Below are 72,089 nucleotides of genomic sequence, written 5' to 3'. Positions count from 1 at the left end.
TTTCCTACGAAAGTACAATCAATTTGGCTTGTATTTAATATTTATTCAATTCGTGGATCAATTTTCAACATTATATTTTTAAATTCAGCCACTACATAGGTCATTGGTCGCTTCGCGTGGTAGTAGAAAAGAAGAAGTTTATGCTTAAAATTAATCTATAATAATTGAACAAAAAGTTATCCGATTAATAATTAACGACTATAACGCAATAATTATTATGAATTAAATATTATAAATAATAAGACGCAATCGTTAATCATTAATCAGATTACTATTTGCAGAAATGGAATTTCCGTTGATACAGAAATAAATTACTATTTTAAACGAAATATATATGTCAATCGAGAAAAATGGTAATTGCAAATATTTATTTTTTTCATAAAAGTTGAAATATTTTTGCACAGATCTGATTGCACATAGGACACCATAGTGGGCGAACGTCAGGGGACCTGGCCTCGCCCAAGCAAGGATCCTACTTACGCCAATGAATATCCCATGCGCGTCTGACGCATGCGTGAGACGTATGCGTTCGTCGCTTACAGCAAAGCAGCTGACGCAATCGTTGGCGTCCGTCTAGACTATTGCTGGGGCAGGCGATCGCAAAACGCGTGCGTCCGACGCGCACGAAATAGTTCAAAAAAATCACTTATAGGAAATTAGAACCATCATCGACTATTGCATGTTTGTCGAACAAACACTGTGCTACTTACTATACATTTTTTTCATAATTAAATAAATTGTTATGGCTTCAAAATTCCAGTTTACATATGCGGAGGAGGAAAATTTAGTAGATCAAGTTGGAAAATATCCTGTTCTGTATGATCGCTTTACTAGAGATTTTAACAATAAAATAGTGAAAGAAGATGTATGGATTGAGATATCGAACAGAGTGGGAAGATCACGTAAGTACTGCTCGATTTCGTTTATGTTAACATTGTATTGAAATTTGTAACAATAAGAAAATAAGTTTTGTTTTTTAACGTTTACATTGTTACATATTTTTTCATACAAACGGCAATTGTAATGTATATAAAAGAAATCGGGACTCACTGATTTTACTGAATTTTAAATGCGTTATCAGGGACATGTTCCTAAACAATTTTTTCCTTTTGATGCTATTGTCGATAGACCTTAGTTTACAAAATATGCTACTAATAAAACAAATCTTGCGAACATACATTAATGTACCTCCGCGTCTATGGCGACGACGAGTGTGCCAACGCTGTCAACATGGGACCACTGGTTATATCCCTCTCCGCGAGACTGCCGGGAAGCTGTTGATATAACGGGTGAACTCTTCAGGAACGTACTCCTCGTCCACGAAAAGATGGCTCAGATTTCGACTCACTTTTAAGCAGAGTTACTTAGAATTACAATTGAATTACTTAAGAAATTGTAATTGCAAAGTAATTAAATTACATTATGATTCGATTATATTGTAATTCCTAATTCTGATCCCTGTCCGATTCAAGTACAATATAATTTATAATTCAGATCTCCGCTTAATTAACCCTCAACACTCTAAGAATTTTACAGTACGCTGGAATGCTGTCTTAAACTTGGCAGCATTACTGTAAGTTGGAGTGATAAGGGTTAAATTACAATATAAATCGTAACTGCAATTCGGGCACAAATGCAAAGTAATAAGTGATTAAATTATATGAATTACGAATATAAAAAATTACTTAATTGAATTAGAATTACGAAGTAATTGAATGAAAATTGCGAACTAGGATGTGATGGAATAAATATTATAAATTACGACGTATTTGAATTGAAAATACGAATTAGGATGTAATTGAATGAAAATTACTAATAGCAAGGTAATTGAATAAAAATTACTAATGGCGATGTAATTGAATAAAAATTACTAATGGCGATGTAATTGAATGAAAATTACTAATAGCGATGTAATTGAATTGAAATTACGAATTCAGAAATAATAAATAGATAGATAATAATAGAGTGGGTGATATAAAAAAGGGATAAATAAGTGAAGGTAATCAACACGACAGTGTTGAATCTTAATTTTGCTGTTAAGCGGTGTTATTGAGATACTGTTCACAGTGTCCATATAGCAACCATGTCTGTTACGTTTCCGGCAACAGGGAACTCGAATAATGAAATGTTCTGTACACTCTACCCTACTGATGTAAAGTTCCGAATGCTGTTTCCGACAACGTTCCTATTATCTCTACATAATCGAAAATTGTAGATGTAATATCCTCTACCCCTTTATGTTTTGTATATGATTTTATAAGATGATGTTTATGCTTAAAAGCTTTCAACAGCAACAATTATGTGCGGTACAATCGTATTCGACCCAAGATGTGATTTTTCAAGAGAAAAGAGGGATTCGCCAAAACGTAAGATAGATGTCCTAGTTTCCGTATATGTTTTATGTAAAACTTATATTTTATATGAAATTATTAAGTTATATATTATTTATATAAAATTGGATGTTATTGGAAAACTTTTCTTTTTCTATGCGTTTTTAATCCGAGGACACGGAAATTGAGACATAGGCATGGAAACTGGGACATCTACCCTATATGATGTCGCGTACGTAATTCCTCAAAAATTCTGTAGGCTACTTCTCTACCATTGGATTCAAAATTAACAATAATTCAATAAAAAAAATAATTCTTATAATTAAAATACCGTGAAACCACTATTTTATGAACACGTCATACATATCCACTTTCCGTCCGGTCTTTCTATATTGGGAAAATTCCATTTTTTCATAAAATCGCTTGCAATGCTTTCCAAAATCTGGAATGTTAGCTTCAGTTGATAATATCGGGACTAATCTGTTGCGTGATACGTAAACTACGCATGAACACGATGTTCTAAAAGCAAACAATAAAGGTGTAAATGTTTCTTCAAGTGGCAGTAATTCTGTTAAAAATATGATATCTATTTCTTTTAGCTGCTGATTGTAAAAGAAGATGGAGGAATATTCGGGATACTTACTTGAAATTAAAGCGGGGCAGGAAATATGGGACAGGATCGGTGGTACAGCCGAGATCGAAATGGCCATTATTAAAGCATTTAAGTTTTTTAAATAATGTGTGGTTCAGGAGAAGGTGTGTATTCTTCATTAGGAACCATACGTAACAGTTATTTCAAAAATAGATGCATATATTATTCAAGTTGAAACAAAAAACTGTAGGATTAAAGGATCTGAATTTTTAGTTATAAATAACAATTAAAACTCACTAAAAATTTTGTTCGACGCCAGTAATCATTATTGATGGTATAAATACTATTCTATGCAGTTTATAATACGATACTAAATTGTCATACATTCGGCCAAAACTATACATTATTCACATCAAAACTGGGTTTCCATTGTTCTAGAAACCATAACAATATTCTGTTAACACATAATATATACACTGCGGCGTAATAATTTGGTTAGTATTATACAATTGAAACAATTTATAACGAATACATCCTTTTCTTCGTGATACTGGATTTTATTAATATAAAATAAACTTTCTTAAATTGGCAACGAGTTTGCAGGAATGCAAAATTAAGGTGCCTTGTACGTAATGCAATGTGCATATATTATGCTCATATGACATATGGGCATGTATATGACTGTACAATGAAACTGATCAAAATCCAAATTCTCTTTTGTATAACTGTGAACGAGTCCTTGAAACAAAATTATCTTCTTCAATAAACGTTACAAGAAAGCGAAATAAATTTTACTCGTCGCTAATTGTTATAAGCACTCGAAATATTTTTTCTTCGTCGATAATTGTTACAAGCAACTGAAATAGTGTTTCTCTTATCAATAATTGTTATAAGTAATACAAGCAAACTTCCCTTATTGATAATGATTATATGATATTAATGAATATAATGATTACAATGATTATTTAGCGAAGGCAAAATTTCATTTACGTATAACTAAAAACATTCGGATGAAAATCATAATTGTTATATAACGACTTCTTTCATATTGACTGTAATTGTTATGGCCCCTACTTTTTCATAAATGATACGAGTTTCGCAGTACAATGTGTTTCATCAATTTGTTTTGTAGCGCCTACAATAATAGGATGCCGCTTCCTGCAGAACTGAAAGAAATAGTTTGGCTTCCAGAAACAACCATAAGTACATCATCCACAGAAACATCTGCGGATACATTAACAGACATGACCATGGACACATCAGTCAATCAGACACCATCCATTCATATGTCGTACCTTCACTCATCGTCTGATCATAAAGGAAGTTTGGACGCTGCAAATAATCCAGCAACGGAACATACGCAGGATCACGACAAAATGTTGGAAATATTTCGAGGCAGGTCTGTCGACGGTGAGAGAAGCATCGAATCTTTAAAGAAGACAAACGAAGACAATGATCCGACCCTAACATTTTTTAAAAGTATGGCCATGGTGGTGAGAACATTTTCTCCCAATTTAATTGTAGAAGCTAAACGTGAGGTTTTTAACATCATCCACGAATTAGAATTAAGGTCTATTAGAGAAAATGCAAATTACCAATTCGATCCTATTAACACGTTAACAAAGTTGTAAATAATTATAAATCTTAAGAAATAAAAAATATTTTTTTAGACATTAATTTACCCTTATGTTCAAATTCATTTTTTCAGTGCTAAAATCGGATATTTTATTTTTCTGCTTTCTGTTTTTTTTTTTTAAATTATCACCAGCAAGATTTAAAACAAAATCTTGTTTTTTATTCCTGTAGCAACAAATACTTTTCAGGTACATAATTGGTATGCTGCAGTAACCTTCTATGATTTCATTTCCTCGTCTTAGGAGTGGAGAAAATTATTTTATACCTTTTATGTCCCGATTCTTGTAAATATTCTTTGGTTTCGTCTCCTCGTCTTAAGAATGGAAAAATTTTTATTTTTACGTACTTGAAGGAATTACATAGTTTTTAAACTAGACACACTTCTACGGCCTCTGTGCTGGATGGAATAATAGTGTTCAAGGGTATAAGGTCATGGTTGTCGTACTGTACAATCTACGACACTCTATTGATTACAGGTTTAACTAGTAAGAGCTATACGAAGCTATGAATTCCAAAATAGCACAAGTCCACGTTTTAACACTTAATCATAGATACAATCACTCATTGAGGACAACTTTTAAAATGTGATAACTTTTTAAAAATTGAGTTGATATTTCAAGATTTTAGGGGGTCTAGTTTATTAGGCAATGTCTAAACAAAGTTTTGTAAAAATTACATTTAGTTGAAATAACGAAAATACGATAAAAACTGTGATATTCACGATTTTTAATTATTTGTAGATCATAATAATGATAACTGATTACGTTGAAATTTTCAATCTGCATATAAGTTATAGAGATCTACAAAACGCATTGTTCAAACTTTCTTCCTAGGCTCTGGTAAAAGATTTAAAGATTTTTCTCATTTCAAACAATTATAATAAATTGTTGCGATTGTGAAGTTTAAAACTATTATGATAGTAATTATAATAATTTTTGCAAAAATTTTATTTTCATTTTATATATAATCATTTTATTTTTGCTAAAACAAAATCAAGTCATTTAGACCAATTTTTATAACGTTATTCCATTTAAAAATGTGTCTCAATATTTTGGTGAGTGATTATAACTGTGTTCTGTTTATTAAGATTTTACTACTAGAATTCGATACAATGTAAATATGTCATCCTTGACAAAATGTACTTTTCAACGACAATGGTATTGAAAATGTCACGCGTTCGTTACACGCACCCCCAGGCAAGGGACATCCTTATTTGCCTTTCGTTCGAGTCCTGTTTTGTTAACAGTCTGTGGTTCGCAACGTAACTTCAAAGTCACACATCAATTTATTATACCGTTTAACCTAATGTCATTTCTAATCGCGATGTCTAAAGAATATCCTGTTTCGTGGTTTCCCCTTCATAATCGAGGATAATATTATGCATCATGATTATTAACTTGAACTTCACAAATCAGAGAAAGCTCGATCTATTTAAATCTGTTAATTCGTTGCTAGTTTAGAATTAAAAATCGACATTTCAGAATTACATAAACCTTTTTATACTTTTAATCATTTGCACCACGATTTATTTCACAGCTACGGTGGTCAGCATTTGTTCGTTAGTAATAAATTTCTACGTCAGACAAAGAAATTATACTTATTATATGGCAACCTTTATATCAATGTTTGAATATTAATGACGGATGAATAGAATTTAATTTAGATTTAGAAGATGCGAATAACGTACATATTTAGTAGATAATATTCAGAATTATCGTAACGAATCTGATACGATATTATAGGGCAGAGGGTGAAAAGTACTATGGAAGGTTAAAGTTCATAAAATTGTTTTTCGGTGTCCTATTTGTTAGTTTGTTTGTTTCGCCATCCGAAATGTTCGCAGCGAGATAAAAGTGATATATCTCCTTAAAGTCAGCTTTATAGATTTTAGGACAGCTATGGCGTACGTGTATTCGTGGGGTAAACAAATTCGAATATTTGAGAAACTGGTATTCGCTTTAAAGCGCGATAGAATTACGCTACATAATCTATTATAGCTATATGTATATGTCCTGTATTAATCGAAAGCATGACGCTATCGAATTTGGTTTAGGTTGTCAAATTATGGAAAAACATCTTTCGAACTAAACGTTGTAAAACCATTGTTTTCGCTTGAAAACAACAAGCGCAGATTATTACTTGTATTTGTCTGAATAAGGATAAATAGTAACCTAATAATTTTAATATATTTGCTAATAGTAATAGGGTTGCTTTTACTATGAAAAACATTATTCCACGTTGCACAGATTTATGGTAGGATCAGAATTAATAAAAATCGAGTTACCACCGAGTCTCGTATAGGTTTTTAAATCGTCGGAATCGTTCGAAAAACGTTAGATTTTCATTAACCCCTTGCACTACGATTTCTTTTTCGCGCCTACATTGATTAGTACATACTTCTTTACTACAAATAAATTCGTTAAAGATGATTTATTTGTTGGTACGATAATTTTTACTTTGATATTTAATCATTCATAATAGAAATGTAGAATTTGATTTCTATTTTTAACCCTTTGCACTCGAAGCCATTTTTACTGTAATTCTAAAATAAATTCTCTGACATAGAGCATTTCCATTTTATATGACAAAATGTATTTTATATATATGAAATTGAATCTTGTAACTCATGCAACAACAGTTATACTTTCAATAATTTCTGAAATTTAATTTTTGGTAATATAAAAATTATTTTGGAGCGTACCGCAACAATTTTAGCGGTGCCTCAGAGTAACCATTCGAGTGCAAAGGGTTAAAACACTTAAACAGCACCTATGTTTATTGAACAAGGTTCTAAATCTTCGCAATGTATTTCACAGGATATTATAGGGCAAGGGGTTGAAATGTTGTAGAACGATTGTTTTCACGTGAAAATAACGACGGCTCCCGGTTCTTGCTCGTATTTGGCTGAACAAGAATGAATATTTAATTTAATAGTTGTACCAAATTTGCCGATAGGATCGTTTTTAAATCGTGGTACATGTTGTTCACGAATCGTCTTCACGAAGACGAATGTTGATACGTTATTTTATGTTTGACGTGTTTATGGCCGGGTCTGTGTGTCGAATGGATGTCTGAGATTGGAAATACTATATTTGTTCAACCGGCAGTACTTCTAGGCGGGAATTGGTTACTGGGTCACATGGATCATGATTACGACGCAGTTTCTTGAATTTGGTATGTTGTATCTCTGCACGCAAGCTACAGTTCTTCCTGCAAACATTTCGAATTATCAAAGTTTTATGGGTCCTAAACTGTGGAGAACGCGAATTAATCGGAAAAACTGCAGATACAAATATAAAATATAAAATACAAAACTCAGAAAACGTTCAAAGAATTTAAGGGTATTGTTACATCATTTTCAACTTGTTAGGATCATTAAACGATAAAATATATTTTCGTTTAATTTATATTTCTTGCGATTGACTCAAATTATTTTTGTTTCACATGAAGATCCACCAGTCTACTTATTAATAAAAGCTTCGCATATGTTATCGTAACCTTGTTGCAGATTTGACACAGTTTCGTAGAATTCGGGTACTTCGTATAATATCCTCTGGTACAGTTGTAATGTTTAAAATGTACACAACCCAAATGATAGGTGTATACAATGTGCATGTACAATGTACCAAATTATAAACATCAAAAAGTTACTTAGTCGAATGATACTGCTAGTCTTGTTGATCTTGTCAGTGTTAAAAGTTCGTGACACATTTGCACAATTAAATAATCTATTAGATGTTGTTTCGTGCTAACTTAATAAGTGGAAAATGTGCGATATTCAATTGTTGGTTTAACACCGTACTTTTGCATTTTGGCAGTTTCTATAATCTAAAGGAAAGTTCTGAAAATAAGTGAACGTAAGATCAATTCCTGTCATATTGTTCTCTACGAATTTCAAACAAGTATAACAGCGAGAAATGCTGTGAGAAGCATTAAGGATGTTTGTTAAATTTGCACAAACAACACTTTCCGTACAGTGACAAAATGGTTTGCCAAAAGATGATTTAAGCATATATGACCAGACTTGATTTTTATGAAAATTCTTGTTTTTATACTTTATTTTATAAAAGTTAAAGTTAAAATGAAATTTCTTCCGTTAACTAAAAGATTTTTTCTGATGATAACGGAATCAAAATAATTAATCAGCACACGTCATAAATGCATAAAGATTTGTCCGCACAAAAAATAAAAACAATATTTGTTCGACTGCGCATAAAGATAATTGATATTTATGATGAATATGACTACTTAAATTACAAAACTGTAACAACGTTACAAGAATTCGACGCTTTTTATTTCGATATTTGAGTTTATCAAATGTAAAGAAAAGGAAGAAGAGAAGAGAACAAATCAATGATATTGTGAAATTATTTTCAAACCTATCACAATTATTAAAAGAACGAAGATAGTATTATGCTTCTTACGATTAATCAGACAATTTTTATTTTGTATAGAGATCCGATGTTTAATGACATTGTACTTGATTTATTGTAGAACAATTTCATAATTTAATTTCAGGAAGTTGATGAGAAACCAATGTTAACGGACCAACCGTATCTCTGTGTTGTAAAAGGAATTAACTATTGAAATCAAGTACGAACGTTTTTACCGAGTCAATGTATTAAATACACGAATTTAATGTAGATTGATATCATTTAATATATTCGAAACAGTAATTAACATAATTTCGCGTGCATACAAACTCGATGTAAGCAGAAGTAACAACTATTCGAATTACGCGGGATTTTTGCGGCATTTGCGCCGACTTACACGCAAACGCAACAGATATTGATCAACGTTTGCGGACACACTGGGTCTATATTAAAGCTCTGTACAATGTCAACAAGATCTACTGCATTTAATTAATGGCAAAGTAGTGTTATTAACCTCTTTTTACAAAATAAAAGTGACATTAATCGCATTATGATATACACACACATAAAATATTGGATCCTCGAGTGTAACGAAGTTTCTCTAATACATTTTAATAAATTGTTTATTAAATGATCATGTAAATACAAAGGGTATTTCATCGTATTATTTTTGTATTTATCTTAGCCATTCTTGTAGTAATCAAAATTTCCAGCAATTTTGTCATTGGTTTCTCATCAACTTCCTGAAATTAAATTATGAAATTGTTCTACAATAAATCAAGTACAATGTCATTAAACATCGGATCTCTATACAATTTTAATTTTGTGCAGAGGTATAGTTACCTTTTATTGAGAATAAGTAAAGAGAAATGTAGTTTTTTGCTTTATCAATGACCTACGTTAATATTTGGAGGATATTACGAAATTTGAAATGTTTCATTTAATTGAATAAAGTCGGTCATTTCAATTTCCAGATATTACACAGCGGTAAACAAAATGAAACATTCCATGTAAAAATAACAAATTTGAAACGAAACAGTTTTACGATATGTTGCGTGCATGAAACATATATGAAAAAAAAATTGTCACACGCATCTCTTCTAACTATCGCTTGTAGAATTTTACGATAAATAAGTTACTGCTTTTGATACATTATTGATGCAAGTACATTTACGATATTCGTATTTTACTGGTAGGAATTTCAATGTGATTTATATGATTTAAAAAAATAAATAATATTTAGTTACGGAAAAGTAAAATCAACTTCAAAATGTAGAAATTTATAATGTATGATCAGAAAATAATTTGTACTAACTATTGTCCAACAACTTTTAAATATCAAAATCGCAGTTTATTTTGCTTCAATAGTATTTTAAAATAAAAATAAAGAAAACAATACCATTTTTACTGAATTACAAGTCGATCGATACGACTTCCACTCTTCTCCCCCTTGTTTATTACTATTGCTGTATATATATATATATATATATATATATATATTTTAACATTAAGGACATGCTGATATAAATATTTAATTCAATTTTCGTTAACTAGTTCTAAAATAATTTCTCGCAGCAAAACGATTGGTTGCCATCATTCCTAAGACTTATATAACTGAAAAATACAGTTATATAGTTATTTAAATTATTAATGTTATGATTGATAAATTTCATGTTATTATTTCTATTCAAGTAAATTGCTATACATAAGGGATTTCGTTGAAAATATCAACTACGAGTTAAACACATTTCATCACATTTTTCGATTTGAAACTTCAAGCAGTTATAAGTTTCGATATTAACGACAAGAATTGAATAAAGTTGCGGTACCCACGGGACCAATAAAATCGCAAGAAAGTATATAAAGTCTACAGTTTCGCGACTGCATGGAAGAGAATCGGAGGTAAGAAACTAGTTAAAACATTGAATAGAAGTTTTTTTTGTTGAAAGTCTGTATAAATGGTAACTGGATTGCAGATTCTAAATTAGATTCGATACGGAGCAACGAAACCATTTAAACACTTCTAAACGTTTGTTCCATTGTTTTCAACTTACTTAATTTAATTCCGGTCCTTTGCTGCTAATGTAAACAATTTTGATTTCGTATGAAACTCTGCAGTGTTGTGATAAGTAATGGAGAGATTGCGAATCTTTGTGGAAATTCTCATTTCCATAAGTAGTTTTATAAAAATTGGAACTAAAGATAAGATTCCTTTATTAACTAAAAAATTAATCGAAAATAAGATAAGGAAGCTTTGTTAATTTATACCCTATACGTTTCAAATTGTCAGGGAAAGATAAGGTAAGTAAGAAAGATTTTTTCGAAAGAGAAAAACCCTCCACTTTGTAATTTTCTTAATATTGTCGGAGACATATCGGCAGATCTATACAAATTTTTATAATAATCATATAAACAATAATAACACATAAACGAGATTCGATGTATTTATTCGAGTTCCTGATGTATTCAACTTTTGTTTTAAATCTCCACATTTTATGATATCCAGACTTTTTTTTATTAACAAAGTATTATTAACCCTTTGCACTATGATTTTCACGGTTACATTGATTAGCACTTTTTCGACCACAATAATTTTCCTAATGGAAGGCACAGTTCTTGGTTCCTGAATTTTTTAATTTACATTCATTCCAATATCAAAGATAAGATATCAAACGTTGAATAAGATATACCTTATTGAATTGATTTTTCTATTTTGCCGAAAAATAGTGAAAGGGTTCCTAATTTTAAGTAGAAAATAATTTTCATCCAAATGAATGATCCATTGCTTTATTTCAATTAAAATAGTGAAACCGTTTTATATTTCCTCATTCAATTTCATTTTGTTTGCTAGAAGTCCTCTACATTTAAACTTATGCGTCGTGTTGTACACTCCCTTCCAGAAGTATTAGGATATTCGCAACAAATTAAATAAATACGCGGAACCGATAGGAAATTGTTATAGTTCGAAATTAATTGTATGAAACTGTATATTACATTATCGCAACAAATGAAACCAACCCTATCATCGCTTTTTTAAATTACTTCTCGGAGTAACTTCGATATATGTTTAATTACGTACGTTTGCTACTATTATTTCTGATCCTATTTGGTCGCAAGCGTGTCGTAGTGTGTTCTCTATATTTCGAAAATTTATCATGCGAAATAAACTTAACATACGTTTTTACTGAATAAAATGAAATAAATAGCTAAACTAATTAAGTAAGTAATAAATAATTCTAACTTAATGTGTATTTCCGACAATATGATTTCATAAAACTTTATTCTGAACATAAAACGTTACTTCAACAGAGTGAAAAATTACAATTTGTACTAAATCAGCAGGTGTTCTAAAACTATTGGAGGAGGGTGAATATTCAAAATTATGATCTTCAGCTGATAGAAATGAAAATAAAAGTTTGTATATTTCTGTGATCGTCAAACAAATTTTTTGTTAGTCTATCTTGAACACATCAACACCTTAATATCTTCAAGGTGATTTTGAGGGGCTTCATTTCAAAATCAGCTTGATTTTCTTGACGAGTCAGAACAAACTGGAATTGAGCTACTTGATTCTGAAGTTGTCTCGAACCATGTACCGGCTCTGAGAAGGTGTAGATCGATGTTCAAACTGCGGTTCTGCAACAGTGACCGAAAAGTAAGAGCCAACCGATAAAGCTGAAGCGAGTTCGAACTCGAATCGGATCATTTCGGTTCAAATCGGCTGGAACATCAAACAGATCGGTATTTTCTGGATTAATATGGATTGAATTGACTGGAGCATCGGACCCACTCACTTTTTCCGCGCCGATACGAATCGAATCGCTCGGTCTTTACACTCGATTGGAACTGAAATATTGGGAGACCAATTACTGGCACGGTCTGCTAACGAGTTCATTAGTCAAGCTATCGGCACGGTTACCCTGTACATGAGATACTCGATAGACAGTAGAATTTCTACATAGGGAATGAGGAGCTGGCGTATATCACAGTGCCGATAGTAACACTGTGACATTGAAATACGATTAGGGTGATTTGTCCAATGAATAAACACCCTGCAATGAAATGAACATTATATCAACGGTTCGCTTACTCAGTGCAAGTCTATTGAGATAAATACGGGTTTTGCCAATTGGCTGTGAACAAAATAACAATGCGATTAATAATGTAAATCATAATTTTTCCTTAATGACTTAACCAGAAGAAAAACAAAAGAAACATAAGAACAATTTCGTTCAGTTATTATGTGATCAATATAAGCATTGCTGCTGTTTATACATCGATAAATGTATGTAATGTTATATTGCATATAAGTCTACAGTCCAGCTAATATCACGAAGGGTTAAGCATGGTGGAACGTTGTTCGTTAATAAACAAACATAGGAGGAGGGCTTCGATATAAAAATTCCTACAGAGTTTAAAAGAGACTCACTTTGACCATGTATAGTGTCTGTTTTTTATATATCAACGTGGTTAAGGAGAAATTATTTCGGTGATGTACTAATTACTTTGTTGTTATAGAAATAGTAATGACATTCAATAGTCTGTAAGTGACGTTTGGATGGATCGTTAATTGTTACGTGAAGCTTGGCATCTTCATGAAGTGTTAGCAATCAGTATTGGGTTCTTCTACGAATTGGCACAGGGTTAAACGAACCCAATTTCTTCCGCTTCCTATCACTCCTCATTGTTTTCTCTTCAGCTTCGTGTCGTCTTCTTCTCTTATCCATTCAAGCAAAATATATTTCAAACACAACAGACAAGATTAATTGGCTATTTAGAAAAATTTAACTGTTTTGGATAACGTGAAAAAATGTCAATGCGAAAATGACTGCGAATTTTATGCATTTGTGAGAAAAATAACAAATTGAAACACAAAATAGTGAAAACATCACATGAACATAGTAACGTCTCCACATTAATTAAATTATTAAGAGAAACAGTATATTGCTATACAACTGTTCTTTCATGTAATCAATAACACTTTATTTTGCATAAATCTTTATTTTGCATAAAAAGCAGCAGTTTAGTTATAACGAACAGAAAATTTGTGATAAGGCTATACTTTTCGTGATTTTATTTCTTTGATGTAGTATACATATACAGAGTATCCCAAAAGTGACACGCAAACAGAAAATGAGAGCCAAAATACAATTCATAGCTTTGTTTATGAGTTATTAATGAAAAACACTGACCAATGAGAGACAAAGTTGACTGACGCGAGGCGGCTACCCAGCGGAAGAAACGTAGTTCACTGGCTCGGCTGCCTTGCGCCAGATGATCCCGCCTCTCATTGGTTACTGTTTTTTTGTTAATAACTCATTAACGATGCCTCGGAGTAAATTTTTGTAAGTGGGGAAGTTGTTTCAAATGATCTCAGGAATCCCTGTACCATTGTGAAGTAATAGTTGAGATTAAGATCTATCCAATGATTTCTATATGTAAAATGATACCATTACCTTGATATAATCCTTCAATCTTATGAATTTCTTTCAATTTACAGAGAATACTCTCGAGCCATGTGTCTTTTAGAATATGTTACAGTGTTTTTCCTTAATACTCTGAGTGCTACGTCGTCGGTCAACCAGAAGTGACACAACTTTTTCTTAACACAGCAAGATTAATTTTTATTACAATCCATTGAATAAACTAAGGTTTGCCAGAATCTACGACTTTTATTATATTAATTTTTCTTTTATATCATGAAATAAATTGTTCTGTTTTTGTACAACTTGTATGAGATTTCATGTAACAAACAACGTAATAACCAGTTATTTGCCAGTAGTCAAGTACATGTGACGACCGCGACCATGTTACACAAAGGAAATAAATTTAATTGTGTCAGACATAATTGAACGTTACGGGACGCGGCAGAATATATGAAGAATTCATGACTTTCTCGTGGCAGTATTTGGTTATTAATTTTGTAAGAGGATAGGTTGTGTTTGACCAATATAATATGTGTATAGTTTAACAAATTAGATAAAGAATTTGAAATAGTATGGACCTACAGCATTTCTAAGAATGCTTTCTTTTTAGTTTATTCTAGTATCTTGTATCTTTTTAAAACGTAGTATTTTTTTTAAACTAGATTAATTAACTTTAATTTGTAGGGACCAGCTTATTGTTCAATGACTAGAACGCATTGTTTAAATTTTGTTGTTACTTAAAATACCAAAAAAGGAAGAATAAAAAACTCTGGTTTAAACATTTTTTTATCCAGTAATGAGATTAAGATTGAAGAAATGCGTTTTGTTAATTTCAGTTTATATACATATTGGTCATTTGATTGATTGTTTTCGAAACGATCACGGATTTAGATATCGGTAACAATGTAAAAATCACTTTGAGTATTTTCCTACTTTCACCCTTAATATTTCACTATTTCTTATCATTGTCTGAAGCTTTTGCAATAGTTGACTCTTGAGAATCGACTTATCAACTTCGGCTATGGTATATTCAAATGAGGAAACATACTGTACGTTACAAATTCTGACCGAGAATCGAAATAGATTTTTTTGTAGGCGAAACGATGTCATCACTTCAGAAGAGTTTTTTCACGTTTGGCTAAGCAAATTAAAAATTAAGGTACTATACAGCCTTGTCATAACAAAGGAAAAAATATTCGCCGCCCAGTTAAAGATACAAGAACAGTAGACATCCTTGCGTTTACAAACTTGAATCCTCATAATTCTGTAAAACGTATAGAAAGAGTATCTAGGATAAGTAAATCTACAATTTCGCATATTTCGAAAAAATAAACATGACAACCTTACAGAATGACATACTAATAAACATTAAAAGATTTGCATTTCTAACTATGGATAAAACAACAACAATGTGATTTTTAATGCATACTATTCACTGATGAATCATACAATTAGAAGTGAAGAAAATGATATTTTTTAGTACTCCTGTTACTGGTTAGATAATTATTTTCATTGGGTCAAAGCAACATGTTTGAAAGGTCGACGCTTGATGCGACATGATTGCAAATCTAATATCTCTTAGGCGCTCTTCTCGTTGGGAAAAATTTGAACGATGCTGAATACTGTGCCTTGTTACAAACAGAATAAAAATAATTTTCATTCATTTTAATAGGGGTGACGGTTGGTCTGGGACACCTTGTATGTATACATATATTAATCAAAATATATAGCACAATTTTGCATTACATATTTGGCATTATAATATATAATGTACAAAATATTTTTCTTCACGCTTTACTTTAAAATTATATCTATATTTACATTTTTCCCCATTTATAACGTTTTGCCAATGAACATAAATGATATTGTTTTAGTATTAACACATTACCTTCCAGTGATTACTTAATAATTAGAAAAGCTCACAAGTAAAAATCTAATAAATTTTTCGATAGCTATAGTAATTCTACCTTTGTATACAACACCTTGCAACTGTTATTCAACATTAAATCTACCGAACACTGAGAAAGTGACTAGCCTATGATGCTTCACAGAATGACAAAACTGCATTTATCTAGTCTTCTAGCTATTTTTATTAGGATGTGTGCTTGGATTATGGAAGAGTCTATATTTTAACGATCGTAAAATAAAAAGTACGAAACCGGTCCTTTTTTACCTGCTCCATAGGCTTAGCGTTAAAAGAGTTTAAACTACTTTTTGGTACAACACAACCATAAAAAATACTGGTAATAGTTTTAGGCAGGCGAAGCATTAATGTTTCGTCAGACTAGAGTTCGGCTGAATATAATAGACTGCACAGATTACGCCTTTCGCCAGTTTTCAAAAATACAAAATAACACTCGCGTGAACGATATAATAACGATTGTATGAAATAATTGGAAAATATATTATATCAAACCATTAATGACAGACGTATATCATTGTAGTATATAGAACGTATTCTGCGGAACAAGATACGACTAGTGGTCATTGTAATTAATGTTTTCGTGTTTCCTACTATCACTTTTTCCTCAATTAGTTTTGACAACAGATATTAATTTGCAGTCCGTCTGACTGGATCAATACTGTCTCATGAGGTACCCTCGTTCATTGGCTGTACGTCGGTTGTGGCATATGTTGCTAGTTGCAGACGTAATACGATCCTACAACTCAACGGATGTTGATCATGCGACTGTATCTATCGAAATACTATGAAAGTCGTTACTCTAATGTTCACGTGGCAGTAGCATCGAAGTTTGCGAAACGCCTGTACCAAGACTACCCCAACACCGAGAGGACTGAATATACCATGGAAGAAATTGCTATTAGCAACATCGTCATTCTGAAAACAAGAAATACCTGTGAACAATGTTTAACAACAATGATGTAACGATACACGGTGCGACAGAAGTTCGAAGTGTTAAAATCGAAACCAAAATCTTGTGCTCGATATATAATAACAAGTAACGCGACAATAAATGCTTCCATAATTTAGTTTCTCGTCGAATTAACATTATATCTTTTCGATTCACCTTCTTTTTACCAATTAGTTGAACAAAATGTTTACAACTAAGAAACTAGAAAATTGGAAAAATTGATGTTATAAACATACGCGTAAGTACAAAAATTATTCAATTCGTAAGTACGATGAAAATTGGTTGAAGTAACCGAAAGGTGATTAGGAAAACTTTTTGGAAATGCAATATACAATGCGTGAAGTAATTGTGCTTTCTTTTTAATACAGAAAAGTTTAATCAAACGTTACGATTGTTACGCAAATATTCCCTTCTCTCAGTTTAAATAATAGTTACTGTTTTTTCTTTCTTTGTAAGACAAAATTCTCTTTTTCCTCAAAAGAAAACAGTTAATTAAACAGATCATATGTGTCGCGGTGAAATCGTTCTTCGTCGCTTGTGAACGCGCAGAATGTTAACGTCTATGGTTGATCTTAACATAATGATCCTATTCGCGTTAAAATAAGCGAAAAAGGATACGCTAAAGAAGCGGATGGTAGCGCGCAGCATCCAAAACGCGCAGGCTTCATTCCCGCAGCATCATTGGAGACAATCTTCCTAGCAGTACCAGAAATTCTCACGGTGTATGTGGAAGTCAAAGAACGTGTCGTATCGTTACGGAAACCAGTTACAAAGAATTACCACCGTCTGTCTTTCGACCTTTTCTCTCTCTCTCTCTCTAACTCTGTCTGTCTGTCTGTCTCTCTCTCTCTCTCTCCGTTCTACTTATGTGAGTGTGTATATCCTGTGTACATCGCGAAGTGCTATAATTTTTCGTTGTTATTCGAGAAGAGCATAACATCCTATTGATTACTTTCTAAGTTAACACTATCCACAGAAAATCAATTTCTATTTTCAATGGCAGATCACGATAACATTTACGACGACGAGGTAATTAATCAATTTCAACTTCCTCTATTTATCACTTCGTTCCACTATATTCGAAGCAGTAACCAAAATGCGCTTTTGAATCGATAGTCTTAGAATCATCCTCATAAACATTTCCGAGCAACACTCCACTTGTAGAACACAGTGCAGCACGCGCACAATTTTACAGAATTATGCTACCTCGCATCCACGCATGTTACAAGCTAAAGTCATTTTCGATATACTACTTTAAAGAAAACAAAATATCAGTAGAAATTAACACGATGTTAACGTTTGAATTGACACGGTTAAATTTGTTCCGATCATGATGTCGAAACGAATAGCCTTCCCTCGAGTTTGAGATGACTATTTTTCGTTCGTATTGCTTTATAATTGGTGTGTTTCAGTGACATATTCCTTACAAACTAGCTTTTCTCTTATACACAGATATGCTACATCTGACCACTGTTTAAAGACAGTTTATTTACACAATTTGTGTAGAAAGGGTAGCATCATTGCTGAAATTATATTTCGACTTGACCACGGATTTTACAAGTAAAGGATAGATTAAATCAAAATTGGTGAGAACATTGTCTTATTTTTTAACTCGTTGAAATTCTTAAGAAGAGAAACACACATAGTTCACATATCTTCCAATTAGCGCAGACCATTTTTGCATGAAAGTCTGCAGTCTAATTGCGACTAGACTGCGGATTTTATGCATTTATGGTAACTATGTACATCTGCAATTAAAACAGTCGATATATTAGTTTTAGTTCACTAATGTTATTAAAAACAGTTAATCGGTTCTCGTTTTCTGTAATTAGTGCAAACAATTTTTATCTTGTACAAATGCCCGTGGTCTGATTACGACACGCTTCCTTGCATAAACAACACCGCAATTTGGTAGAGAAACAATCGTGCTATGAAATTTCCGTGGACCTATTGTTCTTGCCCATGGTAATCTCTGCTTGAAGGAGAAACAAAAACGTATCGGGCGATTAACAACTAATTTTCAAACTATCTCTGTTCAATACGCATGTCAAGAGCTCTGTGGATTGCGTGAAATCTCTCGTGTGCCTACTTAATGCAAACTCGTGCTGAATCATTTATAATATGTACAGGGAACGCGCGTAATGCGCATCGTGCCTTAAGAAATCTCGCGTATGTATACGTTCTTGCTGAACATCCGTCTGGACACGATTCCTGATAAATACGGCACAATAATTACACCGTTGTTCCTCGGGGACATAATCGTGGTTAGATTAGCCAGAAACATAATCCCCCGAGCTAACGAGACACGGCAGCGCCCGGGGTAAGTTTGCGCGGGTTCTCGATCGTAGGGGAATTCAAATGGAGTTTTCTATGGCATTTCGTGGAATTAACACGACCAACGCCGATTAATGGAACAATGCTGGTGCTTTGTTCTCTTGCAATTAGTTGATCTAAGCAGCATTTGACAGTAGCATTTGCATCCTTCATTTGTATCGATGCTCCATTGTTCGTAGGCTTAAAAGGGGTAAGTCGAGTGTTCTAAACTCGAGCATTCGAGCTGTTGTGAAATTAAAGTTGGAGATGCAGCAGCGTATGCAGCAAGTTGCACTTGTAGCTTTTGTTAGGAAAATTCTGAATTCTGCAAGAATAGGCGATCGCTCGAACGATTTAAAAGAAGCAATTAGTTATTGGAAGACAAGTCACGTTCAAGACGTTCTCTAAGATTCAGGATTCTAACAATCGATTTAAACCATTTTTTTATATACAAGTTTTGCATAAACATATCTATATTGTCGCATGACTATACTATCTATTGTCAAAATATTGGGCAACGTAGAATATATCGAAGAAGCTCTTTTGGTTCACTGAATTGGTTCATTCGTGAAACAAGAACTATAAAATTCACGATGAAAATCAACTACATAATTAACATTGTAACTAGTTTGCTGATTTTATGCATCAATGACAAAAATAAGTTGCTGACATATAAGATCATGAAAACATAAACAGAACTGAATAATATTGGTATATTATTGTCTATTTGTCAAAATTATTAAAAGAACCCATTTATTTTGATGTAACTTCGATTTTCTACAATCGTCTTAGAAAATGTTTATTTTGCATAAAAATCCGCAGTCTAATTATAACTAACATGACTAGTTTTCGATCTTCTCTTTTACGATTCCTGACGTTGTAAAAATGTATCTATGAGACATTTTTAGATAAACTTCTACGGTCGAACATATATTATAACAAAACGTTTACGAAGTTTCAATAAATCTACTATTTATAACACTGTTATCCATAAATTTGTCATTGATACAAAACAAGATACGCATTAGTCGCATTTAGGGTTCGGTAGATGTAATGTCAACTTCGATGTAACAACACGCAGTAGCTTATTCCTGTCGTTAAAATCAGTTCACTTTCTTCTTATGCTATCTACAGACATATTTCTGCGTTTAAATATAAAGAAGTCGTAAATAAATAGAAGTCATTCTTTTTTGAAGAAGTAGAAAAAGTACTCAGAAACATATACACACTATTTCATAAATAACCGTGGAACTATTCAATGAGGGACTAATGTGTACATTTTGTGAAACACGACGTTTTATTATTTATTGTGGTTGGTAGAAATGAGATATTCATTTATTTTTCAAGCGAATGATGGTCCATTCGGATATGTCAGTGACGTGGCGGTTCCGCTCCATGAATATCCGCCAGTGTCAGTGATAAAAATAATCGGTTCCTTGTTTTAGACTTGACGAGTTTGTATTTGTTCATTTTAATGACGTAATTTTCCTTTTACAGTCGAGTCTGTCTTGGCATGAAGTAACTAAAACTCGTCCGTAACAATAATAATTAGATTAGTTATATCGCGGATCAGATTTTATTAATCGTGTCTTCGTTATACTGCAACACGTGTGTTAAAAATTAATGGTATTCGTCAAATAATGAGCGCGTAATCGTGTACAAAATCATGTATTTTCTACAAATAAATTAATGGTTTTTTACGAATGTCTTGTTCCATCGAAGAATTTTCTTTATTTCTTTAACAATGATGTTAAAGTTTACTAACATCCCTCTGTGTAAAGTATGGTGACTTCTTTCTCAATTAAATTTTTCCAGTCGAATTTCACACAGAAACTTTTTCTTTCGAATCTTTTTTTCCTCGTTGTCTAAAGAATCTCGTTTGTACACCGATGATCGACCCCGACACCATTTTTAGTATGTGCAGTGTGTATCATAAAGTAGGGTGGCCAATCTCCATCCCCCTAATTTCACATTTTTCGATTAACCTTCTTTGTCAAGTGTTGCAGCTTATCAATGGCAATTGAAAATAGTAGAATCATCGACAATGGACTAAAAGTAAAAACAAATTAATTCGTTGCTTCTGTAAACCTTTGTAACGCTTCCTTTCTCCGTGTGTAAGTACATACACGCGTATAGTACATATCTGAAGACGTAATTCAGCGTCTAATATAGTTAATAGTTTCATTGTTATTTTCGATGGTATATAATATGTTGCTCTTATTGTCACATAGTAGAATAATGTTCTCGTACTGTCATATATCATCTAGTAGCGATAATTGTATTAAATAATGGCATAGTGTCTAATTTCGTTCCCTTACATTGTTTTTAACATTCTTAAATTGTTTTATACCAAACAATTATCGAATGATATAAAATGAGAAAAGTAGGTCAGATGCACCAAATAATTGTATGCATTTACATCACAAATATATTAATATAAATTTATTTAAACTTGTGTATTATTGTACACGCCCAGGTACGTAGTTTCATCAGCTAAACAATTATTAAATAGTAATGTTTTAATAACAAAAAAATGCATTCTTTCACATATTTATTCCTTTTGTTTTATTTCTGTGGACATTCGTAAAACTTCGATCGCAGATCTACGTTACTAAACTTACAAAACAATTGTATTAAACTTTTGCCACCAAAAAATTCACTTAATTTCCTTCTAATTGTATTTCAATTTCGTATTAGTATTAAAACTATTTTCCAGAGACGAATTGATAGCTTATTTTGTGTCAAGCCTATAGATCTTTAATAATTTTGGTTCTTCAGAAATAAATAACGCTATAAAATTGTTTCTTACTTCTAAATAATGTCTAAATAATAAACTAATGGAACTGCTGTTGAAACGATGTTTCACGAACATATCTGTCCACAGCAATCATTTTATTTCAGTCGTGATGCAAAGATATTAAAAATTTATCACGTTCCATCTCCACGCGTTGAATAATATATGATTGAATGCTTATAACTAGACTTTTGATTATGCTTTTCAATGTATAATTCTGATCCGTTAAATATAGTTGCTAATAGTTCTTTAAAGTATCTATATAAACTGCTCGAAACAGAAACTATACAATTTTTCCACGCACTATAAAAACAAGTTCGCATCATGATCGATTTGCCACCAAAACTATATTTATCTTTGCTAGTTTCTATTCATGTTCGCTTTAACAAAAGAAAGTTTTCCTTAACTACCTGCGAGTTTCAATTTCTGTGTCAGTGAAGTTTTTTGTTGGCACAATGCACGGTGATCTTAAAATCCACATCTGTCGATTGTACTTTTCGATAAATTTAATCGACAGTGCTTTTTTATCTCGATAGACGATTCAGTGGAATTCAAAGTAGCACAAAGCATTTTTCATTCAGTTTGAAGAAACAGCTTCATCAGTCAATGCTTTCCTTCGCCGTGATTACATCTTTTAGTTATACAGTCCGTAATGTAGTCGTAGCCTCTTTTCGTGATGTAGTTGTTACTTGTACTTATAACACAAACGTCATCAATCATCGCCATTCTTCCGTCAGAAAGTTCATTTGCTCGCAGCAATTTTCTTGTTAATTTCTTTCTAAGGAGCACAATAATGCTTAGTTGGGGAAAAATAAAATATATGTCGGAAAAATAAACGAATGATCGATCATATCACCGATATGTGCTTTAATCTCGATCCTTCTTTTTTTTATAAAATTTTAGGTACCCATTACACATATGAGTCATATTAAAAGATAAGAACTCTCATGAATATTTAAAACGCATTGAAAAATACATTTATTCCATAATTATAGCACAAGAAATTAATTTATTCAAATATTCAAAGACACAGTCTTACATATACACTAGACCCTCAATTGTCCAAGGTAAACAATTTTACATGAATATTGAGAATAACACGGCAGTTACTTAGTTACAACGACAGACTTAATTTTTATCGATTTATGTAATAAATTTATTTAATATGTGTTGAAATCCCTTAGATTGGGCTGATTACATATGAAACGTATTTGACATTCGTAATTGAGAGTAATAGAGGTTCTGTTGTATAAAATACTGTTTTGTAGTTTCTCTAAATTGAAGATTATTATTCTATAAATTTTATAATTGATATGGGCGTTTAAAAATTATTGTGAACGTTCGTACAATCTGCACGTTTAATAATAAGTTATATGCATTGTAGATAGTCAATGACAAATTAGTAATTGTGAGTTTTTTGTGAGTTTTTATGGAAATTAAACATTATTTGCACTTGTTGCAAAAGATAGGAGTAACCAAGAAATCTCGTTCTGTCTTTATTAAAATAGGTTGAATATAGTATATCAAAAAAATATTTAGTAGTATATTAAAGAAATATTAAATAGTGTATTTAAAAGATATTAAAGTCTATGTGAATTATGAATTCTATTTCAATATACTAAATTGAATAGGGTGGGTAATATTAAATATGGTGTCCGGTTTACTGTTTCTAAACTATTACCAATGAAATAAAGCTACAATCTGATACAGTTTCGGTATTATTTTAACTGAAAATTGATGATTGTGATAAAGTACAGCACGAATAATATTCTTGATATTTCGAATATACTTTAGGAAACGCAGAAGATAATATCACGTCTGCAGCAATACAGTAGTAATATAATATTAGTAAAAAAATGCGACATTATACATATATATATATTATAATGTACTACATATATATCAAATAAACAATATAAAAGATAATAAGAAAAATATAATAGAATTGAAGAAATATTAATCGATATCGTATTTTTGGTTTGCAGTTTTTGTACACGTTATTTAGATTAGTGAAATTACTATGACAAATAAATTTATAAAAAATATAACTATATAAATAAATAATAAAATATTAATAAACCTCAATATTAGTTTTTCCAAAACTATTTCTAAAGAAAGCAGTCTCTCTAAAAATTTGTCTTATTTTTAGATATTTTATCCTATTAAATGACGTGGTATCCCTCTATTTTTTTACGTCTGTTTTTATAGTACTATAACTTGTGACAACTTTTATTGATCAGTTTCATCACGCCGTCACGGTCGATGTTATAAATACTTAAATTGTTCTCACCCCTGCTATGTGGAATTAGAAAATATTCCACGATTTAAATGGATATCGTATCGTTCACTTGGAATACGATTGCTTCTATTACTCCCTAAGTAAAAAGTGAGTTTATTTGTGCAGGACTTTTCTTCTCGAAAATCGTCTGATAGAAAATAGATACAAAACAGAATAAGTTAGATGTCACCACTGTTAAAAATATTTCTATAATTTTAATGTTTATTTTTGCAGTCGAGATGTTGTATCAATTTAGTATATTTGTATATTTCTAGTCTCTGTAACGTGGACTTCATCGCCAACATTTTGCAATAATTTATCATGATTTATTCTCTTTAAACACTGGAACATCTATCCATATGTTTTAAATTTAATAATTAATTTTCTTTTTAATGGTGTTTGTCAAATGTATGTTCCCATTTTAAATATCAAAATTTAACTTCGCGAAGACGTAGACTGGGGATTCCCAATGTTTTGTATACCAACTCTAACGGTGTCGCCAACTGTCCGAGTTTTAGTTTAAGTTTAGTTTTCAATGTTTTTTAAAATTGAATTTAAATAAATTTTTATCTTGTTTCTGATAAATTTATACGAATTTTAACTACGCTTTATTAAATATGTTTGATATTTTCTTTAAATATTTCTCTTAAATTATGAATATCCTCATGAAATACGAAAATGAAAGTGTCATGGTTTTACTTTGAGCCGATATAGACAGAATATTTTCCTAGAGGTTACGAGGGTTTTTGGTGCAGTGGAAGCATATTAGGTGTTGTAGAATGCAGATTAAAGTAGTCTGATGATGATAAAACTATGAATATTTGGAGGTGAAGTGGAAGAGAGAAAAAATGATGCGTATCAATCAAGTGTAAGGATAGAGGTTAGGTTGATGTGGGCAACGTTAGAATAACGGGTTAAACCACAGAAAAGGGAAGAATTAATATCAAGAGTAGATAGACAGTAAAATATGATTAAAGTTTAAAATGCATTGGAAGCAAACAGAATTATCAAAGTGACATAGATTCAGTAAGGTAAAATGTTTGGGAAAAGGTAAGAATAATAGTTTATTAGGATTATTATTAATAAGAAAGAAGATAGTAGGTACAATAGAAAATAAGGATAGAGAAGGAAGAGGAAGGAAAAGAGTAAGAGATAGTCAAACTTTACATACATTTGTAAATGAACTTAAAGAGATCAGATGTAAAGTCAAAACATGTGGAGAAGAAATGAAGATAGGGATACGAGACCTGAAAGTGAAGACCTAACGGAAGGAGAAGAGATGGAAGGGAGTGAAAATAATGATGAAACAGAAAATACGGAAACTGGAGGACAAAATATGAAGGAGAAAATGAACAATGTGCAAGTGAAAAAGAGTATAGGATTGGAGAGAACAATGGAAGAAAAGGTGACCAAATTAGAGTTAATTTTCAATCAAATGAAATGAATAAAGTTTTAAGATAAGCTTATTTTAAGATTTGTATCAATTTCATTTAAATCTTCAAAGAAAGTTTTAGGTATTCTTATTATTCTGAATTTGTATAAGATCTTCTAGCCAATGTGAGGATTATTTTGATTCATTGCTCTAGTTTTCAATATAAATTATGAATTATATTTATCACATTAAAAGAGACTCATCCGTATAAAATTATAGCTCATAAAATATAGCATATAAATGCGTAATATGGAGACCAAGTAATTGTGTCTCAAAAGACTTGACGCAAACTAAAATGGATTCAAAACATAAAGTAATATATAACAACTCTAGAAACTTTATAACTCAAGAAACTCTAGAAACAGATATTATGAACGCTTACTTTTCTCTCTGGAGAGTTGACACAATTCAATAGTGTTTACTAATGTATCTGTTTATTCACATGCACTTTATCATATTAAAAGATTTTTTACGTATCAAATGTTCAATTCTTGACAGATAGTTTATTAATCAAAGTGATGACTACTGTAATTGACATATTTTGCCAACAAACTACATGTTTTTGGATTTCACTATCTCAAGAATTAAATGTTTGATATTCATACTAAGCAAACATAGTGACATTAAATATTACAATAATTTTATTCAATTATAAGTTATTCCGTTTCATGTAATCAATATTCATGTAATAAATGTATAATGCATGTTTAATGCAATTTTTATGTAGTCAATCTTTACTCCACGCACTGCACCCGTTTTTCATTTGGCTTGTTAGATCTGTATGTATCTATGAATTGAAGTATACTAGACTATAATATTACACATCTTATTTGTTATTACATTTTTCATTTTGATTGTTGTCTTTGCAATTTTTCCAAAGTCAAATTAAAGATAAAAAAGCACCTTCTTTCATAAGGAATAATTATATCTTTATGTAATTAATTATTTATTTACATTACTAGAATTTAGGTGTGAGTACTTTAATCGAAATGCGGCATCGTATATTATAAATTTGCGATAATCAGTATAATGAATTTCGAGTTATTTACAATGTCACTTTTTTACCTTCTGTTACTCTTGACCTTGATCTTTCCTATACCCGATTTATCTGTACAAAAGTGGATACTCAAATCTGAATAAATAATTCCGTCGTCTCGTGTTAAAAATAGAAGGGATTCGCCCTTATGATTCGAAAATGTCATAGGGCAGGTATTATACATAGAGCCGAAGACTGATCGTAATTTCAACGAGAATATGTATTTTTCACTTGACATACATGCTTTATTGCAGTTTGATTGTGCGACTGTTTTTGCGAAAAAGTTTAGTTATTTATTTTTATTAATTTTTATTTAATCCTTGCCTACTAGGCCTAGAATAACGCCCAACTTATATTTTTACAATTGTACGTATTTTCTTATCCCATTCTTTCATATACAGTAGGAACTAATAGTTTAATAGTCTTATTTAATCTAGTTTAATAATCTATTCATCTAATTAAATTTCTAGAAAGTCTTAATTACTAGCGACTGGAAAACAAAGTTGAAATCACATATTTTCATATAGGATTTCTTTTAAAATGAAGTATACAGTAATACATAACGGAAAAGGTTTGTAATAATAATGACTACTTATTGCTTTTCACAACAACCCACAAGGTTGTACATTCCATGAATACAAAAATCTGCTATTTCACTTGGAAAGAAAGGCGACTGCTTTGTGCACGTCAGCGTTTTTTCAAACGCTTGCTTACAAGAGAGATTGCCAAGTATAGTAATAGTTGCAGAGGGTAGGACTGGACTATAACGTGCATGTCAGGATCAAATAAGGAATATGAGACTGTGCGATGCTTAGAAGTACACTCCACACGTTAAAATGTACAGAAGTTGCCGTCTTTTGTTAAATGAATGCGTTAGCTGTCGAGCTATTACCTAGAAATACTCACAAAATTAAAGTATTTTGTTTAACTATTTAACATACATCGAGCCCTTGTAAAGGTTTAGTAAATAAATAACGTATCTTATGTAAATAAAAATTAATTTTTTGATTTTTTTACTTCGAATTTTTAAGCATGGTTTATCGATTCTTTTTTCATCATTTTGAATGTTGTGTAGACAATACAATATGGAAATAAATATAGAAAGAAAGAACATTCCATCTAAAAATAATACGAACAATTCGATCTCATTTTTATCGTTGACTTTTATATATACTAACTTTTTCAAGTAATTAATAAGATTTATGGCCTGATTTAATTCAAATTGTCACATGCGAACCTTACTTGAACAGAGAATTCTAATGTCGCAGGTTCGGATAATTGAGGAGTTTCTGTTGTATTTCATTTTTCTCGTTCTTTTAAAAACTTCTGAAAAATTCCTTCATAATCAATGAACTAAATTTGAAAAGTCGGATGATACTTAAAGTTACTGTTAAGGAGTATGGAAATATAATTATTGTTTAAAATTGTAACATGTTAATATCAACATGCTACATTGAAAGGTCTTACAGGCGAATTCCTGCAATGCTTAGTCTCACATCGTTACAAACGTTTATTGTAAGTTCAGTCGCGAAAATAAAAAAGTATTGTCATCAAGTATCTCTCTGTATCAACTGATAGTCATTTTTCTGACAGATACAAATCTTGTTTTTTAGGATTTAGACAACACGCTTTATTGTCATTGTTTACATATCACGTTATTGTTTATAGAATAAAATAGGGTTGACAAATTAACAGTCCACGGGCTGCACGTGACTACTCTCCCTACTTGCCTGTTTCGTTGAGTGTGATGTAGGAGAACTGCCTACTCCATATCCACTCGACTCCATCGACCTATCTGTCTGTCTTTGTCACATTTCTTTGCTTCCTTTTACGGATGTATATGGCTGCGTGTGTATACGTTGTTTATGTTGTATGTATGTGCTAATGTCAGCTGAAACATCTCAAGCAGCGGGTAGAGAAGGAAGTTGGTCACTCTTGTATCAACCCCACGTCAGGATTTGAACGGATTTTGACCCAAATTCCCGAAAGTTGCGCACAATTTCAGTGTTGGCGGTGATTAGTTGCCGCTGATATTTCTTTGTACTAAGAAGATCAAAATCAGACTTTTAATTGCGTTGAAAATTCCTGAAATTGCAGCGATAAACTCTTACTATTATGAACCCAAGTTTTGCCATGTTTTTAAATTAATATGTTTACTAGCATTTTTCCGACAGTTTTGGAAACCGAAAAATGTCTTTAAATAGGCTTTCTTATCTTATTATGTTTTTATTTTGGTAGGAATTAGATCACTTATTTACACAGTGTTAAGAAGTAATTTTTTATTAAATAAACGGAGTATTTTAATCTTTTAGGGGATATAAGTAGCTTATAATTAAGAATTATTATAATTCTGATATATTATTCTAATATGTTATTATAATTCTATACATATAAGCAATTACAATACTACTATAATACCTTTTATCACTGTTATTGATTATTTAAGTCTTGCAACTACTTTGGACTTGATTTATAATTTCCGTTTCTCGCGCGTGTCTTCTTTTCCTGAAGTATTTAATTTAACCTATTCGTTTTAATGCACTTTTTAAATTGACATTTTCAATGTCTGACTTTGTTGTTAACATGATACGATAAAGAAAGGAACTTTCATTTGTACGAGTAGTACAACGAGCTTTGTGGATAGGTGCCGATAAAATGACTGTACTGTATTTCCCTCTTCCAATATCTTTCTTTCTGGACACGAGATGTTAGACCTAGATACTTTTGCTGTTTTTAGCACATCGATGGCTTATCTTTTAACCGGGTTGTTTTCCACTTGACTGACAATCTGTTTCAGTTCTTTTATTAGAGCAGACAATACATTAGATAAGATGTTCTTGTGCACTTCAGTGGTAGTTCAATGGTTAAATTTTGAACTCTTATTTGTTGAATTCATCTTTGTATTTCTGGAATACAATTCTGGAATACATGTTCGATAGTGCTGGTCTAATAGGGTAAAATTTATACTTTTTAGAATTTGCCGCGTAGCCTAAACTACTTACGTGTTTGAGTCGAAAGGAAGGAAGTACAATGTACTAATTACAACAACGTATCAATAAATTGCAGCTTGAAATTATTACATACAAATAAACTTTTACATAGGTTACTATGTTAGAAAAACATCGCACAGTGGTCGATATTTATGAAAAGTGAGACGAAAGTAAAAGAAAAGAATCATTTTACCAGTTGAAAATGGTTATGTGATGTAATTAATTAGTATCTTGTACGTATTATAACATTCATAATTTGAAAGTAACTTTTCCATTCTGCCATTATACATATGTACAAGTTGATGCAAAGGTAATTCAAAAATCGCGGTGCATGATCTTCCCCATTATGGAAGAGAAACAATAGATTAAAAGAATATAAGGATTAATTAAAGTCTGACTCTGTACATTCCTACAAGCTTGTGCTATACTAGCATTGCTCAAGGTTTTCGGTGCTATTATTAGACGTTTTATAAATTATTGATTGTAAATATCCTTAGAAATAAAAGTGTAAAAGGGTTTATATCTGATAAACCAGCTGATCGGTGAATTAGACCGCATGCATCAACCTTCAAAGACAGTATTTAGAGATAACTTGCATGGGCCACTGTGGAGCCATCACCGCAAAACAGTGGTTTTATTATATCTATTTGAGAGTAAAACTATGGCAAGTTACTATTACCGACAATGAGCGGCGTCAAATGGAAACAAATTAATGTCGCCCTCGGAAACTTACAGTGTCGGATAAAAAGATAGCACACTTTAAAATTAATGTGATTTTTATTTATTTATCAATAGAACCACGGGTTTTGTAAACATTGTCTCGGAAGGAGACAACGGCGATAGAAGAATAGACGACAACTAAATCCTTTACAAAGATGAATAAGCTTTAAATTCGATTTTTTTGAAAATGAAGCACCGGGTAAAAAATTTTATACCAAATCTTTCTCTTATTTTTTCATGTAGGATCCCTTTTGGCTCGGCTGTATTACGAATTACGGTTTTTCTTTTCTTTTTATTTTTAGCTTAACGAATCTAATGGCTCTTCCTGGAGCATGACGGTCCCGGATTGATCTTCCGCTTGCTATGTGCACGCTCGTAACCTTTGTACCTTGGCAGGCCGTTTAGCAAATTCCCTAATTTTGAGGTCTGCAGCGACCTAAGGCCAACGCATGGCATTATACTTACTCACTTAGCTTGATAATGCAAACAGGTAGACGCTAACTGCGTCCTCGCATGTTTCAGCTGATGAGTTCGTGCGTAATACGTATGGTGCTTTGTTACATGAAATTATATGAAATTATCAGTATGAATATCACAACAAATGAACTCTCATGCAATTCGCATAACATTATTATTATTATTAATAACTTTTTTGGAGTAATGATGATGATAATAATAATAATAATAGTAATATTAATAATAATAATAATAACAATAATAAATATAAACTAGTATACCTTTCCCTCTAGTTTTTCTGTTTATCCTTTACGATTCAAAGCGGTTGATTATTTCTAGACTATGGATTTTTATGCAAAATAAATATTGCTTGCATTAATTGCAAGAGAGGGAAGCTGCGTAGACACTCCTTCCATCCTTTAATTATTTTATTCAGTTGAAAGTAGAGCAATAACGTGCTTAAATTCTTTAAATGTTTCTACAGTTCTATATTTGATCTACACATTTTTCTCATAAGTACATAAAATCCGCAATCTAATTACAATGGTGTGAATAATTGTAGTCTTAAAGTAATTGTTACACGTTTAGTGATATTTAAATAAATACTTAGCAAAATATTATATTTTTATATTTCTATTTCTATTATTTCTAGTATAGAAACATATTTTGTTAAGTTTTCGTTTAGATATCGGTAATAATGCAGATATCGCTTTGAGTCTATAATTATTCACCACTGTATTTAAAAAACAAAGCATTCTGGGGTAAGATGCCTTCGACAGAAGTGTTGAAGTATTAGACATTCTATTGAACTTTCATGACGCTATTTTTATTGATATAATTTTCATAAAGTAGCGAATCCAGGTCACGTAAAAGATAATATGATTTTTTTTAAGTGGAATACACAATTTTTTATCATTAAGCGGTAGATCTAATTTGACGAGACCTTTCTGAAACACTTTGTTGTTTGTGTGTTTTCGAAGGTAATTAACTGAGTTATGAGCTTTAAAATATGAGTCCACAATAGTTTCCGATCGATTGACTATTTTAGAAATATAGTATTTTTTAAAATAATGTTTCCGAATGAAATGTAAAGGTTAAAAAGTAGAATGTTTTATTGAATGATCAAATTCGTTTGATCTTGCACAGTGCTTACGATTGCCACTTTTTCACTAGTTTTGCATAAAATATTTTCCAAGATATTTCTCGCAGCTATCTGCTATTGAAAAAGCAATTCATATCATTTAATTGCCGAAAATTGAATATTTAGGGGTATATATATATTATGGAATATTTAGTGTCCAAGGGTTAAATAGAATGTTTAATCCTTTACATTTTTGTTAAAATGATTCCTTTTCTGAGGTAATTAATCGCTTCAAGATTGTTTTTCTTTGGTGAGGGAGGGGGCGCAAAAGTGATTACATGGATTAATTTAGTTTAAAATAGAATATCAAAACAGCAAAAAGATACTTATAGTTCAACGCATTTAGCATTATCATCGGTAATGAAATCAATAGAACCTCGGATATCCGAACTTATCAAGAAAACGTAACTGTTCGGATAATGGAATAGTAGCGTAGTTAAAGTACTAAATTTCATTTTACCGATTTGTACAATAAACCGTATTGTATATGGATCGTCGTAGATTCATTTATTTACTCGTGGAAGTTAAAAAATGATTCAGATATTCAGAGTTCGAATAATCGGGGTCTGCTTTAAACTTTTCTATCCTTAATAAGCTTAATACCTTTCTATTCTGCTATATTAGTATCAAAATAGCTGACGAATTGATAATGGTTCTAGCCTACCAAACACAGTTGATAAAATTTAGACAGAAAGAAGGTTCGATTTAGATAAGATAAATCTTAGGGATTTGGTCAGTGTTACAATTCATATTTAACAATAGAAAAATACTATATATTATATAACATATTTCTTGAAATACTTGATCATAGACACCAAACGCTGATATATTTTGAAATTCCTGTACGGTTGCGATATCTGTTGCAGTAATTTTTATGCATTTATGACAAAAACTAGAACATAAAATGTGAAATTGTGGCAACATTCGAGAGGTTTAAAAAAACTGTTGCATTGCTATTGGCTTATTAAAATTATTAAGCAAAGAAATTAATCTCTGCGTAGTTTTGCTATCTACGTATATTAGCGTGGTCTTTACCTAGAGATCTTTAATCTAAATATCTTCTTGGAGATTTTGTTATATTTTCCGTCTAAAGTTTAACACTTGCATAGTGTCACTTTCAAATGTTGAACCTTATGTAGTCGTGTTAAAAGTAAAAATTTTAGTGATTTCATTCCATTCTGAAATATAATTGTATTTTGGTTTCTTAGAATTATTGTTAAACGTTCTTTACTAAAAGACAACGTCGCATATGAATAATTTGAATTAATAGGATAAATTGGTAGGATAGTGGAGACGGTTACCGAAGGACGGTAATGATAAATACTGTGCCTTTCATTTGATTCCGGACGTAATTAACTTTATATTTGTCAAATAAGAGACTTTTTATTCTTTTACTTTGTTTATTTTTCAATCAAAAAATTGAATTGAATAAGAGCTGCAAAAATTGGCCACTCTACTGTAACCGGCAATCCTATTCTACCGATATTAGTAATACTCAATGGCAGAACTTACAGCTTTATTATCAACAATGTTTGGTAGAAATCTGCAATATAAATTATGTATTGTTCTCGATTACTTGACATTAGTGTTAGTGAAAAACTTTGTGACAGGAGCTTGTCTCAGCGAATCAGAATCAAAGAAACTGGCGTGGGATTCTGATTGCTCTACTGGTGATCGTTGCGGTCCTGGCTTTGATCGTGACATCAGTTGCTCTGTTAACACCACCAGATGAAGGCCCTAGAGTACGAGGCACACGGCTACGCCTCTCCGAGGTATATAATACTATTTGTTATTTAACAATTTATCGAATGGTCATTCGGCCATAAACATTTCTGTTATTATAGAATAACTAAGTTTACTAATATTTTTATATTTTTATAACATTAGCATTAAACAATATTTATTTTATCTATCTTATTTATTTTATTCATTGCGAAAGGTATCTATCATTTAACAAATTATATGATAATATTGGAACTTACACTAGCTTAACGTTACTATTTTTATTTTTGTTTTATTTATTTTAATATAATTTATTTTAATCGCAAAAGGTATCTAATATTTAAAAAAATAATATAATATTATTGGAGCTCACTGTAGTACAATCTAACACTTTTATCTTAATAATAGATAACAAATCATTGGTTGCCATGACAACCGATTCACAGAAAAACTAGATATTTTTTCTGTTTCTTTTACGAAATACTTTTATGAAAACTAGATACTTTTTCTATCATACGACTTGTTTTTTCTAAAAATGAATTACTGTACTACTTTATAAATGTTTTTAATTCCATTGTTGTGCATTATTAATAACAAAACTGCGGATCTTTATGCAAAATAAAGATCGATCAAGTTAATTGTGAGTAACGTAAGCCTAGTGAACACGTCTTTTAGCTCTTAGTGGTTTTACTAAGTTACACGTTCTACAAAAATTTGTAAAAATTTGTAATTCAGTAAATGCGGTGATAGCTAATATTCTTGCGCTATTAAATATTGATGTATAGCGTAAATATACCTAGTATAACTATAACACTACCTTGAACGAGTAGATAATCGCCGGAAACAATTTGAACTATCGGAAATAACTTGCAGTCAGTTGAACTGTTAAGAATCGAACAATTTATAACAACTGTTTATAAGCAAGTAACATATTATTATAATTCATAAATAATTATAATAATATAATTTCTTAATAATAATAATAAAAAAGATGGATACATTTAGGTTTCATAGTCCAAAATTCCTTTTGTACATTATATTCTGTATTTCGTAAATAAAGTTAATCCTTTTGCAGGTATGATTAATCTTTTTGTAAGTAAAATTCGCTTATTTGCAATTATTGACAATAGAGTTCATATGAAATATAAAAATTCAATGACATTTTAACAGTAATTATGAAAGATTAACAATGATCAATTATTGGTAATATTTGTATTATTTTTTAAACAAGTATATAAATTCGTATTAAATTTGAAAATTGAATAAAAGACGGTCGGTCTTGATCTGCAAAAGGTTTTGCAAAAAGATGCATACGAAACGTGAATGGGTTAATTTTATTTGCAAACAGGTGAGTATGATACAGAAAAGAATTTATTTGAAGTGCAAAAAGGTAAATTTGAGCGATAACAGGATTCATTTGGACCGTAAAATTTTCTTATAATTTGACATCCGATTAATTAATTATTCAAAATTAATGATGTTTCAGGTACTATCCGGAGAATTAACCCCTCTCCTCTTCAACGGATCATGGACAAGCGAACAACACATATGCTACAGGGATGTTTGGGGTGGAATTTCGCTGTTATATATTAATCAAGATAATGTTACCTCTCGTAGCTTAATGCCCAATGAAACTTTTGTAAGTATAACACTTATTAGCAAATAAAATAGGGCGATGCAACGAAACCAGATTTCGAAAGATAAAACTCCTTACCCTTTGGGTATGTTTTCAATAAATATTTCCATCGAACAGATACTTTAGAATCTTTATATTAAAAATTGTATAACAAGTTCTTTTAGAATGTTTATTTGAAAAGTCATTTTGCTAGGTTTGTCTAATACAATAGTATCCAATATTATTTACAAATCGAAGAAGTGGTATGAAAATCAAAACATTAGTATTATAAATTGTATTAGGAATATTGAATGGGAAAAACCAATTTAATTTCAACAGCTAAACATTTTACAAGCAAATCATTGTCTAAACTGCTTTGTAAAGATATACAAATTTATATTTCATCTATCCCAAAAATCTAATATGTACATTACGTCACAAAGAAATCAGTACACTAGTATACATTCGTAGTGTAATGCAAAAGTAATATAAAATTTAATTCACATTTTATCTCGATGCCTTTCTGGTACCATTAGAAAAATATTTGATTAAAATATCTTGCTTGATATGGTGTTAATTCAGTATTATGAATCAATTGTTACCATATAACACCTCTGAACACCATCCAGCATATATGCCAAATGCAACTTTTGAGATATATACATCCTTTGATAAAAAGTTAGCACAACGTATTTTGTAAAACTTCAGTGAATACCACACATACATACAGCTAATGAGCTGAAAAACAATAATAATTGAAAATATAAAAATGAGTAGTTTGAAAATGTATAGAAATACGTAGTCCTATACGTAAAAATATAGAACGACAAGAATTTAGTAAAATAAAACGATAAGTGATGCGATGAAAGGATTCATTAAGAATTTTTTTTATGTGCAGAGAAGACTGAATCCTGCCAAGTTCTTGTTATCGCCGGATCGTAAATACTTGCTCCTAGCTTATAACGTGAAGAAACTGTTTCGATACTCGTATTTAGCACAGTACAATGTCTATGATGTGAATACACGGTTAGTAAAGATCTTATATAAAATTTTATCTGTACGATTTCATTTTTGTAGCATAAATCGTACGGTATTATGTCGAAGTGACAATTTTAGTGGCAGTAGAAAATATTGGAAGTTGCTTTTTACAAACTTTTTCATTCCAAGTCTGTTTTAAAAATTGAAAAAACAAATTTTACGAATTTATGCTAATTTTATACATTTCGAAAATTACATCGAGTCTAATGAATATTGCTGTGAATTACAAATGGTTGAAGGTTTTGCAAATTGCAATTGTTTTAAATTTTTAGCCCACGATATGCTACATTAAAATTTTTTTCATTTCCTTTTTTTATCAATTCTGATCCTCATAAGAGATTTATTTCTAAAAATTGGAAATTTTTACATCGACATAAGAACTTCCAAATCTTCTGTACAAAAATAATTTTTAAAGAATATATTCTGTGTCATGTCATCAGAATGTATTCTGTGTACTCATAAAATAGTGATACTACACGAATCTTAAGTAGTATATCCTCACGGTCGTAGAATAGCATTTATGACTCCTTTCAAGTGGACTATGCTATTTACATATGTAGCTGAACACAATACTCGTAAGCAATACCACTTGTGAACAATGCACATCGCTAGTATGTAATTGCAGGGAAATTATAAAATTAAGTCCATACCCGGAGAAGGAGGATCACCCTTATCTTTTATTAGCAAAGTGGACTCCGCGCGGTCACGGACTTGTCATGGTGCAAGATTACGATATATATTATAGAACTGGTCCTATGAGTAATACAGGCTATCGAGTTACTAATACATCAATTCCTGGTATTTTGTCGAATGGATTACCCGATTGGCTGTACGAAGGTAATGTTATATATCATACTATACATATTCAAAATTAACAAAATAATTTAGTCACTTTGAGTACTTTACCGGTTTTAGATGTTTTTCTTTTTATTAATGCTTTTTGGGGAAAAAATAAAGCTTTTCCCAATATTATATTGTCATCCTAAACTAAAATTATTCATAGCGCATTCATACCTTTATACTGTATATTTTTGATAGAGCGCACGTTATATTAATCGGTCGGCAGTGTTTAACAAGTGTATTCATCATAACACATAATGCAGGCATTTCTTTATGACGCTTTCTAAAAAGATTGCAACAGCTAATTGATTAATTGCTTTTGTTGCATCTAGAGGAAATATTGCTCTGCGCAGAGGCTATTTGGATGTCACCAGATGGTCATATGATGTTATATGCATCTTTTAATGATTCGCTCGTTGAGGAGATGCACATATCGTGGTTTGGAGAAGAAAATAAGGTTCTTTATCCGAAAATACGATCTCTTCGTTATCCGAAGGTAGCGCTTTATTCTTATATTTCCCAACCTTTCGAATATTTACTATTACGGTGTTATTCCAGTATTGTTGTTTTTTAATATTCATTAATTATTTAAATACTTTCATATTTCTCTTCTTCATCGATAATATACGCAAAAACGTCTAGTAGACTGCCAATAGATACAGACATTTTTACACAACAACACGTCCATTTATAACTGACAAAATTATAAGTGCCAGTTTCTAAGATAAACGTGTTTCTTAAAGAACTTCGAGAACTTATCTTTGTTTTTTAACATCTTATTGTAACTTCAATAAAAAAAGCAAACATATCGTTCGTTACAACTCCAAAGCCCTTGGGTTCATTTTTTGGGAAGATCGTTTTGTCACGTGTCGGTCCTTGCCCTAACAACACCGTTGTTTTTCGTGGTAAAACTGATCGGAAGAGGTATCTTCATCTTAAGTGCTCTTTTCTTGCTACAACTTCAGCATCTCAGAGTCAGCCAGGAATACTGGGGACACTGACGGATGACATTGCGTCTGGACAGTATCCCGTATCCCATGGATCGTCCTCCCCTACTTTAATTGATCCTTGAAATATTGACACAGTGGGGAAACGTATCGTTCTTTTACCCCATCTCCTATAATTCCTTACAATAACAACTGAATGGATCCTTTTATATATAAATAGATTTTTTAATTTACTAATAAAATTTCTGATACGAGATATAATAAATTGTTTTCACTTTATATGTTATGATCAACATTAGCTGGCGCTGAACAAGACAGTTCATGATGTAACACGAACGATGTCACCATTATTAACGGATATAATTTAGATGTTTCATTTAAAACAAACAACTTGTATGTATATATATGTAATAATTTCGGAAAAGAGTTATTATAATGAATTTGTGGAATTATCACTTTTTTCAGTCTTTCTCATTAAAACAATGATATGGTTTATGCCAGATCATGAACTGTCTTGTTCACAACATATTAAATAAAAATAATTTATCTTATATCAGAAATTCAGTTAAGAAAATGTTATATTTTTCCGATTGTAATTATAATGACTGATTGTAGTGTAACAATTATTTCAGTTTGTTAGAAAATTTGAATAAAAAATTATTAACGATGATTTACAACGACGACACGAAGACGATTTTTTTAATTAGATACTATGTACATATGTAACAAAAAGCTACTTTAAAATTTTTTATGAAGAATACATGCATATGTACCATATAGTTACGATGGCCAGAAAAATAAGCTAGATTTAAAATCAAAGAAGTGAGGGATCAAAGATGAGAAATCAATGAATGTTGCCACACGGCCACACTTCTTCAATTTGAAATCTAGCTTACATTTCTGACTACCATGCATATAATATAGATGAAACCGGACTCACTAGAAACTAAGAACTACAACTGGATATTATTTTAATTTTGTAGCCAGGAACTCCGAACCCTGTGGCGCGACTCTACGTAGCAGATTTGGCAGATCCAAAGAATATTCATACGAAGGTAGTGAAACCGCCACCTATCATCGAGCATGTGTGAGTTTAAAAATGAATTTTAGAGTACAAGGATCAATAAATTTTCCCCTTTCTACATCTGCATGACAAAAAGTAGCGTAGTCGAAAAATATTTTAATTTCGCTGAGCTTTCACGTCATAAGCTTTTTTCTAGATTTCTTTTTTTAAAGAACATTGAAAGCAACAGTTGATGACGAACCCCGAATAACGCTGGAATATATGCAAATGAAGATTATATTGCATGCGTAGTCATTTATTTGCTGTTCTTGTAAAATTATTGCAGCTAGAAGATAATATCTGTATAGATACCATTTTTTAAATGAACCTAGACGACAATTTTTTAGTTTTCCCAGACAAAAAAAAATAAGTGTGAACATAGTGGAACACAAAAGTGTAGTCAATTTCTTTATAACGCTACAACATTCACGAAATTATACAATATCTATAAAACGCGTCCTTCAAATTTTCATTGTGATGAAAAAAAATGTAAAAGGCATAATTTTTTAATTTTTCTTTTCATTCCAATCTATTGCAATTTTTGAAAAAGTTTTCTTATACGTGGTTTAGTAAACTAGTCCTTTCAATATTAAAACAAAATAAAAGTTGCTTATTGCAATTTCAAGAAAGCTGTTCCATTTGAGAAAGTCTTCTATACTTTTATGGACGACTAATGTATATGTATGTAGAAAACTGCAGGGGCTTCAGAAATTCCGAAGAAGTCGTAATAGAAACTTTATCGAATTCTAGTATAAGAGGTCAAAGAAAACGAATGTGCACTATTTTAAAAATATATTCGATAAATTTTATAAACGTATACGAGAAAATAATGAAGTTATAGCTCGTTTAGCGTGACGAGTTATTTCTATATTATATTCTATTATAGCACTCGAAATTTTTCATCAGATGTTCAACCATTGTTGTTGCTAGAATCACGTCAAAATATATTGTTTTCTAATTCTCACGATCGTTCAAAAGCAAGAGAAGATTGAAACAATATTTTTCTATTTTCAAAATTTTTCTTTCTTGTAGTTTTTAATCACGGCCAGATATCACTAAAACCACATTGAGATTAGCTTTTTTAATTTCACATAAATAGATGAGTACAAATCATGTAATTATATGGATATATAAACGTCGTAATGCATAGTTAAACATAACAGTAAGACCCTAATAATCAAAACTCGATAAATGAACGCACTATTGGTCGATGTTACAAGAATTTCACATAATGTCACATAATTTTGTGACGCCCTGTACATTAAAGACTTCGCACTTGAACAACAATTTGATAAATCTTGAGCAATGCATTACAATGTACCTGCTTTGCTTTCTGAATCTTGTATATGGTAAACAAATGGTAAACAAATGTTAGTAATAGGATATACACAATAAATAAAATTTATAAAAATTAAAATTCATTTTATTACATATTTTAATAAAATATCGAATTTTATTTATGTGTATACAAATATTACTTACAAATGAAAATGCTTCATCAACGATTGTGCATGTCTTGCGATAGTTAGTAGGCATATAAATCAGAATGAAGTAGAACCTACCGTTTCCGAATGTTCTATTATGCAAATTAGATCTTGGTTTCTAAACACGGAGTCTCTTAATAATTTATCCTTTTGCAAAACTTGGAAATAATTTTTCCAAGCCCGTTCCCTTGACAGTGGTTTTGCTAGAAAGTAGATAGGGACAGTTAGGGAATCTCGTTAATCCATTCATGCGCGTCATTAATTAGATGACGAGGCATTTGGCTACCTTAAGAATAAAAGAAATATAATTTCCTTAAGAAATTAATTTAAATTTCAACTTGTTTCAATAAGCTCTATAGAAAAACTAACGTGTCCAGAACAAATAAGTTAACAATATGTTCAACACAATTGATAAATAAAAACATGAATGATCGTAATCATACTCATATACAATCAAATCATATTTTTGTGAAGAATGATTTTATTACTAAAATGTAAAAGACGAACTAGTATTTCTCATGATAAATTTTAACTGGCTAATGTTGGTTTCAATAATTAAATTGCTCTGATATTGTTCGATATCTTTGAAAGTCTTTTATACCCTGCTGCTAGTTCGGATATGGAAGGCTCTACTTAAATATAATTATATATACATATATATCAATTTAGACTGTAAACGATTTTTGTCTATCAACAGAGAACATTACTTTACTTCGGCTTCTTGGGTATCGTCAACGGAGGTGTGCATAACGTGGTTAACACGTGCTCAGAACCTTTCGGTTGTAACTAGATGCCAAAGTCCAATGTGGCGTTGTCAGGTGCGTTACAAATTACTATTAATCGGAGCATCATTTAACCCCTGAACGCACAAATGTTTTTATCTGTATACATCACTCCGAGACTATAAATTACTTTTCAAACTTGTTTGAAAGAGCAGACTTTGTATGAGCTCTTCTCTAACGTGTATGTTATAAAAGCGACAAATTTTGTTGCATACAATAGAATATGCTTTTTCTGTATCTTTTAGTCATCGTGTACATTTTTTCTATATTTTTTGCGTTTCTTCGCATTGAAATTATTAGTTAATTTTTCCGTTTCCCATGTCGGTTAAGGGGTTAAAAAGAAGACAGATCGTTATACGACCAGTTAATACTATGATTTCATTCAGGAGATTCAAAGGATAGTATCTGAAGATCGTGGATGGGTGGACACCCCTCCAGAAGCACCTATTTTCTCAGCAAACGGAAGCAGTTATATTGCAATAAGTCCGGTAAAGGATGGTCCATCTGGTTATTATAAACACATTGTTTGGGTGAATGTTGATCGAAAGTTGATTATTCCTCTCACGCATGGGAAGTTCGAAGTCACTCAAATAGTGGCATGGGATCAAGTGAACAATACTATGTAAGTTTTACCTTCTTTTTCATGCAAAATCATCTCTGGTTTGGTTCTATTATAATTCACAAAATGTTAACCAAGCTTAATTGGCAATGAGATTTCTATACGTATCATTTTGTAATGTTGTCAATCACGACAATTAGAACATTATGCAATTTAACTTTGTAATTCAAGAGCAAGCCCAGATTCTGGAGCTTTGTTAGAATACTTAGTGACGCTCACACTCATACAATTATTATTGATAAAAATTATAATTTAATAATTGAATAGTTTAATTAATAATTAAATTTAATATTATAAAATAATAGCAATTAAAAACCGAATAAGTTTCGTTCGTATCATTTCATTTTTTATCCTTTTACTTCGAGAGCAGCAAAACTGGAATAAATATTTATTTCGTTAGGTGTCTTTTTAATGTAAAATCTGTTTAAAAAATAATCGAAACAAAATGTTTACTTTCTCCTGTAGAATAAGAAATTTTTGAGATAACAAAGAAAGATATAAATTCGATATTATTGTTTCGATACAATACAACAATAAAATTCCCATGCAAACTTTTATTTCGCTGCATATACGAAGATAGTTTTATTATGAACCAGAATTGATTCCTCAAATACCATATTATACCTTCATGAATAACACTATTAAGTTTATTTCTACGTTTCTTAATTTTTCTTCTGCAATGAAATGAATTGAAGGATGTAATATAAAATATCATATTTTGATGAATCTAATCTAACTCATTTGTACAGATATTTTATAGGTATACCGCCGATGCGTCCAGGCCAGAGACACCTTTATTACGTGAGTTCTGTGTTACCGAATGTGGGTACGTCTCTGCATCCTGCTGTCTGCATCACATGTACAGAAGCCTCAGAAGGGAATTTAAATGATCACCAAACAGTTCTTTCTCGTCATCATAGCACTTCGTCCGAAAATAATTATATACGTGACCATTATGAGGCAAGAGAGAACGCGCAACACTCGGACCGAGAAAAGGCGAAGGAAAAACCTACGAAGAAACAAAAACCGAAACCATATGTACCTCCAAGTGAGTAAAAAAGCCTAGATCAATGTTGCTAATTTATGTACCATATTAAATTTTAAATATTATTATGATCACTGAATTGCGGATTTTTTGCATCTATGACAAAAATGAGTACTTGTAATAGAAAGCAGTCAGAATAGATTAAACAAATAATGAAACTACTAAGTTACTACTGCAACGGATGTAACAAATTTTTATTTTGCATAAAGATCCGCAGTCTAGTGATAACTAGATTTATGAAATTAGGGGAAACTAATAACTCCCCCTTTAAGAACAACAGATATTTAATTAATTAATTATAATATCATCGTGGTTGCAAAAAGATAAACACGGATTATTACGATGGTTACTAGCGTCATCTGTCTAACGTTAATTATTTATGTCGATTAGTTTATTGTTTGTCTGATATTATGAATGGAATTCATAATTTTTGGACAAATTCGTTATAGAATATTCTTCTAATATATTCTACAACACTTTGCTCATCGTTTTCTGCTAATACAATTTTTTTCTTTTCCTAGCTTTTAATGAAGAACCGTGTCAATACCATAATGCTATTTTTCCACGGGGGAGTACGAACTATTTTATTTTAGAATGTTATGGGCCAAGTATACCAACGGTTGCATTGTACAAAACTGAACTACCTATGCCACGGCTGATCTACGTTTTGCAGAACAATACACAATTACGTGTAAGACACATTTTTCTTTCTCCGTATTACTTGTTTCATTTTTATTTATTGCATGTTCTTATTTTATGTATTACTTGTTCGTATTCAATGATACTTGAAATATTTCGTGCCAGAGAAAATTCATGCGAAGATTTAGTGCAAATACACTGTAAATTAATAAATATTAATTATTTAATAAATATTTTGTACATTCACACAAGTGACGTAAACAGACAGACAAAAGCAATTAATAAAACTCTTTAAAATGCACTACAAACTAAACTCAAAAACTCATTTTTTGAATTAGTACTGTAATGGAGTCAAAGGTTCCAGTCCAAGATATCTAGTCAATGGTTCTATTTAAAAATTAAAATTCTATTTATTGCCTTGCTGAAACATTTGCAACTATTATCGCATCGTTATTTATCTCGTGGAAGCTTCTTAAAGATATTGAAACGTTTTGTTATCTTTACTGTTAGACAGAGTTTCAGTTCATAAACTCATAAAGAATAAATTCGTAGTTCTGCGTGCAGCGGAACTCCGACTTTTGAGCCTCCTATATATTTATTATCCAGACACGAAGTGTATATTGTAAACAAATCGATTTAAGGCAATCCACATACAAAATTGTTTCTTGTAAAAATCGATAAAGATTTAACGTAAGAATCTAATTAATTAACTATTTTTTTATTCGAACACTCGTATTCCTTTGGTTAATTCAAATTAACTTCGCGAATACATTAAGTACGTACATTTTTTACTATTAATAGAAACACGCACGAACTTTTTCAGGTATGAAATATTTTTGTAAATTATGTTTATTCCGTGGATTCTAATCTATGTGCGAACAATTTGTTTAGGAAAGAGTTGCTAATCTCGCACTACCGCAAGTAAAAACATTCCCTGTACAAATGAGTGGCGGGTATAACGCACAAGTGAGACTACATTTGCCGCCCGGTTTGAGAGAAGATGAAATCACGAGGTACCCTTTAGTCGTGCAAGTGTAAGTATAGCTTTAAATATTCATTGTATTATTATGATATTGACTCGCTTAAGTCCTCTTTTTAATTATAAAATTGGAAATGGATATTTTATTTCGCTATATAAGTAATTTATGAACATGTACAAATTTTAAAGAATACTGAGCAAGTATATTTACTTATTATAACTTAATCCTTCCATTATGTTTCGGATCTATGAGACCAAAACCTCGTGTTAGCCATATGTAACATTTTTAATTTATTGCAATGAAATTTATTGATTTTGTTTATTTCTATCAATAAGGCATTTTCTTTTCTTTTAGTATTAGATATTAACAGGGTTAAAATAAAATACTGAACTGTCTCTTTTATTCCTTCTCTTTATGGCTTCATCAGAAATACAAGTCAGGTCTAAGTTATAATATTTTAAGAGATTCATGTAATGATTAAATTATTCATTTAACCAGAATATTTTTGTGATAATATTCAATCGATGTTTTACTTTAAATAGTTTCATTTTTATTAATATCAACATCATAATTCATAATATGTTATAATATATTATAATTAATAATGATATAGATTTTTTAATTATTTCACTTTCCTTATTTTCTTTCTACACGTTATTTTTTATAATATTTATAATACGCGTCTATATTGATATGAAGTATTTGTCAAAGAATTAAGTTAAGAAAAAGTGGATATTCAAATAAGGTGATGAAAGTTGTATTCATATTTTATCGACCTAATCAGTTATCGTTAGTTCACTAACAAAAGTTTAAACAATCCTTTTCTACGCGATGAAACCAAATATAATTATTGCACAATATTACTGACTTGGTCCATATAGTATCTGATTTAAACAAGTAGTTCTATTAAAAAATGTATTAAGCAACTTTTTAACTGTAAATTGTAGACTAAAATCATCGCTAGTATAGAATATATTAAAATCACGAGAATTAATTTTATTATATAACACTATAATAATTAAACTACGGATCTTTATGCAAAATAAGAATTGTTTTAGTTATTTGTAAAGAACACAAATTAAATCAAAATGTCTCCTCCTTTTAATAATTATAGTAAGTTGAAAATAATTTAACGATACAATAATATTTTAACAATTCCTCTAATGACTTTACAATTATACATTTGACCTAATCAGTTTTTTATATATGCATAAAATCCGTGGTCTAATGATAGTACATCTTATATGCTGTGGATTTGTATACAGAATTCAATTCTTATGATAAAAGTTTACAAAAATAGTAGAATTCTCCTTCCTTCATTTTAGTGGTAATTTTACGAAAGTTTTCGTCCTATCCACAGTCTAATCGTATAATCTTCTTGTATGTGTCATTGTCCTTGTTATATAGGTATGGTGCACCTGGAACGCAATTAGTAACGGAAATGTTCAAAATAGACTGGAACACATTCCTGGCTAGTAGGAAAAATGTGATCGTCGCCCAGATCGATGGTAGAGGCAGCGGAGGCCAAGGTTACAAGTTTTTGCACGAAGTGTACTATAGACTTGGTTCCGTAGAAGTTGCTGACCAACTGGAAGTTACCGAGTAAGTATTGCACATCTGTCCACTAGTTTCTTTTTTTTCATTGAAGACAGTAATGCAACTGTTTTACACATAAATATTTGTCGTGTCCTAGCAATAGAGATATTAATTTCTTTCACATTGTACAATTGTTTTATATAATTCTCTTCAGGGCCTTGACGAATGCGGATCAATGCATTCCAAAACTACTGATATTGAAATTATACTAAGTATTATCGTAGATTATTATACTATAGGTATATACAATACATACAATGCAGGACAAAATCATTCGGGTACTTTTAAAAAGGTTTTATTGTTTCAAAACTGGACTAAATTAATTGAATTCTTTGGAAATGCTCGAGGGATCAGTTTACTGCACAATGATTAATGTACTTTGTTTTAAATTTGGTTGTTACGTTAACTCACGTTCTTAACTTTTTTTTATACGTGAAGATATAACGAAAATTTAAACAAAACTTCTTGTAGATGTCAATAATTTATATAATGCTGAAAATTTCACTCTGAGCCGAGCTACATGCGTTGAAACATGTACTTTGTAGATTTCTCACAAAAGCATGCTCTTCTGAAAGCTGCGATTTTAGCGATCTTTAATCGTGTATAATTCTTAAGAATGTCAACTTATTTCGATAAAATTTTCAGTATGCATGTAAGTTAAAGAAATCCACAGGAAGTTTTATTAATAAATTCCGTTGTAGATTCAGATGAAAAAGTTGATACAACATGATCTTTTTATATATTTTTCTTATCCCAAGTAATGGTAAAATTTAAAAAGAAGTATTCCAGTCATGATATAGTAAATTAGTCACACATTTCCAAAAAGTGAAGTCATTAAGACCAGTTTAAAGTGTTATACCGTTGTAGAAGTGTCCGAATACTTTTGTCCTCTGCTATTCGTTATCATGCCTAATTCAACGGAGTCGATAAAATTTGGTAGGATGTTCAAAATGTTATTACAAATAGAAAATGTTTCATAGGGTAGATTACATCTGAAGTTTTTTAATAAGTAGAAAAGTTTCAATCGGTATAGGCAGAGCTACTTCCGCACAACCTCATTTTCTTTATAAATAGAACCTTATATTTCCTCAAACATACGACAAGGTAATGTTTCGCGTGCAAAAGTTAATTTAAAATGGTGCCATTGTCCGCTGTTTCGCATGGTGTAGTTAGATTTCGCTATTGAACTTCATTGTTCAATATTGAAAAGTATCAGTAAATATTATTTAAATATTTTTAAGCGTTTACAGCGTTACGAAAAATATGCCTTTGCATTTTGAAAAGTTGATAGAGTTGTATTATGTTTTAAAAAATCATTTGAAAAGCGACAACACATTCGCGATCATCATTTCTTTCGTCGTTTATCTTCTCATTGAATGCAATGTATTTCTACGAAATATTCAAACAATTTAGCAACACGAAGATGTTGCAATGTAAAATGGCCTAAAAAAAAAAGAAAGAAACGTGCAACCAAAGTGTTTTATTTATTTTTTACGTAAACTACGAGACGTAAAGTACGAAAGTACGATAAATTGTTCAAATTAGGATCTCAGCATTTTTTCAAAATTACCTTTTACGGTTTTCATACCTGTATTGAACTCATTTTACAAGAATCGGCTAAAAGTTATGGAGCCGTAAAGAAAAACTTTGTGGAACGATTTTTTATAAAGAACGAACCGAAATAATTTTTATCTATAGTGAAACTAAAAATGTGGTGCTAAAAGTATAGTCCTTAAGCGACAAGCAAACATCTCTTCCTTTACATTCCCCCTCTTATTACCTGCCCCATGGTCGCAGCTATCGGTCGTGTTTGACCAAAAACAGTGATGAAGATCGACGGCGATCGTTAGCGACTAATAGCTGTGACAGCGGGGCAGCAAATAAGAGGGGGGATGTAAACGTAAAGGTGCTTCTTGTACGTGGACTATATATGCGTGAGATTAACATGACCAATCTTAAAAAGTACTATGATCAGCCAATCTATCCTTTCTGTCATAGAATTATTAGCGGTTTTAAGGTCACTGAAGACCTTCTCAGATACATTTTTGACGGGTAGCAAGGCTAACAATGATTGCATTCTGCTTCTCATTGCGTCATTAGCTTATTTCTCATTTCTTTTAACAGATCGTCCATGTGTAGGTTACGATAAGTATTTACACATTGGACGCTGATGGCTTCTTTGGCTGCTTTGTCAGCTTTCTCGTTGACAGGAATTCAGTCATGACCAAGGGGATCCATGTAAGTTTAATTTTTTCTCTTTTTTTTTTAGTACTCCTCTGTGGATCTGTAACATTTGAAGAATAGAATCGTTATTAGATTAATTGTTATTGTAGATGATACTGCACTTTTTAGGGATAGTTAAAATAGCTATTTGTTAATATGTGTCTTCATAGCCGAAAGGTGTGGTCGACGGTCGTTATTAAGTCTACCATGATACCTGACATATCTCGGGTAGTTTGTTTTTCAATGAAAACTGCGTGTAATCACGTAGCTTACGACGAATATTATTCATTTATGGTTCGAACTATCAGTGTAAGTAAAGATAAACTCATGGTGTTTATTAAAAGTTTCTTTTCTCTACAAAGTAAAGGCTTTTCGACAAGTATTTGGACAAATCAGGGTCACCTACTACTTAAGAATAATTTTGTTTATCTTTAACGTTTGGTAGTTAAATGTTATTTGCACTTTTACGTTTTAAGTGGAGCTATTTGGAAGAATTAATACGAATTGTAAACAAATTTATTTGAATATGAGAAGTTTACACTTCTTATTGATTTCAATACTCTCGATATACAATGAGTATACGATGTATAATATGCTAGTCATCATTGTTGAACTGATAAAGAGTGCCCAAAAAATATGGTACTTACAGGAAATGAGGGGATCCTGAGGCCATTTGAAATAACTTTTTCCATAGGGAAAATGTAATACGCAGCTTTGTTTGCAAGTTAATAATGAAAAACAGTGACCAATGAGAGAGGCAAGATCAACTGACATGAGGCGGCTCAACCAGTGAGCAGAACTGGGCGTCGTCCGCTCTTGTTCGGCCGCCTTGTGCCACCCGAGCTTGTCTGTAATTGGTCAGTCAATAACTCGTATTTACACAGAGTTCATAAAACATGTTATACACATATCATGACAATCTAAATGTTTACATATTTATTATGGAGATGATACGCAAAATACATGACGTATGAAATGTACATTTTTTGGTTTTAATATACGATATATATGAAAATGATAATTTTATTATTAATTCGTTCAGCATCGTAGAACGATGAATTTTTAAAGATTTAAATGTCCATAGATCCACAAATTTGAACTTACTTTCTTGTCCGATCGTGATTGTTTGCATTTTGATTTGAACTGGCTCCAGCACGTCGGTAATTTGATTAATCATATCGTTAGAAAGTTTACTACGATCAGCGGTGCAATTGCATTTAGGTCTAACAAAACAAGACCATTGGCAATTGTATCAAAGTCAGCTGAGCCTACCATCGACGTAGAGCAGTTTCTTTTGATACCTGTGTTGTTCGTGACACTGTGACTCGTTGTAACATTGCTGTTTGTATTTCTGTAGTGAAGGAGATGTCGCTTATAGGGTGTGTAGAAATGTCAGTGACATTAATGTTATTAGGTATCACGCGTACGGATAGATGATTGCATGGATGCTCACTTCGCGAGTTAATCCGGTTAATCGTGAATTATCTTCTTAAATTGGAGACAACTTAATTTCTCAACAGTTATACACATTTCACTAGAGTAGGTTTCTCATTCAATGATGAAAAATGCAAGAATGGTTCTTATAAAGAGTGTCCAATAACTCGCTCGCAATCACGAAATGAGGGGTTCCTGAGGTCATTAAAGAAAAAGTTATTTCAAGTGATCTCTGGAATCTCTCATTTCCCGATTCTGAGTAACTTTTGGGACACCCTATATATACATTTTAATGTCTGATTGTGAGTTACTTAACTCATTTGCATCATAAGCTCGTATATGCGTGGATTTTTGCGTTGTAGACTAATTTTCCACTTTTTTGAATGATGCAAATGGGTTAAAACGATAATGTTCCGATGATATTATTAATTTCTATATCGTTAATGTTAAATACTGTTAGTTTATTATTAATCAAACTTGTGACTGCTTTCTTAGAGTCAAAGTCTACATGGTGTCCTATAAAAGATAAGGAAATATTGAAGGACTTATACTATTATATATAATAAAGTAAAATAACAGTAAAGACTAACAAAATAGCCATTCTACTTTCCAGTAAAAAAAAACAGTACATAAGAAAATTTCGCTACAGAAAAAGCCTCTGTTCACATAGTTGTAGAACACTTTTGAACAAATGTTCAGAAATATAATTTTGCGTGCATTAAACACTTGACACCATTGCCACCAAGTCCTAAATACGATTAATGCGTATTGTTTTATAAGAAGATTAGATGTACGCAAATTTCGTCCGATTCCTATTATCATTGACTGCGGATTTTTTTATCTATGGTAAAAATGCGTAGGTGGAATATAAGCCAGTGGAAAGTTTAAAAGACTTTAAGTAAGGATGTTACGTCCTTTTTAACTTATTAGACCAATCAAGAAAGTAAGCAAGCTTTTATTTTATTTACAATTAAAGCAGACAATCTTTATGTTGAATAAAAATCCGCAGCCTAGTTGTAATACATGTATGTTTAAATAAAGACGTTTATCAAAATCTTTTCATAGAAACATTTTTATAATTCTCGTATTATTAAATATTATAATTTTTATAATAATATAATGTTGGAAAACTCGAAAGTATATAACATTAAATTATTGTAACTAATGAATAATTTGTTTATATTGTTCGGTAAATTAAAGAAATTATTAATAATAAATCGCAGGGACAATGAGATACATGGATCCACATTGACTTTCACAACTGTCATGAAAAATATTTTCGTGAAGAAAAATTTCCAAAAAAATCACTTCACGAACGTGAAGATCTTATAATATTTCTGAGTCACCTCGTACATGGAATTTTAACTATTTATTATTTTTAAAGGCTGGACTTATCAGTATCAATCTTAATTAAAATCATTATAACACGAGAAGTATGCGAGAAATAATTTCAGTCATCAGCATACAAGAATCAAGAAAAAAATGATCATCACAATAATATTAATAATAATCACTAAAAATGTCTAATAATTTTTTGTTAGAGTGCAGTGTTTAATATTGAAATAAACATCATTGTTTTATTTATGTCATATTTGAACTTGGTTTCACAATAATATTATATTATAATCGTGTATCTGAAAAGAGTGTATGTTGTTATTTTCGATTGCGATTTCGTATTACATGCAAAATATAATATAAAACCTTAAAAAATATAAAATCTTAAGATTCTGAGATTAACCTAGACCACATTGAAAAATATTAAAAAAGTAAAACTTTTGAAGATTATTTCTAGCCAAAAATTGTATTGTAATTTGAAATAACTTCGTCTTCGCTCGAAGAAATTATAAATTCTCTTCAACGTAATCTCCGGGTATATCAATAAAGTATGTCGACGAAATAAATAATGTTTTTTGTATGTTAACGTGTGCAATTAATATGCCAAACATGTAATTAAACGATTAACATATGTAATAACCATTCTCGTTTACAGATACTTGCGGGATTCGTTGCACTTTGTGGACAAAAGACGGGTTGCTATTTGGGGATGGAGCTATGGAGGTTTCTTGGCCGCACTTGCATTAGCGCATCCCGATGGAAACGTATTTCAATGTGGTATAAGCCTGGCGCCTATTGTATCATGGAAACTCTATGGTATAGTAATAAGTATATTTTATTTATAGTATAATCTATTTATAATTAGAGTATACATATTTCGCAAATAGTAGAATGCACTTAACAGACATATACACAGAAGAAAAGCGTACTTCTTCAATTCAGATTTGCTATTTTCAAACAATGATTATTATGTAAATGTATATGATTGTTATGCAAATACATTTTATACTGTACTTGCATGATACTACAAAAAGTGGAAGATGAAGAAAAATTTCTAAAGTGAAACAAAACCAACCACGTTTAACAATTTTTTATAAAAACATTTAATTTATAATTTATTTGGTATATGCAATTACGTGACCCATCCTGCATATGTGTAGATTGGATTATTAAAAAAAATTTCAGACTAATATTGATTCGTTGTGGTGACAATATAATTTCCATATTTTATTTACAATCTAACTGGTCATTCTTCATTTCTATATCATTGCAAAATTTGATCGGCCTATTTTTATAGATTCTGCGTTTGCCGAACGATATATGGGCATGCCAACTGTTACATCAAATTACAAAGGTTACGCAGAATCAGATGTTTATGAAAAAGTTGAGTCTTTGCGAGATAAAATGTTCTACTTGGTACACGGTACAGCTGACGATAATGTCCAGTTTCAACAATCAATGGCACTCGCACGACATCTTGCTAAGAAAGGCATACTTTTTCGACAACAGGTATATATATAATTTTGTTATTGTTAATGTATTTATAACGTAATTAGTTTAATACATATATAATGTCTCATTTTAAAAAGCTTGAAAATTTTTTGTTAAATTTTTTAACGAAAATTAAATTAGATAAGTAAAGGTGTTCCAAAAGTGCTTTTCGTTAATTACGAATCAACGAAGAACATTTTCATTAGAGGAAAAAGTTACTTCAAGACATACTGTATAAAACTTAATGTTACTCCGAATTAATAACGTTAACAGATCCTCTATCGAGCTAATTGTAGAAACATTTACATTTAATTTTGTTCTTTTTTTATTGGTGAAGAAAATATAATTCAAATATCTTTTAAACAAAGGCCTTCAATAATAATTAGACTACAGATCTTCTGTAGTTGTGGAAAACATAGAGTGATGATACTTAAAATCGAGAGAAAATTAAATGATATTAAGAATGTTAATGTATTTATTTCAACTTACTAAATTGATTTAAGAGAGAAAGAATATTATACTTCATTCGTTCATTTTGCAATCGACGCAGAAAATTTTCACTGTTATTTTGATTTCAAAACTGACGTGTATTTCATTTTACAGGTTTATCCTGACGTGAGTCATTCTCTAGCAGGAGTAAAGGGTCATCTTTATTTATCAATGGCACAATTCTTAGACGACTGTTTTCAAAAGCAAGTACCTACCGATACGAAAGCGGGTCTTATCAGTGGTGGTACTAGTTTGTAGTTGTATGTATATAATGTGATTCAAAAAACAATCTAACATTTGTGAAAGAACTCTATGCATAAAAATATTATATCTTAATATCTCCATATTGTGTTCCGTTCATTAATATCTTTAGAAAAAACAAATATTTTCGCAAACAATTATTTTGTACACTGAATTGATGTTGTAATGAAAGGGCACACAAAGATCGTTATTTACAAGCAAATTAAATTACGATTATTGTATTTTCAATTAAAGATGAAACTTAAATCAATAAAAACTAAACCTATGCAATTTTAAGAAACATAAGCATCGCAACATTAAATTTTAAAATAAGCTGTTTTTAGAGAAGATCGTCTAGATCGTCAATTAAAAGAATTGAATTAAATAACATGAGAACTATTATTGTTTCAAGGATTAGATATTTATTTAAATATATTTACATGTATGTATGTATATTGTATAAGTTTTCATTTAAATTAAACTAATTTTTTCAAAGTACTTGTTTAAGATAGTTGTATTTCATTATGCTATGTTAACAAACTTAATTGAACTATTACAACTATACGTTATTCAATTGAAGAAACACCCAGATCGATTATTCTACTGGTATGTATTTCTCGATTTAAAATGTAATTTTAAATACATATTGTTATATATCCATTTGTTAATTATAAATCACATTTAAATTCTTGTTATATTTTCGTTCGTTACAGTAGAATACTTTGATCTTATTTATCAAGAGGTGAGTAACAAAATTATAATATTAATTGTTTATTAATATTAAAATTATGTACACGTATGACCGCACACATATTTCATTATTATTTTTGTATAAAATACATTAACGATTCACAGACAATTCGTTGACATTTGAAGATCATTTGGTCGGTCATCTTCCATTTGAAACTTACCTACGTTGTAGGATCCTGCATGTGTTTCATACCTTTTCCGCGGTTTTGTTTACGAGTTATTGACGAAAAACAGTAGCCACACGAGCGCGCGAATTTTCAACATGGTGCAACGAGGTACAGCCAGCAATCTGAACTGCTTCGCTTCGGGGCGCGACGGAAGAAGTATAGTTTCTGAATTTTTTATTAACTTGAAAAATCTGAGAAATATTGTTGGAATATTGTTTACTACCATACATCCCTCCAGTTTTTCAGGAACATTTTAGAAATCTTAAAAACTCGAAATTATGATAAAAATGGACTACTATTTTAAAAATGATTAATAAATGTTTATGAATTATTTCGTTAAAGTTGTTACATCACTTTCAAAATAAACGGCTCAAATAAAAAGCACAATTTTTTTATTACTTTAAGTCAATTATAAGACAGTTAGTCAATTATAGGACATTCAGTTAATTTTGAAAATGGTCTAAGTCAATTCAAGCTTTAAAAACAACATTTTCCTATGAAATTCACACAAAATTTCATATCTATAATAAATTTCCATTAATTAAGACTAATAAAATTACAAATTAAAATGTCACATAATGTAAAAATATTTTTTAATTTATTCAAAGGCTATTCATTAAATATCTCGAAACAAGAAATATATGACTTAGACCACTTTCATAATTATGGGCACAATTAATATTTCTAAATTAATAATTCATTTTCAGGTGATAATAAGTTGCTTTGGATATCCTATGTGAGAAATCTTTTACACTGGTAACGCGGTGTATCAATCGTTCGTAAAGGCTTGAAGCAACCCTTTGAAGTTACGTCAAATCATAGGTCGTCTTTTTCGCGCCAAATCGTAGGAGTAGGATCGTGGGCTTCTAGCTTTTTTCGAATTTGCAAATGTTTAATTGATTTGATAGAATCGTTATTGCTTGGATAAAAAGGTGAAACAAAAGCGAGGGAATCATAATGTTTCATTAATTAACACGAGCTTCCTGTTAATTCCAAAGAAAAGTAAGTTTAGAATTTTGCTCACTCCCACGTTAACCTTTCTCGATTACGTCGATCCTTTTTACATAGTAATGGGTTGTCCGGAAAGTTCGTGCCGATTTTTTAGGAAAATTAAAACGCAGCTCATTTAAATATGAGTATACATTTATCAAATTATATAGGTACCATTCTGTTCCACAACCTTTCTGCATCTTTCATACAGCTTGAGAATTCCGTCCTTCCAAAACCTCTCAGGTTTTTCGGCAAAAAATTTGTCCAAATGGGTTTTTATCTCAACCAAAGAGTTGAAATTTTTTCTAATTTTTCGATTTCTGTTCTAATCATATCTTCGTCTGTGGTGGACGGCCTACCTGGGCATTCTTGATCTTTAATGTCGCTTTAAACCGAGCAAACCACTTCCATACAATTCTTTCGGTTACAGCATCCTCGCCATAAACAGCGCATACCTTATTTGCCGCTTGTGTGGCATTTTTGCCCTGTCGAAAAAAGAAAAGCATTAAATGCCTATAATGCTCTTTATTTGCCACCATATTCTAAGGCGTACAAAACTGATAAAAATTAACGAATCGTAACAGAACTTTTTTCCAAATATGGCTGAAGTTATCTCTTTTAGAATATGTACACATGTCATTTGTTTTCAATAATTGTGATATATTCAGTCAGGCCTCTCACTCTACCTACCAAAAATCGGCACGAACTTTCCGGACAACCCAATAGAATCATCAAAAGCGAACTCGTGTTTCCCTCCACTAGAAGCGCCACTATCGCCTCCAGAAACTGCACCATCGCTCCTGTTAGATCGACGCGTCATTCACATCCGGTGGTCAATTATTTGGTTTTTAAAGTAATTAATTCAATTGTTGCAACTCAACATCAACAAAATATCAAAGATAATATGATTGGAAGCGTGATGGTTCGATCTGCGACGAAGATACCAACACTTTCATAGGACATAGGTAAGTTTAAAATATTGCTTCGTTACCCTTTGGCGGAATTCATATATCACGTTCTTCTGCGTTCAGATATTTGGAAATTGCTTCGTATAATTGATATTCTGAAATTGATAAATTATTTTAACGCGAAAATGGCTTATTATTCGAAAATTCTATTCGATCTTGCGTGACAAAATTAGACATGAAATGTTCTTTTCTTTGCGCTGATATCGCGGTTGCTTAGTGCGATTGCGCAGTAGCGCTACCTATTATAATTTACGCGCCAAATCGTAGTAGAATCGCGGGCCACTGGATTCATAGGATTTATAAATTTTTAGTTCATTTAATAGATTCGTTAATGTTGAGATATATAAAAAAGTGGAATAAACGCGAGGAAATCATAATGCTTTATTAATTAACACATCTTGTCGAAGGAGCAAGGACAAAGGACGCGTGCTGCATCATAAATACCATCACGTACCGTGACCTAGCATCTGCGCGTACCTCGTCGCAGATATTTACGTTACATGATTTCGGGAAATTTATACCCGGATCATCCTGTCAAAGAAGTGGGGACGAAAGGACCGCGGACCGCGTTTGCTATTGCGACACAATTTCCCTCATTTGTTCGACAGTTTCGGGTCGCGAAGGGTGTGTCGGCGTAACTTTCGGTCGGTCGTTTTAATCTGTTGATGTTCGGAAAATGTTATTCTTAGAGTACATGATCGGCTAAGGGTAGCTTTATTCGAAAATTTGTTGCGTATATTATGCCGAATTTATTCGTGGAGTGCGGTGACCGTATTCGGGAGTGGTTTTCGTTGCTCGTTGCATGCAAAAAATTAACGTAAAAATTCTATTCTTATCGATTTAAACGGTTTAAAAGTGTAACTGTGCCGAAATGGTATCTATGCTAGAACGACTATTATTACTAGCTGATTGAAATCGCGAGAAAATAAATTTCAATTATTATAAAATCGCAATGATCGCTACAATTGTCAGTTGATTTCAGTAACTAACACGTACCTTAGTTGTGAATGAATGTGATCATGTTGGGGTGTCAGAGCCGTCCCGGGGCATTCTCCGCAGGGTATAGCTCCTCAGTGTGCCAATCGTGAAGCGAATGTGTTAGTGTGATTGCTTTGCTATTTTTTAAATATAGGAATAGGTAGGCTGGGTAACGTGCCTTAACGTGTGTGTCAACTGTTAGGTAGGGCCCGAACTGACCGTTGTTCTCTTTCGGGTAGGCCGCGATTCGCTCGACGGTCAGTCATCGGTAGAGCTCAAAGGATGCGATTCGAACTTCATTCAAACGGTGCATGATGTTTGATATATGACTAGAAATCGATCCTTCGAAAATTTTCTTAGCTTCCTCGGTCGCGAACGCGTACGCGCGGGAATTAGAGCTTTCGAAACGAAACGATACCGGTTTCGGTATTTTCTTCGTTTACCAAATTAATGAATGATTAAGGATTTTAAAGGAATTTATCTTTTACATGGGAAACAGAATTTTTAAAAATATATTTTCGTAAGGCGGTAATTATCAAGGCGTTAGTTATTAAGGCGCTAGTTATTAAGGCGCTATTTATTAAGGAGTTAGTTATTAAAGGGTTAGTCATTAAACAAAACTTGTAAGAAAAGGAGCCATAATGAGTTCTGGTTTTCATTATGACTCTTTTTCTAGTCTCTATGTACAGGAACTTCTAGGTGTTGATGCATAATTATATGTAAGGAATAATTATGGTGGCAGTAAATTTAATTTCCAAATGGTTACGAATCGAAAAAAACTTTTGACAAATGTGGAGGAAACAATGACAATAAAAGAATGCCACAACTTTAATTAATAACTATATTCAGTAATATCGTCAAAGTATACTTTATTTATTAAGGCGTTGCATTAGTTACTAAGGCGTTGCGTTAATTACTAAGTTATTTGTTACAGCGTTAGTAAGTAAGCAAAAATTGTTATCCTAAGAAAGGGAACCCTAACAAATTCTGGTTTCGTTCTGACTCGCTTTCGGGTCTCCTCTCCAGCAACCTCCCCGTGGTGAGACTCGGGCAATCGATGTAATTTTCGATTTCCAATCAGCTGTAAATTCGTTTGCAACTAGTTCGAAATCGGTAATTACATGGAGCTAATGGCTGTGAAGTGGTGTTGAGTTTTTAAGTATTAAGTAGACTTTGACTTTGTACTCGCATTCATTGTTGGTGGTGGTATATCTGTGGTGATGGGTTTTTTTAAATATTAGGTAGACAATTAATTGGCAAAATATAAAACATAAATGCAGAAGTTACAAGTATGCAATTTGTACTACTTCTGTTGGTCGTTTTTTACAATTTAATTAAATTAAAAATTAACTTTTAACAATTGGAGACTCCACAAGCGCAAAACTAATTACAATGTTTGTTACTTTAAACGTTGGCGCCGGTTTTACAATAAATTGTTCTTTAAAGGGACAGAAGTTTTATAAATAAAAGCAATTGTTACTTTTGGATCGAATTGCTTTGATACGATTCATTCAACATATTAATATTTTTCACAACTAACCGAGAACGTATTTGCAATTAATCTCAGAAATAAATTATCATGATAAATGAGAATCGGTTCATTCTATGTATGTTTAGGCAATATTTTTATATATCTTAATACAAAATGAATCAGTACAAAGAGAAGTTGTAGTTGTATTTCAGAAATAAAAATTTCATTTACAAATGGAACATTTAATAATAAATGTCTTAGAATATTTTAACAATTTATAGGTGAAGTAACACGTTCGACTATGGTTCGACTATGGCCGTGAATAATTACACACTTAGACGCTGAATCAACAACTTAAACATGATAGTCGTAAAAATTCGTACATATAAAATAAAACTATCCATAATATAGAGTCTTTCGCCTGCTTGGGTTTCTTGAACCATATTTATCAAGCAGGATTCGCCTAACTTATACATATATGTACATGTACATTGTCTTTGTTGTTAAAGCATTAACAACTATTATTATAATAATATACCTACTATGTACCATTTTTGTATATGCTCATTCTTAAATCGTTACTCGCGCATATCAATATAAATAAAACAGGAGGAATAACATTTAATTTAGGAAAATAATTTTATTAAATAATTATTTAAAGGAATAAATTTAGTTATCACGATATATGTATAAGAGGAAGACTCGTCATCTTCGCTGAATGACCTATAGTTACGAGAGTGTCTTTACACTTGTTAATAATCAGAGATAGATTTAACGATCTTCTTGTTAGTACACCTGCCAAGATGCAGTAGCATATGATTTTTAAGATTGGTCGGTTTACTGAAACCTCGGCTGCAAATATGACACCTAAATGGCCACAGTCCATTGTGTACGTACATGTGACTCTTGAGATCTCCAGGCGTTGGAAATGATTTCGAACACTGGGAACATTTGTGTGGCTTTTCCTGTAAAACATAAAAGATATTTTTTCAGTGATAAAATATATGTAGTGACAAGGTTGTGAATTGAATATAACGACATATTGTGTTTTAACGGTAACCGTCGTGTAGTCATTTTGCTCTATGTTTTCTCAATGTGGACCACGATACAAAATACGTGAACCAAATAGGAACAAAAATAGTAGACGAAATAATAAAACGGATGCCGAAATTAGTCCAAGGAATAATTAAAATCACGATCGATGTATTCACGAAAAGAAAATTTAATTCTCTTTTATAATAGTGATCTACTTGTTACAGATTTATAAAATTAAGTTTGAAATAAATAGAAGATGTAAGAATTTCCTATCAACTTTTCAAATCTATTTAATTTTCTGTTAATATCCTAATACTTTTGGTAGTAGATGTACATGGTATGAAATTAAAAAATGAAATAAATAAAATTAGAAATACATCGATATCCAAATAGCATGTATATGAAGTAACAATATTATATTGTGTATATTGCAATTACGCTATAGACATTTGGTTTTTTCATATTTTGTTTAAATACGACACTTTTATAAAATACATGATTTAATGAAGAATGTCAAAATATGCATCCTTCTTTGTAATTAGCTGCTTTTGTCGAACATATCAGTTAACTTATTAAAATCATTTTCGGAGCTACTTATGGCAAACTTTGACTGTCATTATCTAACGAGTATTCAATTTTCCGAGCAAATGGCACACGTATTACTTGATAGGAAACCGGACATTGTAACTTCTAATCGCTGGTTTTCCCAAACTAATTGGACTTCTGGATGACTTGCCTTAGCAGTAGTTAACAATGTATGCATACGATAGATGTCCTAGTTTCCGTACCAGTCGTACTTTTAGTGTCCCCAGATTAAAAACGTATACGTAAAAGAAATTATTGTATATAAATTAATAATATATATTTTGGTATTATGTTTACCTATCAACATGTAAAATTCAGAGAGAAGTATCAATTTATATATGAAACTTTTCTCTTTTTATACATTTTTAATCCGGGAGCAGGAAAATTGGGTCAGTTATCTATAATGTTTCTTATCAGAAGTGATTCTTCCAAACTTACCTTAATATGAGTCATACGATGATAATACAAGTTCGATGAGGCCGTGAACTTCTTACCGCAAACAAGGCACTGGTGAGGTTTTTCACCGCTGTGAATCCGCTTGTGTGTGTTCAAGGAGCTCGAAGTTGAGAAACCCTTATTACACACCACACAAACATGCGGTTTCTCCCCTGAAATATAATAATATCAAGGCTAGGTCTCAGATTATTAATATTGCGTCTAATCGCACACGGGGTGTATCACCTAGCATTTTACGACGAGCAATTTTTAACGACCAGAAAACATTTAAAAAGGTCTGTGCTTATGCGTGGCGAATCACATAGAATTTTACGATGAGCACTTTTTAATCACATAGGAAAATGTTTGAAGAATAAAATACTTCTTTCGAGAACCTATTATCGAAATGGTGAAGATTTTGTTCTTATGATTCCGTTGTAAATTATGGAAAATTTTAAGGTCACAGAAATTTTCTTTTTAACAGGATGGCGTATTTTCATTGGTATAACGTTAAAGCTAATTAAAATTATTTATTTAGAAACTTTAAACACGTTTTCCTTTCAATCGGGTTATTTTTGATCGTTTGACTGAAAATGAAGCAATACTTTTTATATAAAAGAGGAAAAGATATTTTAATATAGTCTATATTAGACTATATTAATACAGACTATAGCCAGACCTATACTCAAGACAATTTCTCATCTTTTTACTTTAGAGTTCTCAAAACGTTCTCAATAAAACGGAATATATCTCACACAATTTTTATCATTGTTAGTTTAAAAGAATTCATTAGGCACTTTAAATCCTCATAAAGATCTGTACGAAGATCTAGAGGGAAAAGCTGAACAGATATTTAAAAAAAAACCTTAGAAAATATGAAAAATGATACTTAAAACCGGAATACCCTCTTAACAGGTCAAAAAACAAATCAGAGACCGATAGAGACGAGGCAATATTCTAATCTATTATTCACACGTGGTTCGTGTTGTTGCGTACCTGTGTGCGTTCTCATATGACGTTTCAGAAGAGAGGGCCTGTCGAAGGACTTCCCGCACACTTCACACGGTAGCAAAACCCTCTCGCCCCTTTTGATCGTTGTCAAAATACTACAGTCCAAGTGATCCCCCGTTAGGGATAATGTAGACGAGGAAGACTCTTCGGATGTTGACTCGTATTCATCGACTTCATAGTACGGATGTGGAATTGCGGCTGGCGAATGATGAGAAAGCAGTGCCATGGACAAATCTAACGGAGATTCTTAAAACAGAATTGGAAAAATTACGTGTTACATTTAGAATAATTTTTAGGAAAAGTTATCATGTTTTAGGAAATGCACGAATACTTTCGTGACTGATTTATACGAAATCATCATTTGGACTGCTGGGATAGTGCCATAAGGAATCATTAATACTGTACCGTCTTTTAGCAAATGGGTCTCTCTCATCCGACTCGATTTGTAGGAAAAAATATTTAGGAAACCTAATACAGTGTTGTGAATAGTTACAAACACAGAGTAACTTTTACATTTTTACGGTATTTAAACTTGACGCGTTATCATATTCGTATAAAAGTATACAAATATAATAGTTTTTTTTCTTGGCTTTTGTTTACATATCTGTGACAAATGTAAAACTTGCTTTCAGCTTACAATTATTCATAGCTCTGTAGGCGTCTCTTTTAGTTGGATCTCTCTGTATATTTTTAAAAAAGCAAAATAAAATATTTCTATATTTGACATAGACAAATATAATATTTTATAAAATTTTCGTTTAGATACCAGTAACAATGTAAAAGTTACTTTGAGATTATAATTATTTAAATCACTGTATATTGTTAGATATATGCGTATAAACTACACCATAACTAAATATTTTACCTCATAAGATTAGTCAGACGAAAGAAAACTATTCTCCAAAATACGGTATAATATTAATGACTCCATGCGGTATCACGGCCAGAAGGTTAAAATCTATTTTCTGATATTCTATACTTGACATACATATAACTAGACTGTGAATTTATGTATTTATAGCAAAATTCTGCAGATAAAATATAAAATTATGCAGATATAACACGAATTTAGTAATATTGTTATACTATTTGCAAATTGTCAAACTTGTTAAGAGAAACAATGTATATTTATTTAATTTCTGTTTCTTACAATCGTCTCGGAAAATATTCATTTCGCATAAAAATCCAACAATCTACATGCAACACATTTAATTTTACTTGAAACTATCTTTAGAATGTCGTATATTCATGAAATACATAATGTTTTTGATATTGAAGCATCAAAAGGTTATCAGTTTGTATAAAAAGAAATGTTTTCAACGTATTACGAATTTTGGCCACAGAAAACGGATTCTGGGACCACTGTTCGTCAAAGCATAAGATAAACGAAAAGTTCATAAATCTGTAAATACGTCACATTACCAAGAAAAAAATCATTCTACATATTCGGATGTTATAGTTTTTGTCGCACTTTGTATGGTAGCACTAATTCTCTTTTGTTTCTTATAAAACTTGTTCTGGCAAACGATCCCTCGTCACCACGGCAACCGTTCCCTGTCTCCGCCCAGCCTTCAGCCCCTAACCATTCCCTACTCTTCTTTTCGTTCGCCGCGGCGAGCCTCTGTTCAGAATTGAAGGTTCGGTGGCATTGTACTGTCCTTTATCTCTTCGTAAGCGCGGGGGTCTACGCATTTGAATCATGACCGAACGAACAAGCATCTTCTGATCTAGCCGACAAAAGTACCGGCCTATATTTGCATTTCAAATTTCTCGGTCAATCGTCTCCTTTCTTTTTCAATTGTCCAGCGATTGTGGCGATTAACGCGATTGCGCCCAGGAATAGTTGCGATTACCGAAAATCGGATTGTCGTGTCCTTCTTTGTTTCATCTATGAATCGAATCGAACGTTTTCGTACCAATTTCTATTTTACAAATGCTGTGTTAATGTTTAAAATTTTTCGAATAGTTGTATTCTTTATTTAACTGCGGCGCGGTGTAAGATTCAAGTCGCAAACTCGTTTATTATGGTTTTTAGACTAATTTCATTTCTAGCTACAATGTTGGAAAAATATCTTGTTCTGTTATTTCACCTTTATGATCGAAAAGATTCAGAGAAAATATGATCTATTTAAATTTGTTGATTTATTTACAAAAACTGAGATTTCTTGGTTGCAAGTTACATAAACGACTTTATATTCCTATGAAAACTTTGGACTATAGAGAGTTAAATAAAGATTTTGTATTAATTTACTAAAGGCAATTTTCTAATTGTAATTGCAATGATTTTAACACAGTTTTGATTAGAACATTAAAACAACATAATTTCTGTAGTGTAGCGGGCAACAACTTTTGTGTATACAGAAATGGTAATTAATCTATTCAATAATATATTCAATAATATATTTAATAATGTATTTAAAAATATATTTAAAGTAACATAATTCATTAATATTAATTTAGATTAATTTGAGATTTTATGTTGTCATTGAGTCTAAATTATATAATTTGTACTGTAATTGAAAGTTTTGGAAAGAAAGTTCAATACTATATTGCCTATGTACGTATAAAACTAATAAATAGTGACTTTTTAATTATTCTGTACTTCTGTTCTTTTAAATATTGAGGAACTTTTATTATCAGGAAAAACAAATTAAAATAAAATGTGCAATAAAAAGTAGTAAAAGAAAACATATATTTGTACTTTGAGTTAATTAACTTCATAATTTTGGAAAGATATTGCCAAACAGAACTTGTTATAACTTCAATTCCGTATCTTTAATTAATTTTTATATCTTGGGCAACATATGTGTAAGTTAATTGTAATATTGTAAAACGTTCTCCCAAAGCTAGTAGAGGTCTTAAGCTTATAACTACGTTCCATTTATTTAAATATACATTAAAAAATTGATAGTACATTTCAACATTTAGTTTGATACTTCTTGATTGTTAAATGCTTGCAATATCAACTAAACTATTCAGCTGAACAGGGGAATATGTTTTTTCGCTTAATACTTTTATCCATATTACGAGTTACAAATAAATCAAGCATGTTTCATCAGAAACAAGAAATATTCCAAATTGTAGATACATGCTGTTTAAATAACATAAACATAAAAGACACTATTGGATTGGTCAAAAAGTAATGTTTGAATTTTCAGTAAAAAAATCAGATTTAAATGGTTTGTAAGATCGTAGTTTGAAATTCCCGATATTTTAATAATCCCTCGAACAGTATAACTTTAATCAAGATATTTAATCAATCAAATGAAAATATAAAAATTAAGATATTAAAATTTGTAACGAGGTGAAGGGAGACGAAGACAAAAGCTATCGGCTACAAATTGATATATTAAAGTCATATGTGCTATTCAACATATCTGGCATTGAATCAATTTTTTACTTACAATTTTCAGTGGTAATTTAAGATATTTTGTACATGCATTGACAAAGCTTTAAAAACAGTTTAACCTTTCGCACTTAAAGCCTTTTTTGATTCGTAAATTGGACCTTAAATTTTGTATGATCTAGAATATTTCTCAGACAAGGGAGACTAAAACCGAGTGCGTACTATTATAATCATTTAGCAAATTGTCAAGTACAAACAAATCTAGTAATGTCAAAATTATAGCGACATATGGCTAGAGTTGTTATTTGAGTGCAAGGGGTTAAACTTACTTATGTATTTCAGTAATTATCTACTATACTTTGAAGCTTTTGGATAAACTCACCGTCTAAAATAGAGTCAATCGTGCACCTGTACAAAGCGGACCTCGAACACATATCGTGTGAAATGAAAACGAAGTCTTGTTCTGCCGTAGGAAGGAACCAAGCCACTAATTCAGTATCGGGTTGAACATCTTTTATTACTTCGAAAATTGGATCCCCTAAGGTACCAGAAATAAAAAATAAAGAAACATTACTAAAGTTTACGCTTACAATATTCAACATGCTATCAATTGTATTTCATTTCCAAAAATGTGTGAACAACGGTTTAAAATACCATAGAATACAACCGAAAATTGTTGTATTTTCCATGAAATAACGACAACTACAATGTTCATAATTATAGTGTAGTTATGCTTCGTTCTTGTAAAAAATAGATTTTTATAAAAAACAGCTTCTACATCTTTCTCACTTATTGATATAGAATTATTATATTTTACCTCGTGCAGATTTTACAAAAGTATTCTAAATTGATTTAATTAAGTCAAAATTATGCCTTATTCTATATTACTTCTATAAAGGTATATTATAATGCAAACCAAATATATGTACAAAGAAACTGTTATTTGACTATCATTAATTATTAACGATATTAATTCTTTGACATTACCCTGAAATATTAGATGATATATTTATTATATTTATATTGTTGAATAATAAATCTTCTACATTATTTGAGATATAATTTCTTCAGTATCACAAATTACCATTAAATTAACAGTCAACCTAAATATAGAGATCTATTTCATACGAACATCAAAATGTCCTCGGTTCTAATAGTTTTGTGAATATTAATAGTTTCGAACGCTTTCATTGCCGTATAATGAACTGCTACAGATGCTGCATTAAACAGTAATAAAGCAAAATATAATTACCCAATTAAATCGTTTCAAACATTTTCTTTGATGACGGAGACGTCATCCGAACAAGATAATAAAAGTAAAAGCTGTTGATATGCATTCTAGTCTAGCGTACGATTTTAAACCGCGTGTTCAATTTCAAATCATAAAACTACACACTGTACGTACATAGACGGTTTTACTACACATATATGAATGTTTGTATATACATCTACATATTTTCCAACAAAATTTTTAGATAAATGAAAAAACATAATTAGCCGTGTAATTAGCGATGAAACACACTTGTGAAAGAAAAATAGCTATCACGACAGTATAACTTTTTCAAAATTGGACTAAACGATTTGAATTTTGCTTTAGAAAATTTTTATTATAGGCTCAGATAAAAAAATTCAAGTCATTTAGTCCAGTTTTAAAACAGTTGTTGACTACAAATTTGAAAGATATGTTGCTTTCTTTTATTTCTAATACATTGATGTTTTATGCTCTGTACGTATGCTCTTTCAAATTGTTAGAACGTCGTCACTTTTGAAAGTTTAGAAATACCGTTTAACACCTGGACCGTGGCTTCGGGTCCAATTAGACCCAGAATTTAAAAGTTATTATTTAAGTATTTATTAACTAGTTTAATCTTTCACGGTTTCATTAAGGCTAGTATCTAGTACGGCTATAGCGTATCCAGAAGGGGTACGTTAAAAAAATACATTGAAATCAATTGGTAAATAAAATTATAAACCCCACGTTTAAAGTAGAATTTTAAACTAGATTTCTCCGTCAATCGTCTTATTACTGAGTCTTTGCAGGAATTACTGTATCTATTTATTCAATATATGGTAACAGGTTTGCTGTCTTACCTTTGACTTTGGTACCAATTAGATTAACTTGATCATTATAAGTCTGCACTATGCGAAGAAATCTTATCCAATTGCATTGGCGTTTGTTAAGGCTATAATTTGAAAAGAAAACTTCATCGTAGCACCCATATTCACGTCTGATCTGTAACCGAGAGTAAGGACGGGGAAGAATAAGATTTTCCAATTCCTGTATTGTGTATCTTTACATTATATGAAATCGGTTCACGGTGATGAATTTTATTGCAAATATTCGATTGTTATTCAAAAACTGTTTACATTAATTTAATCATAATTATAAGTTGGCCGCTAATTCATTTAACAAATATATTCACAAAATGCGATTTTTATAATTCATTTTATGGACGGATTTTGAATAAACAATTTGTATCGATTCATTTGGAGCGTATGATCGTCGCCAGGCACTTTATGCATTTATGAGGGAAATGAGCAGGTGCCACGTAAAGCAGAAGACAGATCGAAAATTTTTAATGACGTCTATATATTAGTTCCGGGTTATTAAAATCATTGCGGGAAGAAATTTTTGTTTGGTTTCAGTTTTTTTCAATGCGTATAATATAATTAAATATTATATATAATATAATTTTTAATGGACACAAAGATCCGCACCATAATCGTCATCCGTTTATTCATCATCAAACTAACGTTATTTGCTTCAGTCAAATACAAGTACTGATATCAAAGTGATAATTAAACATTTCCACAAAACATGTTGCACAAAACTATATTATAGCAGTCGAAAATATTGTTAAAAACAAAAGTGATGATGGAGGGTTGAAAATTTCCAAGTTATTGATCTTCGGAATGAATGATTTCCAGAAAAGAACATACGTGGCTCTATAGCCGTACCAAAATTATGTGAAATATTTGTATAAAGAGACGTTTAAAACGAAACTGGTGTAAGTCAATTTTTTGCCAGATTGGCTCAATATCTACAAATCATATTTAATTAAATATTTCATTTGATTTTTTTGCATTATTTTAAGTTCAAGTTTGAGAGCGACTTACATAAAAGAGTTGTAACAATGTTTTATTTTGCTACATTTCACAGTACTTTTAATTCGTCTTTCATTGTCTACAAATTAACGTTATTCAACTTACACCATTCCTGCTTTCAACAGCTTAAACATACGTTTCGCGAAGCTAAAACTGGCAAAGTAACAAGATGGACAAGTTATCTTTGAATGCATTCCTTCCCGACATCAACACAGAAATTCTTGTCATTCAAAAGCAATCTCAACTATTTGATACATGCTGAATGGCAAATATTAAAATATTTGCACAAATGAGATTGACACTTTAACCCTTTGCACTCGGAGAATTTTCACTGACCACCTACCAAAATCCGAAACATATTTATCGATGAATTAGTAAGTAATGCTATAAAAAATATAAAACGAGAAAACGTTGGAAATAATTACACTGTTTAAGTAGAACTTAATAAAAGGCCGTATCGATACAGATTTTGTGAAACGAAAGTTGTTAGTATTGAAAGCGACATAATTATCGGCAGTTTCAACGTGTCTCCTCATCCAAATTGCAAAGGGTTAAATCAGTGAACCCTGGCAGCGTACGTTCCTAGAGTTTCAATGAAAATTCATTCATCCGCGAAACCGGCAATTCAACGTGATAAGATGCTGCGATTGTGCCTTGGAGCTGAAGAATTTAACAGAGAAGATCGTCGGTGACGACCCGAAGCAGTGACTTAGTGAGAAATGTTTGCGGCTACGATTACTTACATCATTATCGTCTAGGAGAGAATAGAGGTCGATCTTGTCGAATCGAATGGACCCCTGAAATGGATAGATCAACGTCCCCGATGGAATAAGTACGTTCGACCAGACGGATATTCTGACGTCCGTAACTAGGCTTCCTGAATCATTCTTGAATAGACCCTTGTAGGTGGACCGATCGTTAGCGAGTACCAGAGAAAACTCTTTAGGTATTAAGACGCAGGTTTCCATAACAGAGGCCCCGTGGAGGGATACGTTGTAAAAGGCACAACTACGGTTGTCTCCACTGTATAATCACTGTCTCTAACGAATGACGAGGTAATCCCACGGTGACTAAGTGATCGTCGATGTTGACCGCGCGATTGTTTATCTCCCGATAGAGCGATCAAACGTTAGTGTCAGAGCCAGTGTTCGCGCTACCGAGTCACCTAACCGATCGACTCTTGCAAAGCTCCTGGACCGAGAAATAGCAAACTCAATGCCGCGAGTTACTTAAAAAAAAAATGGAGACCAACATTTACACCTCGTTGCCTTGGTCTCCCCGTTGTGCGGATACTACCGATGAATCAATTAGGAAGCATCACGTAACCGATGAACCACTAAGATTTTCGAGTAATAGACCCGCTGCTGCATTCGACTACACTCGATCGAAAATTTGCAGAAACGCAGCGAATCGAAACTATGTATATATCGTAGGATTGGAAAATGAAATTTCAGTTCCGTGCGTGAGGGTCGTTCGTCCTCCAAGGTGCAAGGGCCTCGGCTGACTGGATAGGATTAACCGACTGATCTTGACCTTGCGACGGGTTACCAGCATTTGCTACCGAATGGGTAGCCCTTCCCCTTCTTTACCTCTTTTCCCACTCACAGTACATGGCCCGCTGTAGACTTTTTCAATGGCGTAGTCTCTGCCGGCGATTCGGTTTCGCTGGATATAGTCTGGACTTCGCGCAGCCGAAACCGTTCGACTCGCCGGAATCCGACATCGTTGCATTCGATTAGACGTCGGCGCAATGTCTTTGCGAGGAGATAGTGCGGAAAGAATAAATGTTCTGAGCGGAGAAATTGAATTGGAGATTTAATTGGTAGGAAGAAAGCGCGATGTGTACGCCAATGGAGCTCCTTGCCCCACTATGTTCATCCTGTGGCGAGTGCACTTGGCGTATAGAACGAGTATCGGCTTCTTCACCAGCACAAGGAAGCCGGCTCGTCGTCCTCGTCGTCTTCTTCACCCTTCTACCGTCTCTACAGCGCCATAAAGGAGAACCCACGTGGGCGATTGGGCACCTGTCGCTCCTTGTGCCCTTTCTTTTTCCTTCCCGTTTCTCTTCCACTCTATTCCGTCTTCTTCTAGTCCCTACCATCTTCCCGCTTCCACGCCCTACCATATATCCTTTTATTCACCGCTCTCTTCTCCTCGCCATTTCTTCTACGTAACAGCCTCCTGAAACTGTCTTATTTCTTTCTTTCGTCGCGTTTCCTCAGGCCTGTACCGCCGATCTGCCAACCAGCCACGACTGCCTCCCCGATTCTTTACTTTCTTTCTCGTATTATCTACTTTAGGTCTCTCCCTCTTTCTTCTGCTCGTCTTCCACTTTACTTCGCTTCCACGGCTCCTTTCCTTTTTCCCTTCTATAACCGTTCGCTCTTCTCGTCACCTGAGAACGCTTCTCTATTCATTACTTTCCATGAAATATTAAACTTCGAACGCTGAAACGATATTAACAGTTTTTATTCCGTTGATCGCGCGCCGCGAACAGGAAACCATCGCGACTTTAATGCTCCGACGACGATTTTCAGTGTGGTTTCCAGCGTGCTGCGACAACAGCCGCGTAAGGTCCTAATTAATTATTTTATGAAACTACGAACGTTGCATTTTATGCGACATAAAAGCTCGTCCAGTTATCGTGCACGTTCGAACGGTTGACTAATAACGAACCGGGACCATGCAGCTTCTGATTTTCTGAAGTCTAAGCATCGTGGTCGGAATTTCGTATCGAAACGCTGCCTGTTTAAGCTTCTGTCTCGCCACGTTTTCGATTGATATTGATGTTACGTTTCTTTCTCGTTGAGTAACCATTTTATATTTATTGCTTTGAAATTGGTTTGACTTCTCGTCTGTACAAGGCAACATCCTGTTGCTGTACTTATAATTAATTAATAAACCTTTCTTATTAATATTGCTAGCATTAATTGTACTGTTATTATAGAATTACCCGGACTGCTCTGTTATTAATAAAACGAATAACAATTTAAATAGTATCGTAGACGTTAAACCTTTACTCTCGGAATCATTTTAACTCTAAATCCAAAATCGTTTTCCAGACTTACAGTATTTTCATTTTACAGGACTTATTCCATTTTCTACATACGCAGTTGAGTCTTCTGATTCACATGATAATTGTACTTTTAACAATCCTTTAAGACATAAGCAATGTTAATCATGTAAAAATGATCATAAAACAACAATACCAAACAAATTTGATATAATAAAAATCGGTTTACGCAGTGAAGAGGATAAAACATAAATTGCATGAGAT

At 31.7% G+C, this 72,089-nt stretch overlaps 3 protein-coding genes across 9 annotated transcripts; 2 read left to right on the top strand and 1 right to left on the bottom strand.

Moving 5' to 3' along the window:
* The first annotated feature begins 579 nt into the window (after positions 1-579).
* LOC144468711 (uncharacterized) lies at positions 580-4,553 on the top strand. The gene is made up of 3 exons (XM_078178377.1): positions 580-902; positions 2,930-3,086; positions 4,055-4,553. Exons 1-3 carry the CDS (start codon positions 743-745, stop codon positions 4,551-4,553), a joined length of 816 nt encoding a protein of 271 aa, XP_078034503.1. The 5' UTR covers positions 580-742.
* A 13,408-nt stretch (positions 4,554-17,961) lies between these two features.
* Dpp10 (Dipeptidyl peptidase 10) lies at positions 17,962-54,075 on the top strand. 7 transcript variants are annotated; one of them, XM_078178998.1, is made up of 17 exons: positions 25,285-25,664; positions 25,806-26,019; positions 34,000-34,161; positions 35,598-35,750; positions 36,625-36,752; positions 37,390-37,601; positions 37,937-38,100; positions 39,535-39,638; positions 41,796-41,916; positions 42,267-42,502; positions 43,249-43,547; positions 44,066-44,235; positions 45,075-45,217; positions 46,571-46,765; positions 52,407-52,567; positions 53,049-53,260; positions 53,846-54,075. In XM_078178998.1, the coding sequence occupies exons 2-17, from the start codon at positions 25,828-25,830 to the stop codon at positions 53,987-53,989; spliced, it is 2,796 nt and encodes a 931-aa protein (XP_078035124.1). In that variant the 5' UTR covers positions 25,285-25,664; positions 25,806-25,827; the 3' UTR covers positions 53,990-54,075. The 7 variants fall into 7 exon arrangements, 6 of the variants coding, with proteins under 6 accessions (XP_078035127.1, XP_078035126.1, XP_078035124.1 ...); XM_078179001.1 differs by lacking the exons at positions 25,285-25,664; positions 25,806-26,019 and adding an exon at positions 17,962-18,258 and having other exon boundaries at positions 34,003-34,161; XM_078179000.1 differs by lacking the exons at positions 25,285-25,664; positions 25,806-26,019 and adding an exon at positions 17,962-18,258.
* Positions 54,076-59,474: 5,399 nt separating this feature from the next.
* Positions 59,475-69,780, bottom strand: LOC144468869 (uncharacterized). Its single transcript, XM_078178651.1, has 6 exons — positions 69,556-69,780; positions 67,799-67,940; positions 66,090-66,245; positions 62,347-62,607; positions 61,354-61,523; positions 59,475-60,260 (listed from the first exon to the last, which is right to left on the bottom strand). Exons 1-6 carry the CDS (start codon positions 69,778-69,780, stop codon positions 60,048-60,050), a joined length of 1,167 nt encoding a protein of 388 aa, XP_078034777.1. The 3' UTR covers positions 59,475-60,047.
* Positions 69,781-72,089: the final 2,309 nt, after the last annotated feature.

The sequence above is a fragment of the Augochlora pura genome, chromosome 4 (genome assembly GCF_028453695.1).
Source record: "Augochlora pura isolate Apur16 chromosome 4, APUR_v2.2.1, whole genome shotgun sequence".
Classification (NCBI taxonomy): Eukaryota; Metazoa; Arthropoda; class Insecta; order Hymenoptera; family Halictidae; genus Augochlora; species Augochlora pura.
This window is presented reverse-complemented; position numbering and strand designations above follow the sequence as displayed.

Coding starts and splice junctions, on each gene's coding strand:
- LOC144468869 (XM_078178651.1), bottom strand. CDS start 69,780: ATGGAAACCTGCGTCTTAATACCTAAAGAGTTTTCTCTGGTACTCGCT. Junction 66,246..67,798: donor AATTGGTACCAAAGTCAAAG/GTAAGACAGCAA, acceptor CTGGTACCTTAG/GGGATCCAATTTTCGAAGTA. Junction 61,524..62,346: donor TCATATGAGAACGCACACAG/GTACGCAACAAC, acceptor ATTATATTTCAG/GGGAGAAACCGCATGTTTGT.
- LOC144468711 (XM_078178377.1), top strand. CDS start 743: ATGGCTTCAAAATTCCAGTTTACATATGCGGAGGAGGAAAATTTAGTA. Junction 903..2,929: donor GAACAGAGTGGGAAGATCAC/GTAAGTACTGCT, acceptor TATTTCTTTTAG/CTGCTGATTGTAAAAGAAGA. Junction 3,087..4,054: donor AATGTGTGGTTCAGGAGAAG/GTGTGTATTCTT, acceptor TTTGTTTTGTAG/CGCCTACAATAATAGGATGC.
- Dpp10 (XM_078178998.1), top strand. CDS start 25,828: ATGTGGAGAAGAAATGAAGATAGGGATACGAGACCTGAAAGTGAAGAC. Junction 26,020..33,999: donor AGAGAACAATGGAAGAAAAG/GTGACCAAATTA, acceptor ACTTTGTGACAG/GAGCTTGTCTCAGCGAATCA. Junction 36,753..37,389: donor GTCTATGATGTGAATACACG/GTTAGTAAAGAT, acceptor ATGTAATTGCAG/GGAAATTATAAAATTAAGTC.